At 44.9% G+C, this 72,089-nt stretch overlaps 1 protein-coding gene across 1 annotated transcript; it reads left to right on the top strand.

The window, feature by feature from the left end:
* Nucleotides 1–19,330: 19,330 nt before the first annotated feature.
* Nucleotides 19,331–49,909, top strand: LOC138663682 (oocyte zinc finger protein XlCOF8.4-like). Its single transcript, XM_069749977.1, has 7 exons — nucleotides 19,331–19,384; nucleotides 45,239–45,389; nucleotides 45,521–45,700; nucleotides 45,782–45,893; nucleotides 45,971–46,068; nucleotides 46,414–46,504; nucleotides 48,066–49,909. The coding sequence occupies exons 2-7, from the start codon at nucleotides 45,312–45,314 to the stop codon at nucleotides 48,758–48,760; spliced, it is 1,254 nt and encodes a 417-aa protein (XP_069606078.1). The 5' UTR covers nucleotides 19,331–19,384; nucleotides 45,239–45,311; the 3' UTR covers nucleotides 48,761–49,909.
* Nucleotides 49,910–72,089: the final 22,180 nt, after the last annotated feature.

Raw genomic sequence — 72,089 nt, 5'->3', positions numbered from 1 at the left:
TAAAAGAATGGAACGGTCTCACCACTCAGGACGGACACATGAATATGGTCAGTAATTCAGCCAGTGAAGCTATGAGGAGTAGTAGTCCAGTGGAAAGGTCAGCAGGTAGGGGCACATAGATGCTGTCTACCCTGTAACCCCTGTGTAACTCCTGTCCTTACAAGGACAGTCCCCAAATGGGCCCTGCTATGGACAACCACCAGGTGTATGTAAGTGGACAATCTTTCCTCTTCTCCCTACGCGTTTCATCACCGATGTAGGAGACTCATCAGGGGAGTATAAATAGATAAGTGTGCTACAAGGCACAAAAGTCCAAGCAAAAAAAGATCAATATATGAAGTCCGTATTTCAAAGTTCAGCATGGGTCCCGCAGTGGCTGAGTACCCAGAGGCGAGGTATGGCTGTCTGTGTCTGCAGTCCAAAGTATATCCTCACTTGCACCCCCACAAAAATGACCTTATATAGGAATACAGGTCACCTCCCCTAAATCATCCATACTCTTTCATTGGTTAACATAACAATGGAAGTAAATGAACTACATACACAGCATGTATCCCCGGTAAATGGCGGTACACGTCCCAAACGGGCAGCCGCCATGTTGTATACCCCAGCTCCATACCACGCATGAAGAGCGCGCTCCAACACGTGGAACGCAATACCGCCATCTTGTGGGCATGTATAAAATCTAATGAGGCGGCGCAGGTAGTGCGCGGACTTCCGCGCATGCGCAGAGGGAGTGCGCTCCTAAATTGTATGTGACGGTATGGCGGTGCATGTCCCAGAAAGTACAAAAGAAGTGCGTTCCACAACGTGGAGCGCAGCGTCGCCATATTGTGGATGTGTAAGATGACGTAATAGAATGGCGCCAGATTGTGCGCCCAACTACCGTGCATGCGCTGTAGACGTGCGTTCCAAAAGTGGAGCGCACAGTCGCCATATTGGGGGCGTATATTGCGATGTACAACAACTACGCCCAGAACAGATGAAAGGCAGACGTGACAGCAAGCGCAGCACGAGGATAATGCAAAGGCCCAACTAGGCACAATGTTGTAGGCATTGCTAAACAATCATAATAGCGATATAATGGCACATACTGCAAAAGTTGCTAAGTGAATGTGCCATAGCCACTAAAATACGTGTATAAGAACACCCCACTAGAGAGTCATCACCCAGTGGGCATACCCACTTTCACTGTCAGAGTATTCAATCTTTCAAGATTGTTTTTCTCTTCACTAGTTAGAATCTTGAAAGATTGAATACTAAATTGAAAGAACAGATTGAAATCACAAAGAAATTTAAATCAGAGAGTGATTTTACTGTGAAGGAGAATCGACTCCAAAATTCAATTGAGAAATTTCAATACAACCTTAAAGAAAGGAAGCATAAACAATACCTCAGAGACCTGCAGGATTTTAAGGACAATAAAATCTATCAAGTTGTTGCAGAGAGACCAGAGAGAGCGGACAGAGAGACTGATCTGTCCTCGACTGAAACTGACTACTCTGACAGTGAAAGTAGGGGACCTGCTGTTGGGGGAGGGGGAGGGGGAGGGGAGCGGATTATCGAAGAGGTGATAGGTATCAGACCTCACTACCAAGATCCGGTTTTTTAGACCGACCTTACCAACTCCGCAGTTACAATCGCAATCTCTTCAACAGGGAGGAGAGTCACAGATTTTAAATCTATCTGATAGACAGCTTACTGCGGTAGAAATGTCGGTTTTATCCAAGGGTTTATCCTTTGTTCCCAGTTCCGACTTCTCTCCCTTTGATATGATCAAGGATCTTAATCTGTTTATTAGAAAACTGAAATGGCACAAATTCTTTAAGCAGAAGGAAAAGAAAATATGTTGTGAACTTAATATTCCCTCTGAGTTATTACAAGATGAACAGTTGTTGGCGGATTTGGAGACCTCACCTGTGACCAATATAGGACAGGGGCCCTTTACCCAATTAAAAAACACCAGCAAGAAAATGGCGCCTGCTGGGGGGGACCTGTCTGCGATTGATGTTTTTTTGAATTTGTGTACGAGTGACATCAAGGTACTGGCGCAGAATCAATCCAGACATAATTTAAACAGAGAACAAATGGTTGCCCTTCGGGGGTTGGAAACGGATGAGTCACTGGTTTTCAAACCATCCGATAAAGGGGGGAATGTGGTGGTCCTAGGGGTGGAAAAATACAAGAACATGTGTATGTCCCTATTGAATGATCACACAACTTATACTGTGGTTTCACAAAATCCAACCACTAAGTGCTTATCGTCTCTTGGGTCCATCTTAACAAAAGCTAAAGTTGAAAAACTGATTAGTGAGGATGAATATCTGTTCTTGTTACCCCGCCATCCCATTATGCCAACTTTCTATGCCCTACCAAAAGTTCACAAGGGCCTCGACCCCCTGAAGGGCAGGCCCATTGTGTCGGGCATAGGAAGTTTTGGGCAAAATGCAGGAGTGTATATTGATAAAGTCTTGAGACCATTTGTGACTGCTCTCCCCTCGTATATAAGGGACACCATGGACCTGCTTCGTAGGTTAGAAGGCATCTCTCTGGAACCGGGTACCCTGTTGGCCAGTATTGATGTTGAGGCCCTGTACTCCTCAATCCCACATGATTGTGGGATTCGGGGGGTGCAATATTTCCTCAACACAAGGGGGTGCCAATATAGGGCCCATAATGAATTTATTGTCAGCCTTCTCGATTTCGTGCTGCATAACAACTTCTTTTGTTTTGATGGCAGGATCTTCCACCAGCTCAGGGGCACCGCAATGGGGAGCCCTTGTGCCCCCACTTATGCAAATTTGTTCCTGGGCTGGTGGGAGGACAGTATTGCCTTCTCCGAGAGTTATGAAACATACCTGACCTATGTAGATCTATGGGTCAGGTATATTGACGATATTTTTGTACTCTGGAGGGGCATGAAAGACACCTTCTGCCAGTTTATTTAATCTCTGAACATGAATGATATTGGTCTAAAGTTCACCTTTGAGATCACAGAGGATAGGTTGCCTTTCCTGGACATCCTGATCTTTAAGTCAGAGAAGGGGGATTCGCTGGAGACTACAGTGTATCGTAAGCCCACCGCGACCAATTCTTTGTTGCGATGGGATAGTCATCACCCCTACCCCCTCAAAAGAGGTATCCCAAAGGGCCAGTACCTCAGACTACGCCGTAACTGTTCAAATCAAAACGATTTTAATAATAAGGCGGATGATCTTAGACAGAGGTTTCTGGCTAGGGGGTACCCCGATCGGGTACTCAGGGAGGCCTTCCGGCATGCCAACAGACAGAACAGAGGGTCTCTTCTTGTCCCCTTGGAGAGGGAGGAGAGGACCACTGATGAGACAAGACCTATTTGTACCTTTGACAATGGGGCTAGCTCTGTCAAAAAGATCCTGCAAGAACATTGGGGCATCCTGGGCATGGATGAGGACCTTAAGGGTGTTGTGGATGCTAGACCGAGTATCACCTATCGTAGATGTAAAACCCTGGGCGATAGGCTTGTGCATAGCCACTTTAAACCCCCGAGAAAGGAAACATGGCTGCCAGTTAGGCCAGCCGGATGCTATAAATGTGGAACCTGCGTAGCCTGTGAATTTATAAGGCCTGGTAAGGATTTCTTTGATGAACACACCCAACAATTGTACAAGATTAAGGAATTTATTAATTGTAAAACCACCGGGGTGATCTACAGGGCCCTGTGTATATGTGGTCAAAGGTATATTGGAAAAACCATTTGTGAATTCAGGAGACGTGTGGGAGAGCACCTTGGTGACATACGTAATCGGAGAGATACCCCCATTGCTAGACACGTGAACGGGACTCATGGGGGCAGCACTAAGGGCCTCTCATTTATGGGAATTGATAAAGTCCGCATGCCACCGAGGGGTGGCGATCTAGATAAGATGCTCCTCCAGAGGGAGACCAAGTGGATCTTCCTACTTGATACATGTAGACTGCAGACTGTGAGCCCTCGCGGGCAGGGTCCTCCCTCCTTATGTACTCGTGTGCCTTGTTATCTGCTCATGTTTAATGTAATTGTCTATATTTGCCCCGTATTCACATGTAAAGCGCCATGGAATAAATGGCGCTATAAAAATGTATAATAATAATAATAATAATGTGATCCGAGAGGACTGAACGAACAATTGAATTTTGGTTGTTTCCTTTAATTTATCTCTTATGCCAATCCAATGTAGTATTTCTGGTTTTCCTTTATCATCTCCCCTCCTTCTTTTCCTCCCCCCCCCCCCCCTTTTCTCTTTTACTTTGGGCCTCTCTGTAGGCCAATAGGCATTGTTATTATAGAGTTCTGATCTGGGTGCTAGTTATTTTTCCAGCCAAGGAAAGCAGAATTTATTATAGGTCCATTGTGACCATTGGGAGTTTGACCACTGTTTTTCTCCCCCTCTTTGGTGACACCCCGTGTTCCCTAACCCAGTGCGTTACCTATGATTGGATTTATAGCACTATAGAATAGGGGTGTAACTTCACCACCTGTTCTGGTCTGTTCGTGTTGGGCACTACCCTCCAGCTTCAACCCATCTATTTTTGGGGGTTGGATATGATTGTTGGTCTAGGTACTCTCCCCATCGTATATCTAGTTGGGTTATGTATGACATATGACCACCAATTAGTGCCCGCATCATAAACCTCCCCCCCCTTTTTCCTCCTTACATCGCCTATGGGGGTTATTACGTGTGTTATAGCCAGCTGTTTGGGTTACCCACATAGTACTTATTTTGGTTATCTATCTTCATCTGGCGGCCTTTGCTGCCACTACCCCATTGGGCTAGACTGTTGGGTATGCCCACTGGGTGATGACTCTCTAGTGGGGTGTTCTTATACACGTATTTTAGTGGCTATGGCACATTCACTTAGCAACTTTTGCAGTATGTGCCATTATATCGCTATTATGATTGTTTAGCAATGCCTACAACATTGTGCCTAGTTGGGCCTTTGCATTATCCTCGTGCTGCGCTTGCTGTCACGTCTGCCTTTCATCTGTTCTGGGCGTAGTTGTTGTACATCGCAATATACGCCCCCAATATGGCGACTGTGCGCTCCACTTTTGGAACGCACGTCTACAGCGCATGCACAGTAGTTGGGCGCACAATCTGGCGCCATTCTATTACGTCATCTTACACGTCCACAATATGGCGACGCTACGCTCCACGTTGTGGAACGCACTTCTTTCGTACTTTCTGGGACATGCACCGCCATATACTCCGCGCACTTCTTTCATGCTGCGCACACTGTCACGCTTGCTTTCTACCCGCTTTGAGCGCTGTTGTAGTTATATTGCAATATACGCCCCCAATATGGCGACTTTGCGCTCCACTATTAGAGCGCACGTCAACAGTGCATGTACGGAAGTGGGTCACACAATGTTAGACACCATAAAGAAGAAAACAGGTACATGCATATAGTTGTAGGATCACCACACAACACGAAAAATAATTTCAAAAAATATACCAATTTTATTAGACACCACAAAAACACAGACAATACACACTTCACTTAAAAACATTTAAAACTTGTTCCACATAGGACAAAAAACTGTTTGATCCAAAATATTGCAGTTATCTAATACATGAATATATGAAAATATTTGAAAATGCCAACAAAACCCGACTAATAAATACCATTCTATATCAAAAGAACCAGTAGTATATTTCTAATCAAGCAATGCACCTGATTGTACATGCATATAGATTATACAATGTGGACTAGGGTGATCAATAGGGGAGACAAAAGTCCTAGGTGTTACCTGCAGAGACGTATCTCAAAACATAACATGTATATTGTAATAACAGGTCCTGTTACTTTGCCCGGACTTATGCCTTATATCTAGGACAACAAGGACAGTAGTGGACCATGAGACGGTATAGGGTGAAGTATAACCAGCATTCTAGCTAGGCATTGTTTGATCGGTCTGTCATTTCTGGACTTTGGGGAGTACTTTGTTGGATATCTGTTTTCCTGGGTGGTTTATAATACCAACTTTATACATGCATAGCATGCTGAGGAGGTTTGTGAGGTCCATTGGGGCATGAGATTTTGCCACCATACATTCCTTTTGTTATTACAATATACATGTTATGTTTTGAGATACGTCTCTGCAGGTAACACCTAGGACTTTTGTCTCCCCTATTGATCACCCTAGTCCACATTGTATAATCTACAGGTCCTTCTCAAAAAATTAGCATATAGTGTTAAATTTCATTATTTACCATAATGTAATGATTACAATTAAACTTTCATATATTATAGATTCATTATCCACCAACTGAAATTTGTCAGGTCTTTTATTGTTTTAATACTGATGATTTTGGCATACAACTCCTGATAACCCAAAAAACCTGTCTCAATAAATTAGCATATCAAGAAAAGGTTCTCTAAACGACCTATTACCCTAATCTTCTGAAATCAACTAATTAACTCTAAACACATGCAAAAGATACCTGAGGCTTTTATAAACTCCCTGCCTGGTTCATTACTCAAAACCCCCATCATGGGTAAGACTAGCGACCTGACAGATGTCAAGAAGGCCATCATTGACACCCTCAAGCAAGAGGGTAAGACCCAGAAAGAAATTTCTCAACAAATAGGCTGTTCCCAGAGTGCTGTATCAAGGCACCTCAATGGTAAGTCTGTTGGAAGGAAACAATGTGGCAGAAAGCGCTGTACAACGAGAAGAGGAGACCGGACCCTGAGGAAGATTGTGGAGAAGGACCGATTCCAGACCTTGGGGAACCTGAGGAAGCAGTGGACTGAGTCTGGTGTGGAAACATCCAGAGCCACCGTGCACAGGCGTGTGCAGGAAATGGGCTACAGGTGCCGCATTCCCCAGGTAAAGCCACTTTTGAACCATAAACAGCGGCAGAGGCGCCTGACCTGGGCTACAGAGAAGCAGCACTGGACTGTTGCGAAGTGGTCCCAAGTACTTTTTTCTGATGAAAGCAAATTTTGCATGTCATTCGGAAATCAAGGTGCCAGAGTCTGGAGGAAGACTGGGGAGAAGGAAATGCCAAAATGCCTGAAGTCCAGTGTCAAGTACCCACAGTCAGTGATGGTGTGGGGTGCCATGTCAGCTGCTGGTGTTGGTCCACTGTGTTTCATCAAGGGCAGGGTCAATGCAGCTAGCTATCAGGAGATTTTGGAGCACTTCATGCTTCCATCGGCTGAAATGCTTTATGGAGCTGAAGATTTCATTTTTCAGCATGACCTGGCACCTGCTCACAGTGCCAAAACCACTGGTAAATGGTTTACTGACCATGGTATTACTGTGCTCAATTGGCCTGCCAACTCTCCTGACCTGAACCCCATAGAGAATCTGTGGGATATTGTGAACAGAAAGTTGAGAGACGCAAGACCCAACACTCTGGATGAGCTTAAGGCCGCTATTGAAGCATCCTGGGCCTCCATAACATCTCAGCAGTGTCACAGGCTGATTGCCTCCATGCCATGCCGCATTGAAGCAGTCATTTCTGCCAAAGGATTCCCGATCAAGTATTGAGTGCATAACTGAACATTATTATTTGATGGTTTTTTTGTTTGTTATTAAAAAACACTTTTATTTGATTGGATGGGTGAAATATGCTAATTTATTGAGACAGGTTTTTTGGGTTATCAGGAGTTGTATGCCAAAATCATCAGTATTAAAACAATAAAAGACCTGACAAATTTCAGTTGGTGGATAATGAATCTATAATATATGAAAGTTTAATTGTAATCACTACATTATGGTAAATAATGAAATTTAACACTATATGCTAATTTTTTGAGAAGGACCTGTATATGCATGTACAATCAGGTGCATTGCTTGATTAGAAATATACTACTGGTTCTTTTGATATAGAATGGTATTTATTAGTCGGGTTTTGTTGGCATTTTCAAATATTTTCATATATTCATGTATTAGATAACTGCAATATTTTGGATCAAACAGTTTTTTGTCCTATGTGGAACAAGTTTTAAATGTTTTTAAGTGAAGTGTGTATTGTCTGTGTTTTTGTGGTGTCTAATAAAATTGGTATATTTTTTGAAATTATTTTTCGTGTTGTGTGGTGATCCTACAACTATATGCATGTACCTGTTTTCTTCTTTATGGTGTCTATGGTTGTTTTACATGCATGGTGGTGATCCCAGATAAATATTAGTATGAATATCATGTGATGGTGCCCACTCACAAAGCTATTTCTTGGGTCACACAATGTGGCGCAGCTCTATTACGTCCTCATATATGCCCATAACATGGCGACTATTAGCTCCATATCCCTTTCATGTGCCGTCTGGTACTCGTACCGCCATACAATTTAGGAGCGCACTCCCTCTGCGCATGCGCGGAAGTCCGCGCACTACCTGCGCCGCCTCATTAGATTTTATACACGCCCACAAGATGGCGGTATTGCGTTCCACATGTTGGAGCGCGCTCTTAATGCGTGGTATGGAGCTGGGGTATACAACATGGCGGCTGCCCGTTTGGGACGTATACCGCCATTTACCGGGGATACATGCTGTGTAAGTAGTTCATTTACTTCCATTGTTATGTTAACCAATGAAAGAGTATGGATGATTTAGGGGAGGTGACCTGTATTCCTATATAAGGTCATTTTTGTGGGGGTGCAAGTGAGGATACACTTTGGACTGCAGACACAGACAGCCATACCTCGCCTCTGGGTACTCAGCCACTGCGGGACCCATGCTGAACTTTGAAATACGGACTTCATATATTGATCTTTTTTTGCTTGGACTTTTGTGCCTTGTAGCACACTTATCTATTTATACTCCCCGTAGGGAGAAGAGGAAAAAAAATTGTCCACTTACATACACCTGGTCGTTGTCCATAGCAGGGCCCATTTGGGGACTGTCCTTGTAAGGACAGGAGTTACACAGGGGTTACAGGGTAGACAGCATCTATGTGCCCCTACCTGCTGACCTTTCCCCTGGACTACTACTCCTCATAGCCTCACTGGCTGAATTACTGACCATATTCATGTGTCTGTCCTGAGTGGTGAGACCGTTCCATTCTTTTATATTTTTTGAGCACTGGTTATTTTGAGCACTTTATATTTGTCTATGTGTTTTTTTGTTGGGTTCTAATATTTTAGGATATGTTTATTAAAAGCTAAGTTTTAACATTGGTAACCCTCTATAGCTGATGGTACTCCTTTTGGTGTCACCAAAAAGTTTTACAATGGAATCATTCAAGAGGGCTGTTGTAGATCAGTTGCTGAAAGAATCACCCTCAGACAATGCTGGTGGCAGAGGTAGCAGCTGTTTTCAACACCAAGGGATAATGGGGATAGACAGGAACACCAGGTCCAACAGAGGTGGGGGGAAAATGTGCACAAGTTGGGCAATTTTCAGTAAACCAGCACAACATCAAGGGCTGTCTGTGCCTGTAACAATGTGCGTCCTTTCTGACGCTTCAGATCTCTTTAATTATTGGGTGTCCAAGCTGAACACTTGGCCCGACCTCTCCGTATACACCTTGGAGGTGCTGGCCTGCCCGGTTGCTTGTGTGATCACTGATAGGCGCACATGCCTCTCCACAGAAAATGCAGACAGACTTACTCTGGTTAAATTCAACAAGGACTGGATATCTCCACAGTTTGCAATCCCTCCAGATGACAGCAAGCCAACCTAAATTCACCAAAAATGCTGATTCTTGCTACTGCTGTTAACATCAACCCCTTCCCATAAAAGCCCGTTTCTTTCGTCAACCATGACTCAGCCCATAGGGTTAATTTTTACAAACCCTACGCACATTGTGCAGTGGACAAACCAGGACAGTATTCCTACTCCAGTCTAACTACTTTTTGTGATTTGAGGCCCTTGGGTTGGTGGCTTCCTGCGTCAACCATGAGTCAGCCCATAGAGCTAATTTTTACAAACCCTATTCACATTGTGCAGTGGACAAATCTTGAATGTAGAGTGGTCCTACCAAACTAATATTCGTCATTGGAGGCCCTTGTGACAGGTTGTGCCACATTGTGACTGAGATAGGGGATACATATTCAATAGAAATCTAGGTATGGTAGTTATTCTTGTGTATCTTTAAAAGTGACGTAATACTGTGACAAACTTATTCCCTGAAACCATATATGAGTCAGAAATGCATGCAGGCATATTTTCCAGGCTCTTCCCATTCTGTTTCATCACTTTCCCATCCATTTCAGCCTTTTCCTCAGGCCTCTCAGACCCCTTTCTAGGGTCCAGCAGAAAATTACTCGCATTTCCTATTGACTTGCATTATATTTGATATTCGGAATGAATATGCGATTTTTACAAAGTACTCGTTAGTAAAAGCGAGTACGAATATTATAGTACTCGCTCATCACTAGCTGTGATTTTACTGAAGGCGGCACATGAATTGCGGGCTTTTGAGGGGACCCCTCTATTCTTGATCCTTGCTGAAGCTGACAGCTTAGTGTTGCAGCCCCCAGCTGTGAGTTTTGCCTGGCTGGTTATAAAAAACTAGATGGTGGCCCGATTCTAACGCATCGGGTATTCTAGAATATGTATGTAGTTTATTTATGAAGATTTCAGAATAATGCAATGAATACACAGGATTCGGCTGGCCGGGCGTGACCAATTAGCAAAGCGTGGTTCAAATCCCGCGCAAATTCGTGGCCGGACTGCATCTGTCGCTGATTGTTCGCGGCTGGCCAATTAGTGAAGCCAGGGCCAGCTCCAGGTTTTTGAGGGCCCTGGGTGAAAGAGTCTGACAGCCCATGTAGCATATACAGTTATATCTAAAAGTTTGGGCACCCCTATTAATCTTAAGCTTAATGTTTTATAAAAATTGTTTTTTTTTGCAACAGCTATTTCAGTTTCATATATCTAATAACTGTTGGACACAGTAATGTTTCTGCCTTGAAATGAGGTTTATTGTACTAACAGAAAATGTGCAATCTGCATTCAAACAAAATTTGACAGGTGCATAAGTATGGGCACCTCACCAGAAAAGTGACATTAATATTTATTCCTCCTTTTTCAAAAATAACAGCCTCTAGTCGCTTCCTGTAGCTTTTAATGAGTTCCTGGATCCTGGATAAAGGTATTTTTGACCATTCTTCTTTACAAAACAATTCCAGTTCAGTTAAGTTTGATGGTCACGAGCATGGACAGCCCTCTTCAAATGATCCCACAGATGTTTAGTGATATTCAGGTCTGGGGACTGGGATGGCCATTCCAGTGAAATTGTTCCTCTGCATGAATGCCTGAGTAGATTTGGAGCGGTGTTTTGGATCATTGTCTTGCTGAAAGATCCATCCCCTGCGTAACTTCAACTTTGTCACTGATTCATGAACATTATTGTCAAGAATCTGCTGATACTGAGAGGAATCCATGCGTCCCTCAACTTTAACAAGATTCCCGCTGCCGGCATTGGCCACACAGCCCCAAAGCATGATGGAACCTCAACTAAATTTTACTGTGGGTAGCAAGTGTTTTTCTTGGAATGCTGTGTTTTTTGGCCGCCATGCATAACGCCTTTTTGTATGACCAAACAACACAATCTTGGTTTCATCAGTCCACAGGACCTTCTTCCAAAAAGATATTGGTTTCTCCAAATGTGCTTCTGCATACCTCAGCCGACTCTGTTTGTGGCGTGCTTACAGAAATGGCTTCTTTCGCATCACTCTCCCATACAGATTCTCCTTGTGCAAAGTGCGTTGTATAGTTGACCGATGCACAGTGACACCATCTGCAGCAAGTTGATGCTGCAGCTCTCTGGAGGTGGTCTGAGGATTGTCCTTGACTGATCTCACCATTCTTCTTCTCTGCCTTTCTGATGTTTTTCTTGGCCTGCCACTTCTGGTCTTAACAAGAACTGTACCTGTGTTCTTCCATTTCCTTACTATGTTCCTCACAGTGGAAATTGACAGGTTAAATCTCTGAGACAGCTTTTTGTATCCTTCCCCTGAACAACTATGTTGAATAATCTTTGTTTTCAGATCATTAGACAGTTGTTTTGAGGAACCCATGATGCCATTCTTCAGAGGCGATTCAAACAGGAGAACAACTTGCAAGTGGCCACTTTAAGTAGCTTTTCTCATGATTGCATACACCTGGCTATGAAGATCAAAGCTCAATGAGGTTAGAAAACCAAAAAAAGTGCTTTAGTAAGTCAGTAAAAAGTAGGTAGGAGTATTTAAAACAAGAAAATGATAAGGGTGCCCATACTTATGCACCTGTCAAATTTTGTTTGAATGCAGATTGCACATTTTCTGTTAGTACAATAAACCTCATTTCAAGGCAGAAACATTACTGTGTCCAACAGTTATTAGATATATGAAACTGAAATAGCTGTTGCAAAAAAAACAATTTTTATAAAACATTAAGCTTAAGATTAATAGGGGTGCCCAAACTTTTTCATATAACTATAACACAGTCCATGTAGTATATAGCACAGCCATGTAGTATATAGCAACGCCACATAGTATATAGCACAGCCCACGCAGTATATAACACAGACCACACAGTATATAACACAGGCCACGTAGTATATAACAGAGCCACGTAGTATATAGCACAGCCACGTAGTATATTGCACAGCCCACGTATATAGCATAGCCCACGCAGTATATAGCACAGCCCACGCAGTATATAAGACAGGCCATGTAGTATATAACAGAGCCACATAGTATATAGCACAGCCACGTAGTATATAACACAGGCCATGCAGTATATAACACAGCCCACGTAGTATATAACAGCCCACGTAGTATATAACACAGCCCATGTAGTATACAACATAGCCCACGTAGTATATAGCAATGTGGGCACCATATACCTGTGAAAAAGAGAATTAAAATAAAAATAAGTTATATACTCACCTTCCGGCGGCCCCTGGATCCAGCCCAGGACATTAGCGATGCTCCTTGCGACACTCCGTTCCCAATAATGCCTTGCGGCAATAACCCGTGATGATGTACACCTCGTACACACACGGCTCCACTTCGTACACCTCACCTCGTACACACACGGCTCCGTTCCATACACCTCGTACACACATGGCTCCGCTATGCACACCTCATACACACACGGCTCTGCTCCGTACACCTCGCGCACACATGGCTCCGCTCCATACACCTCGTACACACATGACTCTGCTCTGTACTCTTCGTACACATACGGCTCTGCTCCATACACCTCGTACACATGCGGCTCCGCTCCATACACCTCGTACACACGCGGCTCCACTCCGTACACCTCGTACACATACGGCTCTGCTCCATACACCTCGTACACACGCGGATCCACTCCATACACCTCGTACACGCACAGCATCATTCTGTACACCTTGTATACACACGGCTCTTCTCCGTACACCTCATACACACGGCTCTGTTCCGTACACCTCGTAGACACACGGCTCAACTCCGTACACCTCATACACACTCCGTACACCTCATATGCACGGCTCTGTTCCGTACACCTCGTACACACACTGCTCTGCTTCGTACACACACGGCTCTGCTCCGTACACCTCGTACACACACAGCTCCGCTCCATACACCTCGCACACATATGGCTCTGTTCCATACACCTTGTACACACGTGTCTCCGCTCCATACACCTCATATACCCATGACTCTGCTTCGTACACCTCGTACACACACGGCTCTGCTCCGTACACCTCGTTCACACACGGCTCTGCTCCGTACACCTTGTACACACACGGCTCTGCTCCATACACCTCGTTCACAAAATCGAACAAAGTCCAGCTCACCATGATCGACATCCTTGGGAACTCGGAGCACGGAACCGCTGTGTCAAGGCGTGGAGAAGTCAGAGAAGAAATGAGGAATCCAGCTCAACGAGGTAGTGAAAAAAACCCTTTTCTTTATTCACTTGAAAAATATGTTCAGTTTAGGATAAAAACATCAGCAATTACAAAGGATAAAATGCGATATCAACGCGTTTCTGGTGATCAAACACCCTTAATCATGATTACTCATGATCATGATTAAGGGTGCTTGATCACCAGAAATGCGTTGATATCGCATTTTATCCTCTGTAATCACTGACGTTTTTATCCTAAACTGAACATATTTTTCAAGTAAAGAAAAGGTTTTTTTCACTACCTCGTTGAGCTGGATTCCTCAGTTCTTCTCTGACACCTCTGACAAAACCAGGGATTCAAGCTTCAGGAGGCTAATTTGCATATTCCAGGTGCCTTCTGGGAGAAGCGAAGTCTCCCTAAGCTAGAAGATCGTTGGGTACAGCCGGGACCAGCTGCTTCGAAAGCATCACCAAACCAGGGATTCAAGCTTCAGGAGGCTAATTTGCATATTCCAGGTGCCTTCTGGGAGAAGCGAAGTCTCCCTAAGCTAGAAGATCGTTGGGTACAGCCGGGACCAGCTGCTTCGAAAGCATCACCAAACCAGGGATTCAAGCTTCAGGAGGCTAATTTGCATATTCCAGGTGCCTTCTGGGAGAAGCGAAGTCTCCCTAAGCTAGAAGATCGTTGGGTACAGCCGGGACCAGCTGCTTTGAAAGCATCACCAAACCAGGGATTCAAGCTTCAGGAGGCTAATTTGCATATTCCAGGTGCCTTCTGGGAGAAGCGAAGTCTCCCTAAGCTAGAAGATCGTTGGGTACAGCCGGGACCAGCTGCTTCGAAAGCATCACCAAACCGAATTTTTGCCTGTAGGACATTATTGCAAGAGAGCTTGGCTGAGTAGATTACACAAGAAGGAAAACACACAGCAAGTCAGCAGGATCTAGGAGCAACATGGCAGATGTGACAACCTACATGGTGAGCTGCAGCATGTGCTACATGTTCACAGATCGACCAGAAGAAGAATCAAATTTCACCTGTCAGAAGTGTAGACTAGTGGCCCTTTTAGAAGAAAAGGTGCGGGGTCTGGAAGAAAGAATAGCAACCTTGAAACTCATCAAAGAGAATGAAGACTTTCTAGACAGAACAGAAGCATCTCTACTGGTCACAGAAGGTGAAAAAAGTGTCAGAGAACCTCCAAAAGCAGATGAGTGGAAGCATGTGACCAAAAGAAGCAAGAAGACCATGGAGAAATCACCAACCACACAACTGAAGAACCGATATCAAATCTTTGTAGAGGATGAAGATGGCACACCTAAGAATGAAGCAATACCAGCAAGCAAAAAAGAAAAGGGCACACAGCAACAAGTGACAGCAAAAAGTACAGCCAAGAAGCAACGAAGAGTGGTGGTGGTGGGAGACTCACTACTGAGAGGCACAGAAGCAGCCATCTGCAGACCGGACATAACTGCAAGAGAAGTATGCTGCCTTCCAGGTGCGATGATCAAGGATGTGACCGATAGGATACCAAAGCTCTTTAGCTCCAAGGACGTCCACCCATTTCTTCTGATACATGTTGGCACCAATGACACGGCAAGGAAAGACCTACCGACAATCTGCAAAGACTTTGAAGAGTTGGGGAAGAAAGTAAAGGAACTGGATGCACAGGTAGTTTTTTCTTCTATCCTTCCAGTAGACGGGCATGGCACCAGGAGATGGAACAGGATCCTTGATGCAAACAACTGGCTAAGACGATGGTGCAGACAACAAGGATTTGGATTCCTGGACCACGGTGTGAATTACTGGTATGATGGACTCCTCGCCAGAGACGGACTACACCTCAACAAACCTGGGAAACACACATTCGCCAGAAGACTCGCTACACTCATCAGGAGGGCGTTAAACTAGAAAAAGAGGGGACGGGAAGAAAAACATTAGACTCGAACAAAGACGACCCAGGAAAACATACTCAGAAGGGAGGTAAGAACATTTCTAAAACAATCCACAGTGAGGAGATTGGAACAAAACAAAATCCTCTAAACTGCATGCTCGCAAACGCCAGAAGCCTGACAAACAAGATGGAAGAACTAGAAGCAGAAATATCTACAGGTAACTTTGACATAGTGGGAATAACCGAGACATGGTTAGATGAAAGCTATGACTGGGCAGTTAACTTACAGGGTTACAGTCTGTTTAGAAAGGATCGTAAAAATCGGAGAGGAGGAGGGGTTTGTCTCTATGTAAAGTCTTGTCTAAAGTCCACTTTAAGGGAGGATATTAGCGAAGGGAATGAGGATGTCGAGTCCATATGGGTTGAAATTCATGGAGGGAAAAATGGTAACAAAATTCTCATTGGGGTCTGTTACAAACCCCCAAATATAACAGAAAGCATGGAAAGTCTACTTCTAAAGCAGATAGATGAAGCTGCAACCCATAATGAGGTCCTGGTTATGGGGGACTTTAACTACCCGGATATTAACTGGGAAACAGAAACCTGTGAAACCCATAAAGGCAACAGGTTTCTGCTAATAACCAAGAAAAATTATCTTTCACAATTGGTGCAGAATCCAACCAGAGGAGCAGCACTTTTAGACCTAATACTATCTAATAGACCTGACAGAATAACAAATCTGCAGGTGGTTGGGCATTTAGGAAATAGCGACCACAATATTGTACAGTTTCACCTGTCTTTCACTAGGGGGACTTGTCAGGGAGTCACAAAAACATTGAACTTTAGGAAGGCAAAGTTTGAACAGCTTAGAGATGCCCTTAATCTGGTAGACTGGGACAATATCCTCAGAAATGAGAATACAGATAATAAATGGGAAATGTTTAAGAACATCCTAAATAGGCAGTGTAAGCGGTTTATACCTTGTGGGAATAAAAGGACTAGAAATAGGAAAAACCCAATGTGGCTAAACAAAGAAGTAAGACAGGCAATTAACAGTAAAAAGAAAGCATTTGCACTACTAAAGCAGGATGGCACCATTGAAGCTCTAAAAAACTATAGGGAGAAAAATACTTTATCTAAAAAACTAATTAAAGCTGCCAAAAAGGAAACAGAGAAGCACATTGCTAAGGAGAGTAAAACTAATCCCAAACTGTTCTTCAACTAGATCAATAGTAAAAGAATAAAAACTGAAAATGTAGGCCCCTTAAAAAATAGTGAGGAAAGAATGGTTGTAGATGACGAGGAAAAAGCTAACATATTAAACACCTTCTTCTCCACGGTATTCACGGTGGAAAATGAAATGCTAGGTGAAATCCCAAGAAACAATGAAAACCCTATATTAAGGGTCACCAATCTAACCCAAGAAGAGGTGCGAAACCGGCTAAATAAGATTAAAATAGATAAATCTCCGGGTCCGGATGGCATACACCCACGAGTACTAAGAGAACTAAGTAATGTAATAGATAAACCATTATTTCTTATTTTTAGTGACTCTATAGCGACGGGGTCTGTTCCGCAGGACTGGCGCATAGCAAATGTGGTGCCAATATTCAAAAAGGGCTCTAAAAGTGAACCTGGAAATTATAGGCCAGTAAGTCTAACCTCTATTGTTGGTAAAATATTTGAAGGGTTTCTGAGGGATGTTATTCTGGATTATCTCAATGAGAATAACTGTTTAACTCCATATCAGCATGGGTTTATGAGAAATCGCTCCTGTCAAACCAATCTAATCAGTTTTTATGAAGAGGTAAGCTATAGGCTGGACCACGGTGAGTCATTGGACGTGGTATATCTCGATTTTTCCAAAGCGTTTGATACCGTGCCGCACAAGAGGTTGGTACACAAAATGAGAATGCTTGGTCTGGGGGAAAATGTGTGTAAATGGGTTAGTAACTGGCTTAGTGATAGAAAGCAGAGGGTGGTTATAAATGGTATAGTCTCTAACTGGGTCGCTGTGACCAGTGGGGTACCGCAGGGGTCAGTATTGGGACCTGTTCTCTTCAACATATTCATTAATGATCTGGTAGAAGGTTTACACAGTAAAATATCGATATTTGCAGATGATACAAAACTATGTAAAGCAGTTAATACAAGAGAAGATAGTATTCTGCTACAGATGGATCTGGATAAGTTGGAAACTTGGGCTGAAAGGTGGCAGATGAGGTTTAACAATGATAAATGTAAGGTTATACACATGGGAAGAGGGAATCAATATCACCATTACACACTGAACGGGAAACCACTGGGTAAATCTGACAGGGAGAAGGACTTGGGGATCCTAGTTAATGATAAACTTACCTGGAGCAGCCAGTGCCAGGCAGCAGCTGCCAAGGCAAACAGGATCATGGGGTGCATTAAAAGAGGTCTGGATACACATGATGAGAGCATTATACTGCCTCTGTACAAATCCCTAGTTAGACCGCACATGGAGTACTGTGTCCAGTTTTGGGCACCGGTGCTCAGGAAGGATATAATGGAACTAGAGAGAGTACAAAGGAGGGCAACAAAATTAATAAAGGGGATGGGAGAACTACAATACCCAGATAGATTAGAGAAATTAGGATTATTTAGTCTAGAAAAAAGACGACTGAGGGGCGATCTAATAACCATGTATAAGTATATAAGGGGACAATACAAATATCTCGCTGAGGATCTGTTTATACCAAGGAAGGTGACGGGCACAAGGGGGCATTCTTTGCGTCTGGAGGAGAGAAGGTTTTTCCACCAACATAGAAGAGGATTCTTTACTGTTAGGGCAGTGAGAATCTGGAATTGCTTGCCTGAGGAGGTGGTGATGGCGAACTCAGTCGAGGGGTTCAAGAGAGGCCTGGATGTCTTCCTGGAGCAGAACAATATTGTATCATACAATTATTAGGTTCTGTAGAAGGACGTAGATCTGGGTATTTATTATGATGGAATATAGGCTGAACTGGATGGACAAATGTCTTTTTTCGGCCTTACTAACTATGTTACTATGTTACCTCGCACACACACGGCTCCACTCCGTACACCTCATACACACACGGCTCTGCTCCATGCACCTTGTACACACACGGCTCCGCTCCGTACACCCCGTACACACACGGCTCTGCTCCATGCACCTTGTACAACAGGCTCCGTTCAATACACCTCGTACACATGCGGCTCCGCTCCGTACACCTCGTACACACACGGCTCTGCTCCATGCACCTCATACACACACGGCTCTGCTCCATGCACCTCGTACACACACGGCTCCGTTCCATACACCTCGTACACACGCAGCTCCGCTCCGTACACCTCGTACACACGCGGCTCCGCTCCGTACACCTCGTAAACATGCGGCTCTTCTCTGTACACTTCGTACACACACGGCTCTGATCCATGCACCTTGTACACACACGGCTCTGCTCCATGCACCTTGTACACACACAGCTCCGCTCCGTACACCTCATACACAGGCGGCTCTGCTACATCCACCCTGTAAACACCTCCTGACCCCACACATAAACTTCCCCTCATCCAGCACCATGAATATGAGCACAGAGTCCTGCATACACTGAGGCCCCTGATCATGTGACACTTGACTCCTCCCCTCATGTGACCTCATCACAGGTCCTGTACTCACAGAACAAAGGTGGTGTGCAGCTCTGCAGGTGGAGGTAGGTGGAGATTCTCCATGACTGGACAGGGAAGGGGGGAGGGGGGAGACACATTAACCCATTCAGCACTGAGACTTTTGGGGTCCCTGTGTGGTGTGAACAGTGAGGTAACCGCTGTGGACAGAATGCGGCTTCGCTGGTTCCACATTATTCCCAGTCAGACACCTGCAGGATGAGAGAAGCCCAGAGAAGTTCTCCCACAATGCGATGACTCCTCTCCTGGCTCCAGCACAATAATGTAGATACCAGTGATGAGTGACCGCTCTCCACTACTTGATCCGGCATCGGGGGCTCGGACAAGCTTGTTACTGGAGTATCGCAGGTGATGGAGCGCCGTGCTCGAGTTCCCAGCCAATAAACATGCGGGGATTGCCCGCCATACACGGTGATGCTGTAGCCATGTTGGGTACTGGTATTACTGTGACTGTCCGGCCGCATCACGTTATCGGGTTTATAGAAGACCCAGTGAGGCGACGCTCGGCACACCGTCCTCAGGAAGCAGCTCAGGGAGAGCGGTTATAGGAGGGAGCGCTTAGATTATTGTCAGCCCCCTAAGGATTATAAAGTTATATTGTTTAGTGTATTTCATGTGGCAGTATAGGGTGTATTTAACCCCTCCACCCCGAAGCCCGTTTTCACCTTCCTTATCAGGCCAATTTTTTCAATTCTGACCACTGTCACTTTATGAGGTAATAACTCTGGATCTGGTGATTCTGAGAAAGTTTTTTCGTGACATATTGTACTTCATGATAGTGGTAATATTTCTTCAATATGACTTATGTTTAATTGTGAAAAAAATCAGAAATTAAGCAAAACATTTGAAATTTTGAAAATTTTAATTTTTATGCCCTTAAATCAGAGTCATATCGCACAAAGAGGTTAACTAATAGCATTCCCACATGTCTACTGTACATCAGCACAGTTCTTGAAACATGATTTTTTTTTGTTAGGAAGTTTCAAGCGTTAAAAGTCGTTCAGCGGTTTCTCATTTTTAGAACAAAATTTGCAAAACCATTTTTTTAGGGACCACCTCACATTTGAAGTCACATAAATGGGTCTATATGACATAAAGTACCCAAAAGTGACATTTTTCTAAAAACTGCTCCTCTCAAAGTCTTCAAAACCACATTCAAGAAGTTTATTTGACCCTTCAAGTGCTTCAAAAGAACTGAAGCAACGTGGAAGGAAAAAATGAACATTTACCTTTTTAGTCACAAAAGTTATCTTTTCACAAGAGTAACAGGAAAATGGACCACTAAAGTTGTTTGCAATTTCTCTTCAGTACACCGATACCCCATTTGTGGGGGAAAACCACTATTTTGGCGCATGGCAGGTCTCGAAAGGGAAGGAGCACCGTTTTACTTTTTAAACTCAAAATTGGCTGGAATTGAGAGAGGATGCCATGTCAAGTTTGACGAGCCCCCGATGTGCCTATACAGTGGAATCCCCCACGAGTGACCCCATTTTGGGAACTAGATCCCTTAAGGAACTTATCTAGATGTGTGGTGAACACTTTGAACACCCAGGTGCTTCACAGAAGTCTATGACGTAGAGCTGCGGAAGTAAAAAATCAAATTTGTTCCACAAAAATTATCTTTTAACCCCGATTTTCTTTATTTTCACAAAGGTAACAGGAGAAAATGGACTTCAAAAGTTGTGAAATTTCTCCTGAGTATGCTAATACCCCGTATGTGGAGGAAAACCACTGTTTGGGTGCACATCTGGGCTCAGAAGGGATGGAGTGACATTTTGGAATTCAGACTTTGATTGAATGGTCTGCGGACGTCATGTCTCGTTTGCAGAACCCCTGATGTGCTTAACAGTAGAAACTCTCCACACGTGACCCCATTTTGGAAAGTAGACTAGACAATGAATTTATTTAGATATATGGTGAGCTCTGTGATCTTCCAAGTGTCTCACAGAAAATTATAACGTTAAATCATGAAAATAATAAAAACATGTGTTTTTCCACAAAAATGATCTTTTAGCCCCTTTTTTTATTTTCACAAGGGTAACAGGAGAAAGTGGACCCTAAAAGCTGTTCAATTTCTCTTAAGTATGCTGATACTTCACATGTGGAGGAAAACCACTGTTTGGGCACATGATTGCTTTCTAAGTTCTGTATATAAGATTGATTTCTTTGTCCTGTTTATCAGATTGCTTTCTTAGTTCTGTATATAAGATTGCTTTCTTAGTTCTGTATATAAGATTGCTTTCTTAGTTCTGTGTATAAGATTGCTTTCTTAGTTCTGTATATCAGATTGCTTTCTTAGTTCTGTATATAAGGCCTCTTTCACACGTCCAGATAATTCCGGTACCGGAGTTATCCGTGTCCGTGTGCTCACGTAGCACATCAGTGTGGCACACGTGCGGCAGCCGTGTGCCGCCTGTGTGCCGACTGAGGACCACACGGACTGTGCAGGAGACAGCGCTACAGTTAAGCGCTGTCCCCTGCTTTTGGTGCTGAAGCCGGCATTCATTCTTTCTCCCCAGCAGCGTTCGCTGGAGAGAAGGAATGAAAATTCTTTTTTTTTATTGTTTGTGTTAAAAATAAATTTTACGGTCACTTCCCGCCTCCCATTCCCCCATATTCTCATCTACTCTCCAGATATTGACTCCCACTGGAGAGATGTTTGCAAAGTCTTCGACCTCTTAAGGGCAAACTCCCTCTACGCCAAGTTAGAGAAGTGTGTGTTTGAGCAAGAGTCCTTGCCTTTCCTTGGCTATGTCATCTCTGCCCAGGGATTGGCTATGAATCCTGCCAAGCTACAGGCTGTGATGGACTGGCAGGAACCCCATTATCTTAAAGCGGTGCAGCGCTTTATGGGGTTCATTAATTACTATCACCAGTTCATTCCTCACTTCTCAACTTTGGTAGCTCCCTTGATTGCCCTCACCAAGAAAGGAGCAAATCCCAAATTGTGGTCGTAGGAGGTCTCCAAGGCCTTTCTCTGTATTAAGTCACACTTCGCTAGCACTCCCATTCTACATCGCCCCGATGTAGATAAGCCTTTTATAATGGAGGTGGCAGCACGGTGGCGCAGTGGTTAGCACTACAGCCTTGGGGTCCTGGGTTCTAATCCCACCCAGGACAACATCTGCAAAGAGTTTGTATGTTCTCTCCGTGTTTGCGTGGGTTTCCTCCGGGCACTCCGGTTTCCTCCCACATGCCAAAGACATACTGATAGGAATTCTAGATTGTGAGCCCAATCGGGGACAGTGATGATAATGTGTGCAAACTGTAAAGCGCTGCGGAATATGTTAGCGCTATATAAAAATAAAGATTATTATTATTATTATTTATTATGCCTAATTTGTTGGTGCTGGAGCAGTCCTCTTCCAAAAGGTCGGAAGCATCCTTGCTTCTTCTTTTCCAAGACATTTTCACCTGCGGAGAGGAATTATTCCATCGGTGACAGGGAGTTGCTAGCTATGAAGTTGGCTTTCTCAGAGTGGAGACACCTCCTGGAGGGGGCTCGTTTTTACTGACCACAAAAATTTTGTCTACTTACAAACAGCCCAGCGGCTAAATTCTCGCCAGGCCAGATGGTCCCTGTTCTTCTCCCGGTTCCATTTCACCCTCCATTTTCTCTCCTGGGAGAACATTTGTGTCGACGCTCTCTCCAACTCTGTAGTGTCATCTGAGGAGGAGCCTAAGCTTATTGTCCCTTCGGAGAGCCTGTGAACTGTGGCTCCAGTTTCTCTAGAGTCTGTGCCCCCAGGCAAGACTTTCGTTCCATCTAATTTGCGACCGAAGGTTCTCTCTTGGGCTCACTCGTCCAGGGTGGGTAGACATTTTGGGACCAAGAGGACATCTGAGCTTTTGGTGAGGACGTACTGGTGGCCACATATGGCCCGTGACGTCGGGGACAATATTCGGGCATGTGTCTCCTGCGCCAAGAATCGGTCTCCTCGGCAACGGCCTGCTGGGCTACTTTACCCCCTGCCGGTGGCAGACAGGCCTTGGGAGATGGCCTGGATGAACTTCGTGGTGGGCTTACCCAAGTCTTGTAGCTGCACCGTTATCTGGGTGGTCACCGATCATTTCTCTAAAATTATTATTATTTATTTATATAGCACCATTAATTCCATGGTGCTGTACATGAGAAAGGAGTTACATACAGGGTTGTAGATATCGATTACAGTAAGGAGGTTTACATTGACAGACTGGTACAGAGGGGAGAGGACCCTGTCCTTGTGGACTTACATTCTATGGTGCACTTGGTGCCACTTCCACAGTTACCTTCTGCACCGGCCTTGGCGGCGTTGTTCATATTTTCCGTCTACATGGCATGCCTGACAAAATTGTCAGTTACCGGGGTTCCCAGTTCACGTCTCGGTTTTGGAGAGAGCTCTGTCGTTTACTCAGCATAGAACTGAATCTCTCTTCTTCATATCATCCTGAGATGAATGGGTTGATAGAGAGGGCCAACCAGACTCTGGTGAAATATTTGCAACATTTTGTCTCTGCTAGGCAGGATGACTGGGCATCTCTGCTACCTTGGGCGGAATTTGCTTTGAACAACGCCGTAGCTGACTCCACCGGGCAGACTCCTTTACTCCTTAATTACGGTCAGCATCCACGTGTCCCTGTGCCCATGCCCGTGTCATCCACCGATTCTAGGGTGGCAGACTGGGCGGTGGAGGCACGTGACATTTGGGACCGCACACAGGATGCCATACGGGCCTTCAAGGAGAGAATGAGGGTTTCTGCCGATGCACACCGGCGCCCCACTCCGACCTTTGCTCCTGGCGACTTAGTGTGGCTCTCCGCCCATAACATGAGGCTCCGAGTTGAGTCCACTAAGTTTGCGCCTCTCTACATAGGCCCTTTCAAGGTTCTGGAACAGGTTAACCCTGTGGTCTACCGTTTTGCTATTCCTCCGCGCCTAGGTATTACCGACACTTTTCATGTATCCCTCTTAAAACCCGTCTATATGTCCCGGTTTTCCGAGTCATCTGCTGGGACGTCGGGTTCATCCACGGATGAGTACGAGGTGAACTCTTTCTTGGGGTGCAAGGTTGTACGTTGCAAAAAATACTATCTGGTGGAATGGAATGGTCATGGCCCAGAGGGCAGAAACTGGGAACCTGTGGAGCACATTCGGGCTCCGCTGCTCATTGCAGCCTTTGAGCGTAGCGTGGCCCAAGGAGGGGGGCTCTAGGAGGGGGAGTAATGTTAGATGTAGAGTTCCCGACGCTGCACAGGGGGAATTTCGAACCATAATAATTACAAATAAATTTGCGCACACAACGAGAGTTTGAAAAATACCAGAATCTGTATTCAATAGAGAGGTAGTGAAGCGATCTAAATATGCATACATAAGAAAAGATTGCACTTAGTCCCAATTAGACTTATACTATATTGCCCAAACTTGTAACAATAAATGCCAGTACCAAAAAGGTGTGCACAGATAAATAGTATACGTATATGTTGCTGCAAACCTGCAACAGGGTTCTTGCTAAAACCAGTAAAATGAGCCAATGTCTATATAAATGGCAACCTGTAAATGGAATAGATTAACTGGTTAAAAAAGTTATGATCACTCGTGGATCAGAGTCTGATTGATAAAGTATATAGCATATATACTTTATCAATCAGACTCTGATCCACGAGTGATCATAACTTTTTGTGCACACCTTTTTGAATACAGATTCTGGTCTTTTTCAAACTCTCGTGTGCACCAATTTATTTGTAATTATTATGTGTTTTATTTGACAAGAGAGTGTTTTTTTTTCTAAATTTGCAGCCCTACGAGTTATTTCATACTAAGCGCCGCTCCAACATCTATTACTCTGAATCTTGAACCATGTCTGCTGCGGTCTCCCATTCTACATCAGCCGCAGTGGAGCCTGCTCAGCGGAGATGTCGGTCCCAGCGTCTCGCTCAGCCTGATACTGTGCAAAGGGTTACTGCTGCCTTTCCAGGCTCTGCTTTTGTAGCCAGCACTGGTCAGCGGCGAGCAGGCTTTTCTGGGACTAAGTCCTGCTTTGCACACACTGAGCATGCCCACGGGAGGACCTCTCATTGGAGGTCGGGGGTCACACACTCAGGCCCTGTAGCAGCTCCTATTGGTTCTCCAGGAAGGTCCTGAAGAGCTGCAACTATAAAACGTTTGCATGGCCGCACGGGCATGCGCTATTATCAAATGTGTATGGCTTAGGCCAGTGGATACTATACCACTCTTTATACATTTAGAACACCTATTGAAAGGACACATCACAGAAGTAGTCACATAGGATCTAATGTATAAAGGGCTGTGATGTCTATGGACATAACGCCGGAATGTCGCAAAACTAATTAATAATACGAAGGAAAAACACGACAAAAACTCCCAGAGATGAAATACGTAAACATGAGATAACTTTAATGAATAAGACCAAGTACAGATGACACAAGGAAGAGGGGGGGAAAAATAACACCCACTCGCACATGTCCAGAACAAAACGCCCACGGAAAAAACAACAGTGGATTAAAGTGCCAGTAAGCATTATCAGTAATCACAGTATAAGGCTATGTGCACACTTTGCAGATTCCACTGCGGATTTTTCCGCAGCGGAATTGCAAAATCCACAGTGAAAACCCATCGCGGTTTTTACTGCGGATTTATCGCGGTTTTTACTGCGTTTTCTTCTGCGGATTTTCAACTGCAGTTTTCTATTGGAGCAGCTGAAAATCCGCAGAAAAGAAGTGACATGCTGCGGAATGTAATCCGCAGCGTTTCCGCGCGGATTTTTCTGCAGCATGTGCACAGCGTTTTTTGTTTCCCATAGGTTTACATTGAAATGTAAACTCATGGGAAACTGCTGCGGATCCGCAGCGGTCAAATCCGCTGCGGATCCGCAGCAAAATCCGCAAAGTGTGAATATAGCCTACATCTATTGCACATAATCCCAAATAATCCGTTGCATAGAGATCCCCCAGAGGAGAATATCAAAGTATTAAGATGGTATATATAATAGGACAGCCACAAGGGCTGTATATATTACCTATGCCGGTGGAAGAATCCTGTGGGCGTGCTCCCCGACGCGCGTTTCGGCGATTATAGCCTTTCTCAAGGGGCGGAATTTGCTTTGAACAACTCCGTAGCTGACTCCACCAGGCAGACTCCTTTACTCCTTAATTACGGTCAGCATCCGCGTGTCCCTGTGCCCATGCCCGTGTCATCCACCGATTCTAGGGTGGCAGACTGGGCGGTGGAGGCACGTGACATTTGGGACCGCACACAGGATGCCATATGGGCCTCCAAGGAGAGAATGAGGGTTTCTGCCGATGCACACCGGCGCCCCACTCCAACCTTTGCTCCTGGCGACTTAGTGTGGCTCTCCGCCCATAACATGAGGCTCTGAGTTGAGTCCACTAAGTTTGCGCCTCTCTACATAGGTCCTTTCAAGGTTCTGGAACAGGTTAACCCTGTGGTCTACCGTTTTGCTATTCCTCCGCGCCTAGGTATTACCGACACTTTTCATGTATCCCTCTTAAAACCCGTCTATATGTCCCGGTTTTCCGAGTCATCTGCTGGGACGTCGGGTTCATCCACGGATGAGTACGAGGTGAACCCTTTCTTGGGGTGCAAGGTTGTACGTTGCAAAAAATACTATCTGGTGGAATGGAATGGTCACGGCCCAGAGGGCAGAACCTGTGGAGCACATTCGGGCTCCGCTGCTCATTGCAGCCTTTGAGTGTAGCGTGGCCCAAGGAGGGGGGCCCTAGGAGGGGGAGTAATGTTAGGTGTAGAGTTCCCGCCGCTGCACAGGGGTAATTTCGAACCATAATAATTACAAATAAATTTGCGCACACAACGAGAGTTTGAAAAATACCAGAATCTGTATTCAATAGAGAGGTAGTGAAGCGATCTAAATATGCATACATAAGAAAAGATTGCACTTAGTCCCAATTAGACTTATACTATATTGCCCAAACTTGTAACAATAAATCCAGTACCAAAAAGGTGTGCACAGATAAATAGTATACGTATATGTTGCGGCAAACCTGCAACAGGGTTCTTGCTAAAACCAGTAAAATGAGCCAATGTCTATATAAATGGCAACCTGTAAATGGAATAGATTAACTGGTTAAAAAAGTTATGATCACTCGTGGATCAGAGTCTGATTGATAAAGTATATAGTATATATAGCACTATATACTTTATCAATCAGACTCTGATCCACGAGTGATCATAACTTTTTGTGCACACCTTTTTGAATACAGATTCTGGTCTTTTTCAAACTCTCGTGTGCACAAATTTATTTGTAATTATTATGTGTTTTATTTGACAAGAGAGTGTTTTTTTTTCTAAATTTGCAGCCCTACGAGTTATTTCATACTAAGCGCCGCTCCAACATCTATTACTCTGAATCTCGAACCATGTCTGCTGCGGTCTCCCATTCTACATCAGCCACAGTGGAGCCTGCTCAGCGGAGATGTCAGTCCCAGCGTCTCGCTCAGCCTGATACTGTGCAAAGGGTTACTGCTGCCTTTCCAGGCTCTGCTTTTGTAGCCAGCACTGGTCAGCGGCGAGCATGCTTTTCTGGGACTAAGTCCTGCTTTGCACACACTGAGCATGCCCACGGGAGGACCTCTCATTGGAGGTCGGGGGTCACACACTCAGGCCCTGTAGCAGCTCCTATTGGTTCTCCAGGAAGGTCCTGAAGAGCTGCAACTATAAAACGTTTGCATGGCCGCACGGCCATGCGCTATTATCAAATGTGTATGGCTTAGGCCAGTGGATACTATACCACTCTTTATACATGTGGTGTGTGACTGTAGTGCTGGAACTGTACACAGGCAGGCAGTTAGCGTCAGTGGGGGCAATTAGCTGTTGGCCTGCTTGTAAGCACAACCCTAGTTAGGGCTGTAGTTTGTGTACAGCGCGACTCTGTGCGGCAACAGAGATCGCTTTCAGTTCACATGGGGTGAAGCTTAACCCACGTGTGAGCTCAGAGTTTATCCACCATTACTTTGCAGCAGATATCTCTGCACGGTGGACGCCGGGCTGCGAACGCACCTTGTTGCTTCCTACCTATACTCTGTGCGTTCCACTAGCCCTAACACCCTGTTAATCCAGAAGGCCAACAAGTAGACTACTAATATGATTCATCTGATTGGCACATTCAATAATTGTAACTATGAGGTTCGCTCTACTCTTGGAGATCTGTGGGATATTTTGAAGGCTGATTGTGACCTCCATGGTGTATTACCTGATAAACTTACAGGGAATCTGTACCTACTTTTTTGTATATAATGTATATATGGCAACCACCATTAGGGGCTTATCTTCAGCATTCTATAATGCTGTAGATAAGCCCCCACACCCCTCCCCCCGATGTAACCAGAAAGATAAGAAAAACAAGTTAGATTATACTCACCCAGGGACGGTCGGTCCAGTGCGGTCTGGGTCCGATGGGCGTCGCAGGTCTGGGTCCGGTGCCTCCCATCTTCATGCGATGACGTCCTCTTCCTTGCTTCCTGTCGCGGCTCCTGTGCAGGCGTACTTTATCTGCCCTGTTGAGGGCTTAACAAAGTCCTGCAGTGCGAGGCGCTGGGCTTCTCTGACCTTTCCCGGCACATGCGCATTGCAGTACTTTGCTCTGGTACGTCTGACAGAAGCCGCGACACGAAACAAGGAAGAGGACGTCATTGCATGAAGATGGGAGGCGCCGGACCCGGACCGCGACGCCCATCGGACTGGACCTCCCTCCCAGGTGAGTATAATCTAACTTGTTTTTCTTATCTTTCAGGTTACATCGGGGGCTTATCTACAGCATTACAGAATGCTGTAGATAAGCCCCTAATGGCGGTGGCCGCAGATTATATACGAAAAAGTAGGTGACAGATTCCATTTAAGCTTACTTATAGGAGAGGGAGGAATTTAAAGGACTATCTTGTCCATAGCCACTTGCCCATACCCACAGGTACCTAGCTGGATTTCAAGATTGTGGGTAATCACAAATGTGGGGGCTGTAAGGCTTGTGGATTTGTGAAGAAGGGTAAATCCTTTACTAGTGCCTCCACTAACACGAAATATGACAACTGAGAATTTGCCATTTGCAAGACAAGAGGAATGGTGTATATGGCCACATATGAATGTCCCTTGAATTACGTGGGGAAGACCAAAAGGAAGATCCTTAAACATATTTTGGATCATGTCAGCTTTATTAGAAGGAAGGAAGAAGCTACTTTGTCTAAGCATAAGATGGAGGCTCGTTTGGCAGATCCATTTAATATGAATTTTCAGTTGATTGAAGTTGTCCATATTCCACCTTATGGGGATAACTGGGATAGGTTACTCCTCTAAAGAGAGTTGTGACAAAAACACGGGCAAAGTGCTGGAGGGGAGATACGTTTCACTGAGTCTATTAGCTTCAGTGATTTGAAACCCAGAAGTTTGCTCCAGCACACTATGTGGTGAGAGGGGTTAAATGTCCATTTTAAAGGCTGGGTCTTTATGGACAAACATAGATTGGATGGGTGGTTGCCCACCTTATCTCAACACCAGGGTGTGGTCTGGGGATTAAATAGTCATCCTCCTGAGGCATTCAGTGTTCTGTTATGACCTGGTGGTCAGGACAATAATGGACCTGGTGGTTAAGAGCACACGGAATGACCTGATAGTTACTGATAATAAAGGACGAGCTCTGGGACGTGGGAACTCTGCTGACCGCAATCCCTAATCCTATCAAACACACTAGAAATAGCCGTGGATTGCGCCTAACGCTCCCTATGCAACTCGGCACAGCCTAAGAAACTAGCTAGCCCTGAAGATAGAAAAATAAAGCCTACCTTGCCTCAGAGAAATTCCCCAAAGGAAAAGGCAGCCCCCCACATATAATGACTGTGAGTAAAGATGAAAATACAAACACAGATGAAATAGATTTAGCAAAGTGAGGCCCGACTTACTGAACAGACCGAGGATAGGAAAGGTTACTTTGCGGTCAGCACAAAAACCTACAAAAAGACCACGCAGAGGGCGCAAAAAAGACCCTCCGCACCGACTCACGGTGCGGAGGCGCTCCCTCTGCGTCCCAGAGCTTCCAGCAAGCAAGACAACAATAAAAATAGCAAGATGGACAGAAAAATAGCAAACCAAAGAAATACAAGCTGGAACTTAGCTTCTGCTGGGAAGACAGGTCACAAGAACGATCCAGGAGTGAACTAGACCAATACTGGAACATTGACAGGTGGCATGGAGCAAAGATCTAAGTGGAGTTAAATAGAAGAGCCAGCTAACGAATTAACCTCATCACCTGTGGAAGGAACCTCAGAAACACCCACCAGAGGAAGTCCATGGACAGAACCAGCCGAAGTACCATTCATGACCACAGGAGGGAGCCCGACAACAGAATTCACAACAGTGTTCAATGTGTCTGGAGAAACTAATTCCAGAGAAGTGTTTGTCCTTAGGCTAACCTGAACTGTATGTTTTTGCTTAATCCAGAGCAGGCAGACCCTGGTACCACAAGGACTGTGCTTTATGTTAGCTCTTTTTGTTTTCCTGTTTTTTTCCCAAAACGGCAATGTTTATTTTGACTTGACTATGGTTTATGCTGCATATACACCATATTCCAAATTATTGTGCAAATTGGATTTAAGTGTCATAAAGGTTTAATTGTTTTGTTTTTCAACTAAACTCTTGCATGGTATTGTGTCTCAGGGCTCAATGGATCACTGAAATCAATCTTAAAATAAACACATGTGATAATTAGTTTTCCAGGTGATTCTAATTAAAGGAAAACAACTTAAAAATGATGTTCCACATTATTAAGCAGGCCACAAGTTTCAAGCAATATGGGAAATAAAAAGGATCTCTCTGCTGCTGAAAAGCGTTAAATAGTGCAATGCCTAGGACAAGGTATGAAAACATTAGATATTTCCCCAAAACTTAAGAGTGATCATCGTACTGTGAAGAGATTTGTGACTGAAACAGAGCACAGACATAGTTCATGCAGATAAAGGCATAATGAGGAAGGTTTCTGCCAGACAAATTCATTGGATTAAGAGAGTAGCTGCCAAAATATCACTACAAAGCAGCTGTCATGCCGTTAACAGCGATAAAGGGGCAGGACGGCGTACTGGGACCCGCACCTGTCTCTGCCACTATAATGGGGCCCTGGCTTTCCCTTATCTCAGGGGTACCTATGATGGTTAGGAGACCTGAGCCGCCAGCGTATCCCTGTCTCCTGTGCAGACGCTATCAGTGGCCCCCTCTCCCCCAAGGGAGGTGGACTGCACCAGTGTAACAATACAACAAATAACAGGGTATACAAGGTAACTAAAAGTCTCAAACTCACAAAATGCTCACACAATCACACAGGAAACACAGAGAAGGGAAGAGAAGGAAAAAATTAGGAAGGAAAACAGGTTTAACATGCAACCAAAACAGCAGACACCAATCTCTGTAAATAAACCTCCAACTCCAAAGCTACGCTCCTTCAACCTCCAAGCCAGGCAGTAGAACTGATCACTGACAATAGCTGAAGTCAGGACTGGGTCTATACAGAGGATCAGATTACAAAATCCATTTCAGCTGAGAGACCCAGCTCTCAGCAACTCAGCAATAAGGTTAACCCCTGCACTGCTGGCACAAAGCAGCCAGGTCAGAATACAGGTGAAGAGCTTCTGTTCACTGTGTGTGAATGAGGCCCAGAGCGCTGCAGTTCTCTGGAACCTCTCCGTCACGGCAGCCCCGTGACCGTACCCCCCCTCTACGAGGGATCTCCGGAACCTCAGGACCAGGTTTCTCAGGATGAGCTGTATGAAATGCCTGAACCAACCTAACCGCATGGACATCGGCAGCAGGTACCCACGTCCTCTCCTTAGGACCGTACCCTCTCCAGTGTACCAGATATTGTAGGGATCAACGAACTAAACGAGAATCCATAACCCTGGAAATCTGGAACTCGAGATTTCCATCAACAAGGACCGGAGATGGAGGTGAAGGGGACTGATTGGATGACGCCACAACCTTTTTGAGTAAGGAGCGATGAAAAACATTATGGATCTTAAATGACTGAGGCAAAGCCAGCCGAAAAGCAATGGAATTCACGACAGCCACAATCGTGTAAGGGCCAATTAACCTAGGGCCCAATTTCCACGAGGGAACTCTCAGCTTAATATTTTTCGAGGACAACCAAAGTCAATCACCCACACACAGGTCCGGACCTTCCACACGTCTCCGATCAGCCGCATTCTTATACCTGGAACCCATCCTCTTTAATTTTCAAGAACTCCTTGCCATATGGACGTGATGGATGAAGAAAACCTCTCTTCAGGAACACCTGAGGAATCCCTCCTATTAAATGAACTAGATTGAGGATGAAAACCATATGCCCCGAAAAACGGGGACTTACCAGTAGACTCATGAGTACGATTGTTTATAGCAAATTCAGCTAACAGTAAGTACTTAACCCAGTCCTCCTGATTCTCTGAGATGAAACACCTGAGATAAGTCTCAAGATTTTGATTTACACGTTCAGTCTGACCATTGGATTGAGGATGAAAAGCTGAAGAAAACGACAAATGAGTCCCCAGCCGGCTGCAGAAAGCCCTCCAAAACTTAGAAATAAACTGCACCCCACGGTCTGAGACCATATCTGAAGGAATACCATGCAGTCTCACAACCTCCTTAATAAAGACCTGTGCCAAAGTCTTAGCATTTGGTAATGCGGGGAGCGCAATGAAATGAGACATCTTGCTAAATCTATCAACTACGACTAAACTAACTGTTTTACCCTCCGAAACCGGTAAGTCAGTGATGAAATCTATTGACAAATGAGTCCAAGGTCTATTGGGAATCTGCAAAGGTTGGAGAGACCCAGACGGGCGAGAACGAGAGGACTTGGAACGCGCACACACACACTGCAGGCAGCGACATATTCCTGTACATCATGTCTTATCCCATACCACCAAAAACGCTGAGTGAGTAGGTCCGCGGTAACCTTACTTCCAGGGTGTCCGGCCAAAACTGAGTCATGATGCTCATTTATGACCCTGAGACGAAGATTAGCTGGAACAAAAAGTTTACCTAACGGACAGGCTGCTGGGGCGTCCCCCTGTGCCTCTACCACCTCTCTCTCAAGATCAAAATTAATTGCGGCGACTAAAATACCCTTCTGTAGTATAGGACCTGGTTCACAAATTATTCCCACCCCCCGTGAAACAACGGGATAACGCATAAGCCTTGACATTCTTATTTCCTGGCCGGTACGTATTGTAGAAATTGAACTTGGCGAAGAACAGAGACCACCTTGCCTGCCTAGGTGTAAGACGCTTTGCAGATTCTAAACACAACAGATTTTTGTGATCTGTGATCACCATGACAGGGTGAAGTGCTCCCTCCAAAAAATGACGCCATTCCTCAAATGCCCATTTAATTGCCAACAGTTCCCTGTTACCAATGTCATAATTCTCCGTAGGAGATAATTTTTTCGAGAAAAATGCACACGGACGCCACATACTCGGAGAAATCCCCTGAGACAATACAGCTCCCACCCCTACCTCAGAGGCATCCACCTCTACCACAAATGGCTGAGAGATGTCATGCTGTATTAATATGGGTGCAGTGGAAAAACACTTTTTCAAAGTTTCAAAAGCTTTACAGGTCGCACTGGACCATACGGAAAAATCCGTGCCTCTCTTGGTCATGTCTGTCAATGGTTTCGCTACCAATGAAAAGTCTTTAATAAATTTGCGATAGAGATTTGCAAAACCTAAAAACCTCTGTAAAGCCTTAAGGTCCTCAGGACGATCCCACTCCAAGACCGCCCTGACCTTAGCCAGATCCATACGAAAACCTGTGGAGGATAAGAAATAACCCAGAAATGGAATCTCTTTAAAAATCTCTTTAAGAATCTCTTTAAGAATCTCTTAAAAAATAGTGAGGAAAGAATGGTTGTAGATGACGAGGAAAAAGCTAACATATTAAACACCTTCTTCTCCACGGTATTCACGGTGGAAAATGAAATGCTAGGTGAAATCCCAAGAAACAATGAAAACCCTATATTAAAGGTCACCAATCTAACCCAAGAAGAGGTGCGAAACCGGCTAAATAAGATTAAAATAGATAAATCTCTGGGTCCGGATGGCATACACCCACGAGTACTAAGAGAACTAAGTAATGTAATAGATAAACCATTATTTCTTATTTTTAGTGACTCTATAGCGACAGGGTCTGTTCCGCAGGACTGGCGCATAGCAAATGTGGTGCCAATATTCAAAAAGGGCTCTAAAAGTGAACCTGGAAATTATAGGCCAGTAAGTCTAACCTCTATTGTTGGTAAAATATTTGAAGGGTTTCTGAGGGATGTTATTCTGGATTATCTCAATGAGAATAACTGTTTAACTCCATATCAGCATGGGTTTATGAGAAATCGCTCCTGTCAAACCAATCTAATCAGTTTTTATGAAGAGGTAAGCTATAGGCTGGACCACGGTGAGTCATTGGACGTGGTATATCTCGATTTTTCCAAAGCGTTTGATACCGTGCCGCACAAGAGGTTGGTACACAAAATGAGAATGCTTGGTCTGGGGGAAAATATGTGTAAATGGGTTAGTAACTGGCTTAGTGATAGAAAGCAGAGGGTGGTTATAAATGGTATAGTCTCTAACTGGGTCGCTGTGACCAGTGGGGTACCGCAGGGGTCAGTATTGGGACCTGTTCTCTTCAACATATTCATTAATGATCTGGTAGAAGGTTTACACAGTAAAATATCGATATTTGCAGATGATACAAAACTATGTAAAGCAGTTAATACAAGAGAAGATAGTATTCTGCTACAGATGGATCTGGATAAGTTGGAAACTTGGGCTGAAAGGTGGCAGATGAGGTTTAACAATGATAAATGTAAGGTTATACACATGGGAAGAGGGAATCAATATCACCATTACACACTGAACGGGAAACCACTGGGTAAATCTGACAGGGAGAAGGACTTGGGGATCCTAGTTAATGATAAACTTACCTGGAGCAGCCAGTGCCAGGCAGCAGCTGCCAAGGCAAACAGGATCATGGGGTGCATTAAAAGAGGTCTGGATACACATGATGAGAGCATTATACTGCCTCTGTACAAATCCCTAGTTAGACCGCACATGGAGTACTGTGTCCAGTTTTGGGCACCGGTGCTCAGGAAGGATATAATGGAACTAGAGAGAGTACAAAGGAGGGCAACAAAATTAATAAAGGGGATGGGAGAACTACAATACCCAGATAGATTAGCGAAATTAGGATTATTTAGTCTAGAAAAAAGACGACTGAGGGGCGATCTAATAACCATGTATAAGTATATAAGGGGACAATACAAATATCTCGCTGAGGATCTGTTTATACCAAGGAAGGTGACGGGCACAAGGGGGCATTCTTTGCGTCTGGAGGAGAGAAGGTTTTTCCACCAACATAGAAGAGGATTCTTTACTGTTAGGGCAGTGAGAATCTGGAATTGCTTGCCTGAGGAGGTGGTGATGGCGAACTCAGTTGAGGGGTTCAAGAGAGGCCTGGATGTCTTCCTGGAGCAGAACAATATTGTATCATACAATTATTAGGTTCTGTAGAAGGACGTAGATCTGGGTATTTATTATAATGGAATATAGGCTGAACTGGATGGACAAATGTCTTTTTTCGGCCTTACTAACTATGTTACTATGTTACTATGTTACTCTTTGACCGCGAACATGCATTTCTCAAGTTTGGCAAACAGTTTATTGTCCCTGAGTACCTGAAGGACCTGCCGTACATGATTTTGATGTGACTCGAGGTCAGGGGAATAAATTAAGATGTCATCGAGATATACCACCACAAACCTTCCTATTAAGTGACTAAGTATATCATTGACAAAGTGTTGAAACACAGCAGGAGCATTACTTAACCCAAAAGGCATAACCAAGTTCTCGTAATGTCCCTCTGGAGTATTAAACGCTGTCTTCCATTCATCCCCCTCCTTCATCCGAATGAGATTATATGCCCCCCTGAGATCTAATTTGGAGAACCATTTAGCCCCCACAATTTGGTTAAAGAGGTCCGGAATAAGAGGGAGCGAGAAAGAATTCCGGACCGTAATTTGATTTAATTCACGGAAGTCTAAGCATGGGCGTAAACCCCGTCCTTCTTAACAAAGAAGAACCTGGCAGCAATGGGTGATGACGAGGGTCTGATATGACCCTTGGCCAGACTCTCCGTGATATAGTCCTTCATGGCCTGTCTCTCTGGGGCAGAGATGTTGTATAGCCTACTCTTAGGCAGTTTAGCACCAGGAATGAGACGTATGGCGCAATCATAAGGACGGTGTGGAGGTAGCTCTCGACTCCCCTCCTCAGAGAATACATCCTCAAAATCTAAGATGAACTTGAGAACTCAATCCGGCCAGCCGAGTACCCAGGCAATGTTCCTGGCAAAACTCACTCCATCTAGTAATCTCCCGAGTCTGACAGTCTAACACCGGGTTGTGTAACGTGATCCATGGTAAATCGAGAACTACAGGCGACGGGAAACCCCCCAACACATAACAATCTAATGACTCAGAGTGCAACGCCCCTATTTGTAGGCTCACCCCACGGACGATCTGAGTGAAAGTCCCCCTGGCTCAAAGCTGCAGAATCAATGGCAATTATAGGTATGGGTCTAGACAACTCTTGAGTCTTAAGCCCATGTGCCTGAACAAACCCAGCATCAATTAAATTAAACCCTGCCCCAGAGTCCAGAAAGGCAGATACATTGAACCTACTTTCACCAAGACGAATCTCAGCTGGTAGGAAAAATTGTGGCTTACCTAAGGAGGAAATTAGTACACCTGAGTTGCCAACCTCCCCGCAACCCAGGCTCAATAGTTTTCTGGCGGTTTTCTAGAAGGACACACATTCACATAATGACCCCTTCTTCCACAAAAAAAACATGCACCTCCCTTAAGCCGTACTACTGCAGCCCCCTTAGAACGAGAGGCGCCACCCAACTGCATAGGTTCTCCTAGAGACTCAGATTCTGGTGAGTCCACATCTGAATTACCCTTGAATAGCGGCGATTCATTAAGTCTCTGGCACAGGCGGCGGTCCACACGGATCGCAAGAGATATAGCTACCTCCAGTGTGGTTGGTGTCTCCTGTAGGGCGAAGGCATCTTTTACTTTATCAGATAGGCCCTGATATAATTGACTGCGGAGTGCAGGGTCATACCACATTGTGTCAGTAGCCCATCTCCGAAACTCAGAGCAGTACTCCTCTACTGGCCGGTCTCCCTGTGTAAGATGGCGTATTGTGGACTCAGCGAGGGAGACGCGGTCAGGATCATCATACACTTGACCTAAGGCTCGAAAAAACTCCTCCACAGTCCGTAATGGCAAAGCGTCAGCAGGAAGTGAAAATGCCCAGGCCTGAGGGTCACCTTGTAGGAGCGATACTATAATTCCAACCCTCTGCTCCTCTGAACCTGAAGTGTGAGGACGCAACCTAAAATACAATTTACAGGCCTCCCTGAATGTAACAAATTTGTTATGCCCCCTAGAGAACCTGTCAGGTAGCGCAATTTTAGGCTCCAGCGAAGCTTGTGGAGGTGTAGCAACCCCTGCAGTGGCCACTGGAGTGCGCTGTACAACCGCCGAGCGGAAGTCAGCCACCTCTAGACTGAGTTGCTGCATTTGTCCAGCTAAGGCAGCAATGGGGTCCATATTGGACCAAGACTGTTGTCTGAGCAAATGACTGCAGGATTTAATTTGCTCAGCAACAGTATTCTTGAGTTGCACACAGGTCTGGATAGGATGCATTCAGATGCAAGTAAATCACCAAATTACTCTTTTTTCCAGGCAGTAGTCAAGCACATAGACAAGCTACCTCCTGACCAGCAGATGTATGTAATGCAAGCCTGCCAGTTTGCCCTAGCGCAGGTTAGCTCCCAAGGCCCTCCACCCACTATGGTATTTCCTCCCGCGCCTGCCCCCCCTCCAGCCACTGTCCCTCCGCCCCCTCCTATACAATACCAGCTTCTTGCCCCGTACCAGCTTCCTGCCCAGTACCAGTTCCCAACCACATCGTCGGTGCCTCCACTCCCTGCCCAACCTCTACTCCCTGCCCACTACCACCAGTTTCCTTCCACAGCCATCATGCCCCAAACACAACCCTCTTCTCCACTCACCACCTCTTCTGCCTCCCAATCCCTCCACTCTGCCCCTCAAACCTTCCAAATTCCCAACAGTACTTCCGGTTTTATGTCCACCCATTCTCTTTCTTTCTCCACACCTTCACCCTCTGTTTTACCTCTTGATTTGTCACCACCACCACAATTCTCTCTCCACACTCCCAATGTCGAAGTGTCCCAATCTGATAGCCCCTCCAGTATTCTCTCCACCCCACACTACCTAAATTTACACATTTTTTTGTGTAAAACAATTGTAAATAAACTATTTTTTGGTTTAAAAATTGTGTCTTTCATTTATTAAATTATAAGGTTAAATATTTTGGCTAAAACAAGGTAAAATACTTTGGGTAAAACAGGTACAATACATTGGGTAAAATCCAACCAGGGACAATACTTTGGGTACAACAGGTAAAATACATTGGGTAAAATCCAACCAGGTACAATACTTTGGGTAAAACAAGGTCCAATAGTTTGGGTAACAAGGGTCAAGACAAAGTTTTCAAACTATCTCATCCTGCAAGTGTACACTTCCTTGAGGTGAAATAAAGTATTCCGCAAATGTGTCCCTCATTTTGAAAAAAACTGACACAGGACTTCTAAAAGTAATGTTATTATAATCATTCAAGGTGGTTTCTTCAAAGTGGTCATCAATAGCAATCTGTTCTTTGCATATGACAAAATTGTGCAGGACCACAAAAGCTTTTACCACCTCATCAACAGCGTCAGCCTTCAGATTTATAGCGGTCAACAGAACTCACCATTTCGCTGTTAGAATCCCAAAAGCGCACTCCACCATTCTTCGAGCTCGTGTTAGGCGGTAATTAAAGACTTTTTTTGTGGGCGTCAAAGCACTACTTGCGTATGGCTTCAGCAGGTGCATACGCAGAGCCATATGCAGCAGGTTTAACGATGCTGATATGTTTCCCGTCCACTGCACCCAAGCAACTGTGAAACTGACAAATTTGTTGGAATTTTTCAGCAATCTCCAGCCAACTCTCCTTTTGTGGCATGTGGTATAAATTCACCATGTACAGAGTCCCACAATGCACGGCAGGTGTGCTTCACAATTCCGAATATAGTGGAAATCCCAAGTCTGAACTGAAAATGGAGTGCTGAAAGGGATTCTCCAGTTGCAAGGAATCTGTGAAAACAAACAAGGCAATAATTAGTACAAAATACCAGCAACAACATTTCAGTTACAAGTCTGATTTAACAGTGGGAGATACAATAAAAAGGGCTTACCTAAGAGTCACCATCAGACGCTCCGCCTGTGAAACTGAGAAGCGGCAATATGTGTCACTTCTTGCGATGAGGTGTCCAATCCGTTCCACCAACAAGTCGAAGTTCTCTGCTTTCATATTCACATCGCTGAAAAACTTCTCGGGGTTTCCTCTTAACTCCATGTATAAAGTAGAATACACCCCACGCGTCATTCTCTGTGCCGTGATTGGGTGGATCCAAAAACGTCGTCGGCGCAGACGCATGATGCACTGTCTTTCTCTCTCGCTCCTTCTCCAAAACAATCGCTTCCAGACGATTCGCCTCAAAAGTTAAATCCACATAAATCTTCAGAATGTTTGTCATCACGCCTTCCATTTTCGCCACTTGCTCTCCAACCTGTCCAAGATGGGCTGTAGGAACACTGTATATATAGGTTTTTCAGTAGCCAATCACGTTTGGGAGCCTCCCATGGGTGTTTTTAAAAAACGGATCTGTCGTAATCCTCGTAAAACGGAGGAAATGGATGAAAAACTGATGCGACGGATCCAGATTTTTGCCGGATCCGCTAGACGATCCAACAGAAAAACGGATCTGTCGCATCAGTTTTTCACAATTTTTGCCAGATCCATCTATTCGTCGTACCGCTGGATAGCTTCTGACAGCAAAAACCTGATGTGTGAAAGCAGCCTTAATATTTGCTTTTTTTTCTGGTGTTTTTCTTGTAATATAGGAAAGCGTAGGGCCAGAAGTAAACCCCATAAAATACTGTACATGGAGACTTTGGTATCAAGTACCATATTTTTTGGACAATAAGGCGCACTTTTTTCCTCCAAAATTTTAGAAAACGGGGCATCTTATAGTTCAGATGTACCTTATAGTGGCTATGGGCAGGGGGAAGCGGCAGAGACTGAGGAGTAGGTTACAGGAGGCAGAAGACAGCGGCTGCAGCTAACACATGTGCCCGCAGTTAAAGAACATGAATATTCATTGCTCCCCACGCCCATAGTCTCTGTCACCTCCATTAACTGTAACCAGCTTCTAGAGATAAAAGGGACTAGGGGCCTGTGGAGCAGTGAATATTCATTCTCTTTAACCCCTTCAAGTCGCGGCCCTTTTTCATTTTTGCGTTTTCGTTTTTCACTTCCCTCCTTCCCTGAGCCATACCTTTTTTATTTTTCCATCAGTATGGTCATGTGAGGGCTTATTTTTTCTGAGACAAGTTGTACTTTTGAACGACACCACTGGTTTTACCATGTCTTTTACTAGAAAACGGAAAAAAATTCCAAGTGCGCTGAAATTGCAAAAAAAGTGCAATCCCACACTTGTTTTTTGTTTGGCTTTTTTGCTAGGTTCACTAAATGCTAAAACTAACCAGCCATTATGATTCTCTAGGTCATTACGAGTTCATAGACACCTAACATGACTAGGTTATTTTTTAAGTGGTGAAAAAAAAATCCAAACTTTGCTAAAAAAAAAAAAAAAGTGCCATTTTCCGATACCCGTAGCGTCTCCATTTTTCGTGATCTGGGGTCGGGTGAGGGCTTATTTTTTGCGTGCCAAGCTGATGTTTTTAATAATACCATTTTTGCGCAGATACGTTCTTTTGATCGCCCGTTATTGCATTTTAATGCAATGTCGCAGTGACCAAAAAAACGTAATTCTGGCGTTTCGGATTTTTTTCTCGCTACGCCGTTTAGCGATCAGGTTAATGCTTTTTTTAATTGATAGATCGGGCGATTCTGAACACGGCGATACCAAACATGTATGTTTGATTTTTTTTTTATTGTTTTATTTAGGATGGGGCGAAAGGGGGGTGATTTAAACTTTTATATTTTTTATATTTTTTTCATATTTTTAAAAACATTTTTTTTTACTTGTGCCATGCTTCAATAGCCTCCATGGGAGGCTAGAAGCTGGCACCACTTGATCGGCTCAGCTACATAACAGCGATCATCAGATCGCTGCTATGTAGCTGAAATGCAGGTGTGCTGTGAGCGCCGACCACAGGGGGGCGCTCACAGCAGGCCTGCATCAGTAACCATAGAGGTCTTAAGGACCTCTATGGTTACCTTCCTGATGCATCGCCGACCCCCGATCATGTGACGGGGGTCGGCGATGACGTCATTTCCGGCCGGAAGCGGTAGGTAAATGCCGCTGTCTGTGTTTGACAGCGGCATTTAACAGGTTAATAGCGGCGGGTGAATAGCGATTTCACCCGCCGCTATTGCGCGCACATGTCAGCTGTACAAAACAGCTGACATGTCGCGACTTTGATGTGGGCTCACCGCCGGAACCCACATCAAAGGGGGTGACACGGCATGCGCAGTACTAGTACGGCGCATGTCGTGAAGGGGTTAATAGCGGGCACACATGGTCGCCCAACTACTATTAAAGAAAATTAATATTCACTGCTCCCTACTCCCATAGTCCCTACTTCCATAGGTGTGAGGAGCAGAGAATATTCTGGCAGCTGACATCTACGTGTGGAGGCTGCTTACACGCTGTGCGCTGCTTACACTATGAAATCAACTGATGGCATCAGAACAGGATGCCATGCAGAGGGAAGGCGAGTAAAATCGTTTTTTTTCTATGTGAGTGGCGTGATGGGGGCCATGTATACTAGGATAGAGGAGCAGCTATACCAGGATAATGATGTCAACCATGTATACCAAGATGGGGATGGTGGCCATGTATATTAAGCTGGGGATGGGTGCCATTTATACTAGGATGGGAGCTATGTATAACAGGATGGCGATAGGGGCCATGTATACCAGGAAGGGGGGCCATGTATACCAGGATGGGGATGGGGGCCAGCCATATATACCAGGAAGGGGGGCCATATACAACTGGATGAGGACATACATACCATGATAGAGATCATATATACTGAATGGAGCCACATACAGTTAGGGCCAGAAATATTTGGACAGTGACACAAGTTTTGTTATTTTAGCTGTTTACAAAAACATGTTCAGAAATACAATTATATATATAATATGGGCTGAAAGTGCACACTCCCAGCTGCAATATGATAGTTTCCACATCCAAATCGGAGAAAGGGTTTAGGAGTCATAGCTCTGTAATGCATAGCGTCCTCTTTTTCAAGGGACCAAAAGTAATTGGACAATGGACTCTAAGGGCTGCAATTAACTCTGAAGGCGTCTCCCTCGTTAACCTGAAATCAATGAAGTAGTTAAAAGGTCAGGGGTGGATTCCAGGTGTGTGGTTTTGCATTTGGAAGCTGTTGCTGTGAGCAGACAACATGCGGTCAAAGAAACTCTCAATTGAGGTGAAGCAGAACATCCTGAGGCTGAAAAAAAAGAAAAAATCCATCAGAGAGATAGCAGACATGCTTGGAGTAGCAAAATCAACAGTTGGGTACATTCTGAGAAAAAAGGAATTGACTGGTGAGCTTGGAACTCAAAAAGGCCTGGGCGTCCACGGATGACAACAGTGGTGGATGATCGCCGCATACTTAATTTGGTGAAGAAGAACCCGTTCACAACATCAACTGAAGTCCAGAACACTCTCAGTGAAGTAGGTGTATCTGTCTCTAAGTCAACAGTAAAGAGAAGACTCCATGACAGTAAATACAAAGGGTTCACATCTAGATGCAAACCATTCATCAATACCAAAAATAGACAGGCCAGAGTTAAATTTGCAGAAAAACACCTCAAGAAGCCAGCTCAGTTCTGGAAAATTATTCTATGGACAGATGAGACAAAGATCAACCTGTACCAGAATGATGGGAAGAAAAAAGTTTGGAGAAGAAAGGGAACGGCACATGATCCAAGGCACACCACATCCTCTGTAAAACATGGTGGAGGCAACGTGATGGCATGGGCATGCATGGCTTTCAATGGCACTGGGTCACTTGTGTTTATTGATGACATAAGAGCAGACAAGAGTAGCCGGATGAATTCTGAAGTGTACCGGGATATACTTTCAGCCCAGATTCAGCCAAATGCTGCAAAGTTGATTGGACGGCGCTTCATAGTACAGATGGACAATGACCCCAAGCATACATCCAAAGCTACCCAGGAGTTCATAAGTGCCAAAAAGTGGAACATTCTGCAATGGCCAAGTCAATCTCCAGATCTAAACCCAATTGAGCATGCATTTCACTTGCTCAAATCCAGACTTAAGACGGAAAGACCCACAAACAAGCAAGACCTGAAGGCTGCGGCTGTAAAGGCCTGGCAAAGCATTAAGAAGGAGGAAACCCAGCTTTTGGTGATGTCCATGGGTTCCAGACTTAAGGCAGTGATTGCCTCCAAAGGATTTGCAACAAAATATTGAAAATAAAAATATTTTGTTTGGGTTATGTTTATTTGTCCAATTACTTTTGACCTCCTAAAATGTGGAGTGTTTGTAAAGAAATGTGTACAATTCCTACATTTTCTATCAGATATTTTTGTTCAACCCTTCAAATTAAACGTTACAATCTGCACTTGAATTCTGTTGTAGAGGTTTCATTTCAAATCCAATGTGGTGGCATGCAGAGCCCAACTCGCGAAAATTGTGTCACTGTCCAAATATTTCTGGCCCTAACTGTATACCAGGATTGGGAAATATATATATACACCAGGATGGGAGATATATATACAGAATTGGAAGACACTACTCCTATAACAGTGTCAGCAGCAGATCCCCCTCCCATAACAGTGCATCATGACCACATATTTTGCTTAAATTTTTTTCTATTTTCCTCCTCTAAAACCTAAGGGCATCTTATGGTCCGATGTGTCTTATAGTCCAAAAAATATGGTAATTTCTGTCCATGGTGTTTTTAAAAACAAAAAAAGCTTTTATAACGGTCTCAAACTTCTGTGTGTGAATCAGACATGAACTCTAGCGTGATAGAAGATTACAGTGCGGGGAAGACGGGAAACATTCATATAGACGGCCGGTGGTGATGGAGTCAGTGACGGACTCTGGACAAATCTGTTTCTAGATCCGAGGTAGAAGATGAAGATGTCGTCCTCATCATGAAGTAGTTATTTCTCCTGTCACGTGTAATGAATATCTCCTGCAGTACTGCTAATGCCGATTCCAGTGTCGGTATATGAGATGAGAATTAGCGTTATGGAAGATTAGTCTATGAGAAACCTATTCAGCTGCCGACTCCGAGGAACAAACTGCTTAGTGTCTGTGGCCTAAAATATATAGGCTGTATTAGTAGATGTCAAGGAAAAAACAATGTTGCAAAATAATAAAAATATAATTGCTGCTTGGGTCCCTCCAGTCTCTGTATTTTCTGGTGTGTCCTAACGAACTTGTGATTCCTACAGCCAATCAGATGCTGAAGCAGTGAGTAACATAGCCAGTGATTGGGAGTATAGAGATGTCTTAGTCAGCAATTCAACTTATGTTCCAGTCCATACAAAACTAGAGAATACAACATCTACACTACAAGTTCTATCTTCTTCTTGTTTCCCCCTTATTGTCTCTAGTAATTTTATTATTACGCGGAATTCTTTATAATGATCCATCATCTCATCTTCTTCCTATTCAGGTCCCTACAATATCATATCCTCTCTGTGAAGATCTTCTATATTAAGATAATTTTTTTGAACTACCCATCAAAAATGGATATGGGGAGGGACAAGATGGTGGAGAGGATATTACACCTCACCCTAGAGATCCTCTTCCGTCTTACTGGAGAGGTGAGAGATTTTGATGGCGTCACATTACATAATTTTTATTTATGGCAACAAAACTGTTGGATAGAACTCAAAAGGTGAAGAATCTGGAAATGTCTGTGGTGACATTTATTAATGTGTCTCTCATTAACCAGGTTTACACAGTAGTGAAGAAAACTTCTGTTGAGCGCTGTCAGACCCCTGAGTCTGGGGGATGGGAAAGACCCCTGAGCCCAATGACGTGGCCTCCACCTCACCCACTGATACATGAAGACATCAATGACCAGAAGATCCTAGAACTCACCTACAAGATGATTGAGCTGCTGACTGGAGAGGTAACACTGCTAGGAATGCTGGGACATTATATACTAATGCTATGAAGGGATGAGGGATGACGGTATCATTGTATGTGTCAGGTTCCTATAAGGTTTCAGGATGTCGCTGTCTATTTCTCCATGGAGGAGTGGGAGTATTTAGAAGTACACAATGATCTGTACGAGGATGTTCCCCAGACTCTCATGTCACCAGGTAATAGGATTAAATACACACGCCATATAATTATCTGTATCTGTACGAATTCAGTTCCTTGTATGTGTTTCCTCCAGTTCTATCCAGTAAGAGGACAATACCAGAGATATGTCCCCATCCTCTTCTTCCACTGGACTTTAAACAAGAAGATCCCAATGTCCCTCAGAATCATCAGGTAACATAGTAATATAGTTAGCAAGGCCGAAAAAAAACATTTGTCTATCTAGTTCAGCATATTTAATGTCAGAATAAATCCCCAGATCTACGTCCTTCTAAAGAACCTAATAACTGTAAGATACAATATTGTTATGCTCCAGGAACAATATTGATGGAGAGAAGGTGTCATGAGATCTCTCCTATGATGCGTAGATGGCTGTGAAGGTCTTCTGCTCAGTCTTGTTTTATCCACCAGTATTATATGTTTTAAACTTGTGTAATGAGAACGGTGGCGATGGCAGGATTAGCGCTGATCATAGATGTGACTTCTCCATCTTTCTGTGTCTCTCAATATTTGTTTCAGGGTGAAGATCTGACCCATATTAATACTACAGAGACATATTTGAGGGGTGATGAGTTTTGTAAAGAGGAGATTCCTACATATGACTACCCAGGTCAGTAATAACCACTAAATGCAGAGAAGTCACAGATTCTTCTCAATCACCGGCCGTGGCTGCTTTATCAGTGGTGTAGTCCGGATGTGTCACAATCGTGTTATCCCCATTTTGCCAGTAGAGCATAACATTCTCCTCCATCCGAAAATGTTTAAATGGCTTTTTGAAATTGTGAAAACCCTTTTGTATTGAGCTTACAACCTGCAGGATCCACCTACCTCCGGGGATTAGAACATGCTGACCATTATCTGCCCAGGTCTGTAAACGTCAAAGCCAAATAACTGTGTACGTAGAATGTGCTGACAAGATATTATGATGGGCTTGTAAAAGAAATCGAAGTGTAATGATGCTGTTGGCTTCCTAGATCCCTGATATCTTATTGGATGAATCTAGCTTCTCTCCCTTCTGTGCTGCTGAATGTGCTCATATGGTCCCTACAAGACCAGATCCAGTCTTTCTGGCCAAACTTCACTTTATCATCACCAACACTGCCTGCAGAATGAATAAGGCCGTGCTTTGTGACAGAAGCAGAGATGGCTGGTGCAGATCTCAGATGAAATGGGACACACCATTTTCACAAGCCACATGACAATATACAGAAAACCAGAGCAGTGGAAAACCCCATAAAGTGATTCCATTTTAGAAATTATAACCCTCAGTGAATTAATCTATAGTAGTGACTATTTTGACTCCACAGCCACTTTCTGGAAATTAGCACCCAGTGGATGTTGGAGAGTGAAAATTGCAAATATATCATTTTATTACTCACGACAGAGTGCCCAGATTGTGCTACAGGAGACACACACCGTAAATTAAGTGAGTTCTTCTCATTATAATAATGACAAATACATGGGTGCTAATTTTGGTTTGGGCACACTGCAAGGTTCCGAAGCAAGGGGAAGATTTGACTTTGTGAAAGTAAATATTGCTGGGTTGGTTTATAGAAGACGTATTGCTTTTCAAGAGCCTTTGAGCCACTAATAATATAGAAACCTCCGTTTTTTCCTTGGAGAGATGGTGGACCAGAGTGGGGTCTTGTCTTTTGTGAGATAAGTAGAAGTTGTTTGGTGGCTTTTTTATTCCATATTTGAGGGGGCAGAATGAACAAACAGTTGAACACCACACTCTACTGGGTCATCCTATGAGGTTTTCTATTAGATTGTGAACAGTCATTGTCTTGATGAATAATTCAATATTTCATAGAATCATAAAATGGTAGAGTTGGAAGGGACTTCCTCAGGCATCTAAACTGTTGTCTGTCCAGCTTCTATTTGAAGACTTCGATTGAAGGATAACTCGCTACATCTCATGGCAGCCTGTTCCACTCATTGATCATCCTCACTGTCAAAAGTTTTTTTCTAATATCTAATCTGTGTCTCCTCCAAACCTCCAGTTCAGTTTCATCCCATTGCTTCTAGTCTTTCCTGGTGCAAATGAGAATAAATCAATAAAGCTATTTTAACATTATTTACCATTTTTACAGATAGTTTAAGGAGAAATTTTCAAAAATATAAAGTTCAAGGATATTTTATTCAAAAATAAATTGTTTTATTCTTAGCAGATAACTGTACCAGGAGATCAGAGGGACAGCTGACGTCTTCAATTTTAAAATCAGAGGATCTTGAGATCCAACAGGATACATTTGAAGTGAGTGCCTTTATTCCAGATATACCATCATCCCTTCACAGCAAAGATTTGTCAGTTGATTCACTACCAACTACTAAGGAAAATCAAAGACTCAAAAGAGGCATTAAAAGAACTGCTCGTAAAGCAAGGAAGTCTTTTTCATGTTCAGAATGTGGGAAATTTTTTAATCAGAAGTCGAATCTTGATGAACACCAGAGAACCCACACAGGGGAGAAGCCTTTTTCATGTTCAGAATGTGGGAAATGCTTTAACCGGAAATGGAATCTTGATAAACACCAGAGAACCCACACAGGGGAGAAGCCTTTTTCCTGTTCAGAATGTGGAAAATGTTTTGCACAGAAATCTCACCTTGTTAGGCACCATAGAATGCACACAGGGGAGAAGCCTTTTTCATGCTTAGAATGTGAGAAATGTTTTGTAGAGAAATCACATCTTATTGAACATCTGAGACGCCACACAGGGGAGAAGCCTTTTTCCTGTTCAGAATGTGGGAAATGTTTTGTGAAGAAATCACAACTTGTTAGACACCATAGAATCCACACAGGGGAGAAGCATTTTCCATGTTATCAGTGTGGGAAATGTTTTACACAGAAATCAACTCTTTTATAAATAAACCTCAGAGAAGTCACAGAAGCGTTTTCATGTTCAGAATGTTGGAAATGTATTAACTGAAATTTGTATCTTCGTAAAGGGGTTGTCCACGGGTAGGACAATCCCTTGTTATTCCTCATGTTTGGTCTTATTAAAATAAAAACACTCTTACTCCCCTCCCATGCCGGCGCCATTCAAGCAGTGTCAGGACTTGCGTTCCTGGAGCTCACATGAGGTTTTTACATCACATGAGCCCTGCACCCAATCAGCACTGGCTTCACTGTGAAAATTACAACCTTTACTACAAAAAGATGCCCGCTTACAATCCATTTTTCCAGTCCTCCCACTACTGTGTTTTAGGCAGCCCCCAAATCTAAGAAGCATCATTGTCAGAAGCTTGCTGTCCTCCAACAGCTGCAGGAACCTTTCCTTGCAACCAGAAAATATGTAAAACCAGTCCATTTATATTGACCACGGACAAGATAAAAATCCCCAATTCACATCAGGACTACAAGGTACCAGGTACTATCAGCTGTGTCACTTCTAATGTGTACTTAATTATTTGTACTAAATGTCCAACTGAGGGTTTGTATGTAGTTGAGACAGGGCAGAAACTGAGAACAAGGATGAACTCTCATCGCCATACAATAAGAGCAAAAAGAATGGATCTACCTGTGGCAATACATTTTTATCTCCCAGATCATAGCATTATGGACATGAAATTACTTGTATTAAAAGGTAACTTCAAATCTCAGAAAGACAGAAGAATCTGGGAATATAAGCTGATGATGACCTTTGACACTCTCAGTGCAAGAATGAATGTGTCGCATGGATTTATGTCTTTTTACATCAACTAAGGAATTTGCTCCTCTGACCATGTGGGGTCATTATAACAGAACCAGGCCCCAATCAGAGGACAATAAAACATTCACACTCCTTATTTATGAACTGTTCCAATATTTATGGGTTTATCACCCACATAATGGTAATTCTGTCTTATCGATGGCATTTTTCTGTGCTGTGTTGTGCATAAATATGTGATTCTTCAGAATTTCTATTAGTCTATGCCTGATAAAGAGACCTGTGTAGTCTCGAAAGCTTGCAATTTGTAACCATCTTTTCAGTTAGCCATTAAAAGGTATCAACCACTGGGGACTCTGAATTCTACACAGATAGCAGTCATTATTAGCGATGAGCGAGCACTAAAATACTCAAGTACCCTTTTCTTCCCAATGTTAATATGTGGAAATTCTACAGTGGTAAAGCCTATGCACTAAGTGCAAGATCTAGCAAAAATTGAAATGAGGGTGTGATGACACAGCATTTTATCTTAATTAACCAGATGTCTATTTCCAGTAAGTCAGGAGGAGACTGTTATCTATATGACGACTTTTGAATTTATGCAATTGTTCTTCAGTTTAAGAACCATACACTTTTGTCATGAGTCTTAAACATTGATTTTTGATCATTTTGAATGGCTAGTGTTTGACTCTTATGGTACCGTCACACTGAAACGACGCTGCAGCGATACGACAACGATGTCGATCGCTGCAGCATTGCTGTTTGGTCGCTGGAGAGCTGTCACACAGACAGCTCTCCAGCGACCAACGATCCCGAAGTCCCCTGGTAACCAGGGTAAACATCGGGTTACTAAGCGCAGGGCCGCGCTTAGTAACCCGATGTTTATACTGGTTACCAGCGTAAACGTAAAAAAAACAAACAGTACATACTTACCTTCCGTGTCTGTCCTCCGGCGCTGTGCTTTCCTCTGCACTGTCAGCGCCGGTCAGCCGTAAAGCCGGAGGACACGGAAGGTAAGTATGTACTGTTTGTTTTGTGTGGAGTGTCAGCTTCCTAAGCTTGTCGTTACCTCCTTGGATAGTTTGCTGGTACTATTCTATGTGTTATTTGCCTGTTATTTGGTTAAAAAAAAGTATTGCCACACTGTTTTACCCTCATCCTGTGTTGTCTGAGTAGTATTATGCGCACGATAAAAGGAGAGCGGGAATTCAGTAGGATGAGCTCTGGTCCATCCAGTTTTCGTTAGTGGACTAGAGCACCCGCTGACCCCCATGTCTCCACAGGGGGACTGCAATACACTATGGAAGACACTTAGAGGATAACGTCGGGATACATTTTTTTGACAATTTTATAAAGATTGTGATGAGGCCCTCTCCCATGACTACCTCGTTGTGAATGCCAGTCTATAGATGACAACAAACAGTCTAAATTTGTCCAAAAATTCATAGAAAGCAACTATGATGACTGTGTAAGAGATTTATGTGACCACAAGGAGCCCTCCTTTCCAATAGATGATACGGACATGAGAAAACGACAAATAAAACAAGATGGGAAATAGCAAGAACTTAACTTGAGTGAAAGAGAGAATTTTCAAAACAGTGGTACTCTTACACTTCTAAAGCCTATGAACTATCAAAACTAAAAGAAGACAATGTGTGCATATACCCTAATGAAAATAAATAAGTAAAAAATTAAGTGCATTAAATAACATAGGGTAGAGGTGTATCTAGGTTTTCTGGCACTCGGGGCAAGAATTCAGTTTGGCGCCCCCCTCCACCAAGGACATATGCGATTTGCACTTAGTCTTCTACCCACAAGCTCCTCTCCCTAATGCTCTCAATGTTCAGTGACAAACTGAGAGAAGCAGGGAGAAAAGCTCGTTGTCACAGGACCACAAGTATGAAAATCGCATATGAGTGAAGTGTCCATGTGATGACTACTGGAACCTGCAGACTCACAACTATTGCACTGAACACTTAGGATTCTCCCTTGCCGGTGGACAGTCATGTCAGCACAAGCATGCAATTTGCATACTTCTGACCACATTCCGACTAAACATGTCTGACCTCGCTCAGTTCATTTTCATTGATTGAGGCCACACATGTCTAGTCAGCACGTGATGACATGTATGTAAATCACCAGCATGAGAGAATCCTGACAGCATGCAGGGCACACTGTGAGAATTCAGAAGTCTGCAGTCACAAAGAATGACTGCAGACTCATTACAAACCTGGACATCCCCTTTAATGCTCCTAACATAAATAAAAAGATGAGAATTAGTTAGTATCACAAATAATCTTTATATCCAGGTACCATATAGGTAACGTTGTCTCTGGAGTCCTTCTCCTTCTTTTTTTCATCTTGTCCAGACTCCATGATGAGTTTTCTCATCCACAGCCGTCTCTGCAGACTTCCATCTTCTCCGCTCTTTTGCAGAAAATCTCCACATGACGCCCTTAAAGATAGAAGTGTCATTATAATGCTCCTGAGTAAAAAAATGCCCCTCGTTATATTGTCTGCACAAAATATGACCCCCACATTGTCCCTCTTAAGGCACATGCTCTTTACACTGATCTCTCCTTTCCATACCGGCCCCCTCTTCACACTGTCCTCTCATACTGTGTTCCCCCTGTACTCTCTCATCACACTCCCCCCATCTTGGTATATTGTGCCCTCCTGGCTGTGCCCTTACACTGTCAATCCATGCTACACCCCCCTACTCAGTTTCTATTCAGTGCCCACTCACTTTTCTCATCCCATACTGTCTCCTCATACTATTTCCCTTTCTCCTCATACTGTCTTCTCACATCCCCCCTGTTCACCATACTGTCTCCTGATATATTTACCTCACTTTCTATACTGCCTGCTCACCTGACTTCCCGTTCTGTGTCTGCACACATCCCATCACCCTCACTCCTTGTACTCTGTCCACATACATTTTTCACAGCGCTACTCATACTGTGTCCACATACATTCCCCCGTTCACTCCCCATACTGTCTGCACCCATCACCCCATACTGTTTGCTCATATATGCCCCCCATACTGTTTCTTCATACATGCCCCCCATTCCCCAGTACTGTTTCCTCATACATGCCCCTCATTCCCCATACTATTTCCTCATACATGCCCCCCATTCCCCCATACTGTTTCCTGATACATGCCACCCATTGCCCCGTACTGTTTCCTCATATATGCCCCCATATCCCCCTTTGCTCTTCATTCTGTGTCCTCAAATCTCCCCCACACATTAAATCCCCCCATCCACACTCAAATTCTCCCCACACATAATAAATCCCCCCATCCCCCCTCAAATTCTCCCTACACATAATAAATCCCCCTATCCCCACCCAAATTCTCCCCACGCATAATAAATCCCCCCATCCCCACTCAAGTTGTCCTTCCCCCGTGCACTTAATCTTCTGTGTCTTCAGCTCCACTGGAGCACTTGCCACCAGTGTTCGCCTCTGAGTGATGTCAGCAGCATGATCACATGATCTGATCACGATGCTCGCGTTGCTCTGACCCGGCAGTCAGAGCCTCAACTGTACTCGCTTCTGTAAGATGTGAGTACATTTGATCCCTGGGCAGGGGCGGGCACTGACAGCTTGGGGCGCCTATGCAAGAAATGTGTCTGGGCCCCCCTCCTTTTTATGGCAAAAAAGATGCGTGTGTGTGTGTATGTATATATATATATGTATATCTATAATATAACGCTGGGAGCGTCACTCTGTCCGAAGCCTTTATAGACAGCGCAAGTGCCGGCGCAGTCTGGGCCTCACAGAGTGACGCTCCCAGGAGATCGCGGTATGCGTAAACACTGAACGCACACCGCGATCTCCACCGGAGAGTCAGGGACCGCCAGGAGGGTAAGTATATTCACCTGTCCCCCGTTCCAGCGCTGCGTGCGGCTCCGTCTCCCGGGTCCTCTGCTGTGACGTTCCCAGGTCAGAGGGCGCGATGACGCGCTTAATGCGCGCCGGCGCCGCCCTCTGACTGAACAGTCACAGCCAGAGGAGCCGGAAGATGGCGCGCAGTGCTGGAACGGGACAGACAGGTGAGTATAGCAAGTGCTGGGGGCCTGAGCTAGCGGTGAGTCCGGCACCTGACCCCCACAGCGTGCCGGTGTCCCCGCCTGCTCAGGCCCCCAGCACTCGGCGCCTAGCGACGATAGGTGAGTATGGTATTTTTTTTTTTATATATATATGGCAGCATACGGGGCATATATAATGGAGCATCTTATGGGGGGCATATAATACAATGGTGGCGCAGGATGGGAGCAGCACATGACAGAACGGGCGCAGGATGGCAGCAGCACATGACAGAACGGGCGCAGGATGGCAGCAGCACATGACAGAACGGGCACAGGATGGGAGCAGCACATGAGAGAACGGGCGCAGGATGGCAGCAGCACATGACAGAACGGGGGCGCAGGATGGCAGCAGCACATGACAGAATGGGGGCACAAGATGGGAGCAGCACATGACAGAACGGGCACAGGATGGGAGCAGCACATGACAGAACGGGGGCGCAGGATGGCAGCAGCACATGACAGAACGGGCGCAGGATGGGAGCAGCACATGACAACAGGGGCGCAGGATGGGAGCAGCACATGACAGAACGGGGGCGCAGGATGGCAGCAGCACATGACAGAACGGGGGAGCAGGATGGCAGCAGCACATGACAGAACTATACTTCTTCATATACATAGGGCTTACACAGCCCACTACACCAGCACCTCGCTCCCCCATTAAACTGAGTGCGCGCCAATTTTTGTATATACTGATACCGGCAGCAGGGCGCGGGAGCGCCGCTCAGTTCTTCTACCCACCAGTACCCACCTCAGGGCTGTTGTTGCGTCATTATACGCACTATCATCTGGCATTCAAGTGTGTGCCTTCGTCCACAAGGACCTTCTCCTCTCCCCCTCTATATGCACATTTAAGCGATAATATGATTAAGGCCCTGGTAGGGCCGAAACGTCATTATAATTACCTCTGGTCGCTTTCCTTGTACTATAATTGAACTTGTTAATAAACTTTCCATCACTTTGCAAATATACACATAGAGTGTGCGGTGTACTACACTTCTTCATGACAGAACGGGCGCAGGATGGCAGCAGCACATGACAGAACGGGCGCAGGATGGCAGCAGCACATGACAGAACGGGCGCAGGATGGGAGCAGCACATGACAGAACAGGGGCGCAGGATGGGAGTAGCATATGACAGAACGGGGGCGCAGGATGGCAGCAGCACATGACAGAACGGGGGAGCAGGATGGCAGTAGCACATGACAGAATGGGCGCAGGATGGGAGCAGCACATCACAGAACAGGGGCGCAGGATGGGAGCAGCATATGAAAGAACGGGGGCACAGGATGGGAGCAGCACATGACAGAACGGGGGCGCAGGATGGGAACAGCACATGACAGAACGGGCGCAGGATGGCAGCAGCACATGACAGAACGGGCGCAGGATGGTAGCAGCATATGACAGAACGGGCGCACGATGGGAGTAGCACATGACAGAACGGGGGCGCAGGATGGCAGCAGCACATGACAGAACGGGCGCAGGATGGGAGCAGCACATGACAGAACGGGGGCGCAGGATGGGAGCAGCACATGACAGAACGGGGGCGCAGGATGGCAGCAGCACATGACAGGATGGGAGCAGCACATGACAGAACAGGGGCGCAGGATGGGAGCAGCACATGAAAGAACGGGGGCACAGGATGGGAGCAGCACATGACAGAACGGGGGCACAGGATAGGAGCAGCACATGACAGAACGGGCGCAGGATGGCAGCAGCACATGACAGAACGGGCGCAGGATGGTAGCAGCACATGACAGAACGGGCGCACGATGGCAGCAGCACATGACAAAACGGGCGCAGGATGGGAATAGCACATGACAGAACGGGGGCGCAGGATGGCAGCAGCACATGACAGAACGGGCGCAGGATGGGAGCAGCACATGACAGAACGGGGGCGCAGGATGGGAGCAGCACATGACAGAACGGGGGCGCAGGATGGCAGCAGCACATGACAGAACAGGGGCGCAGGTTGGGAGCAGCACATGAAAGAACGGTGGCACAGGATGGGAGCAGCACATGACAGAACGGGGGCACAGGATGGGAGCAGCACATGACAGGATGGGAGCAGCAAATGACAGAATGGAGGCGCAGGATGGGTGCAGAACATGTCAGAATGGAGGCGCAGGATGGGTGCAGGATGGGAGCAGCACATGACAGAATGGGGGCGCAGGATGGGTGCAACACATGACAGAATGGGGGCGCAAGATGGGTGCAGAACATGTCAGAATGGAGGCGCAGGATGGGTGCAGAACATGTCAGAATGGGGGCGCAGGATGTGAGCAGCACATGTCACAATGGGGGCGCAGGATGGAAGCAGCACATGACAGAATGGGGGCGCAGGATGGGTGCAACACATGACAGAATGGGGGTGCAAAATGGGTGCAACACATGGCAGGATGGGGCGCAGGATGGGTGCAGCACATGACAGGATGGGGACGCAGGATGGAGCAGCACATGTCAGAATGGGGGTGCAGGATGGGAGCAGCACATGTTAGAATGGGGGTGCAGGATGGGTGCAGCACATGTCAGGATGGGGACGCAGGATGGAGCAGCACATACCAGGATGGAGACCATATATGTTGTGAATTCTGTGGCAGAGCTCCCTCCTGTGGTCACAAGTGGTACTTCGGCTGGTTCTCTCTGTGAGCTTCCGTTGGTGGAGGAAAGTGGTACTGCGGCTTCTGACTTTCCTTCCTCAGGTGATGTGGTGAAGTCGTTAGGTGCTGCTCTATTTAACTCCACCTAGTGCTTTGATCCTGGCCTCCATTCAATGTTCTAGTATTGGACCTGTTTCCTCCTGGATCGTTCCTGTGGCCTGCTGCTCTGCATAGCTAAGTTCCTTTTTGCTATTTGTTTGCTGTTTTTTTCTGTCCAGCTTGTCAATTTGTTTTTTACTGCTTGCTGGAAGCTCTGGGACGCAGAGGGTGTACCTCCGTGCCGTTAGTTCGGTGCGGAGGGTCTTTTTGCCCCCTTTGCGTGGTTTTTGTAGGGTTTTGTGTTGACCGCAAAGTTACCTTTCCTATCCTCGCTCTGTTCAGAAAGTTGGGCCTCACTTTGCTAAATCTATTTCATCTCTACGTTTGTCTTTTCATCTTAACGCACAGTCATTATATGTGGGGGCTGCCTTTTCCTTTGGGGTATTTCTCTGAGGCAAGGTAGGCTTATTTTCTATCTTCAGGCTAGCTAGTTTCTCAGGCCGTGCCGAGTTGCATAGGGAGCGTTAGGCGCAATCCACGGCAGCCTTTAGTGTGGTTGGAGAGGATTAGGGATTGCGGTCAACAGAGTTCCCACGTCTCAGAGCTCGTTCTTGTTTTTTGGGTTATTGCCAGTTCACTGTATGTGCGCTGACCTCTATGTCCATTGTGGTACTGAATTACCTTTCATAACAGTACTGGAGGCCAAAAGTACTAATGATTCCCAATAGAGGGAAAAAAGAAGTTCTGAGACCATTTTTTTTTCTTTGCACTGTGTTTTGCCTTTTTTTTCCCCTAGACATTTGGGTGGTTCAGGACACAGGTGTAGCAATGGATATTAAAGGTCTGTCTTCATGTGTGGATCAGCTCACGGCAAGAGTACAAAGTATTCAAGACTTTGTGGTTCAGAATTCTATGTTAGAACCGAGAATTCCTATTCCTGATTTGTTTTTTGGAGATAGAACTAAATTTCTGAGTTTCAAAAATAATTGTAAACTATTTCTGGCTTTGAAACCTCGCTCCTCTGGTGACCCAGTTCAACAAGTTAGGATCGTTATTTCTTTTTTGCGTGGCGACCCTCAGGACTGGGCATTTTCTCTTGCGTCAGGAGATCCTGCATTAAGTAATATCGATGCATTTTTCCTGGCGCTCGGATTGCTGTACGATGAGCCTAATTCTGTGGATCAGGCAGAGAAGAATTTGCTGGCTCTGTGTCAGGGTCAGGATGAAATAGAGGTATATTGTCAGAAATTTAGAAAGTGGTCCGTACTCACTCAGTGGAATGAAGGTGCGCTCGCAGCTATTTTCAGAAAAGGTCTCTCTGAAGCCCTTAAGGATGTCATGGTGGGATTTCCTATGCCTGCTGGTCTGAATGAATCTATGTCTTTGGCCATTCAGATCGGTCGACGCTTGCGCGAGCGTAAATCTGTGCACCATTTGGCGGTATTACCTGAGCTTAAACCTGAGCCTATGCAGTGCGATAGGACTTTGACCAGAGTTGAACGGCAAGAACACAGACGTCTGAATGGGCTGTGTTTCTACTGTGGTGATTCCACTCATGCTATCTCTGATTGTCCTAAGCGCACTAAGCGGTTCGCTAGGTCTGCCACCATTGGTACGGTACAGTCAAAATTTCTTCTGTCTGTTACCTTGATCTGCTCTTTGTCATCGTATTCTGTCATGGCATTTGTGGACTCAGGCGCTGCTCTGAATTTGATGGACTTGGAGTATGCTAGGCGTTGTGGGTTTTTCTTGGAGCCCTTGCAGTGTCCTATTCCATTGAGAGGAATTGATGCTACGCCTTTGGCCAAGAATAAGCCTCAGTACTGGACCCAGCTGACCATGTGCATGGCTCCTGCACATCAGGAGGTTATTCGCTTTCTGGTGTTGCATAATCTGCATGATGTGGCCGTGTTGGGGTTGCCATGGCTACAAGTCCATAATCCAGTATTAGATTGGAAATCCATGTCTGTGTCCAGCTTGGGTTGTCAGGGGGTACATGGTGATGTCCCATTTCTGACTATTTCGTCATCCACCCCTTCTGAGGTTCCTGAGTTCTTGTCTGATTACCGGGATTTATTTGATGAGCCCAAGTCCGATACCCTACCTCCGCATAGGGATTGTGATTGTGCTATCGATTTGATTCCTGGTAGTAAATTCCCAAAAGGTCGACTGTTTAATTTATCTGTGCCTGAGCACGCCGCTATGCGGAGTTATGTGAAGGAGTCTTTGGAGAAGGGGCATATTCGCCCGTCATCGTCGCCAATAGGAGCAGGGTTCTTTTTTGTAGCCAAGAAGGATGGTTCACTGAGACCTTGTATAGATTACCGCCTTCTAAATAAGATCACGGTTAAATTTCAGTACCCCTTGCCATTGTTATCTGATTTGTTTGCTCGGATTAAGGGGGCTAGTTGGTTCACCAAGATAGATATTCGTGGTGCGTATAATCTTGTGAGTATTAAGCGAGGCGATGAGTGGAAAACTGCATTTAATACGCCCGAGGGCCATTTTGAGTATCTAGTAATGCCATTCGGACTTGCCAATGCTCCATCAGTGTTTCAGTCCTTTATGCATGACATCTTCCGAGAGTACCTGAATAAATTCCTGATTGTGTACTTAGATGACATTTTGATCTTCTCGGATGATTGGGAGTCTCATGTGAAGCAGGTCAGAACGGTGTTTCAGGTCCTGCGTGCTAATTCTTTGTCTGTGAAGGGATCAAAGTGTCTCTTTGGTGTTTAGAAGGTTTCATTTTTGGGGTCATCTTTTCCCATTCTACTATCGAGATGGATCCTGTTAAGGTCCAAGCCATCCATAATTGGACTCAGCCGACATCTCTGAAAAGTCTGCAAAAGTTCCTAGGCTTTGCTAATTTTTATCGTCGCTTCATCTGCAATTTTTCTAGTATTGCTAAACCATTGACCGATTTGACCAAGAAAGGTGCTGATTTGGTCAATTGGTCTTCTGCTGCGGTGGAAGCTTTTCAAGAGTTGAAGCGTCGTTTTTCTTCTGCCCCTGTGTTGTGTCAACCAGATGTTTCGCTTCCGTTCCAGGTCGAGGTTGATGCTTCTGAGATTGGAGCAGGGGCTGTTTTGTCGCAGAGAAGTTCTGATTGCTCGTGATGAAACCATACGCCTTCTTTTCCAGGGAGTTTTCGCCTGCTGAGCGAAATTATGATGTGGGCAATCGAGAGTTGCTGGCCATGAAGTGGGCATTCGAGGAGTGGCGTCATTGGCTTGAAGGAGCTAAGCATCGCTTGGTGGTCTTGACTGATCATAAGAACTTGACTTATCTCGAGTCCGCCAAGCGGTTGAATCCTAGACAAGCTCGTTGGTCGTTGTTTTTTGCCCGTTTTGACTTTGTGATTTCATACCTTCCGGGCTCTAAAAATGTGAAGGCAGATGCTCTGTCTAGGAGTTTTGTGCCCGACTCTCCGGGTGTATCTGAGCCGGCGGGTATCCTCAAAGAGGGAGTAATTGTGTCTGCCATCTCCCCTGATTTGCGGCGGGTGCTGAAAAAATTTCAGGCTAATAAACCTGATCGTTGCCCAGCGGAGAAACTGTTTGTCCCTGATAGGTGGACGAATAAAGTTGTCTCTGAGGTTCATTGTTCGGTGTTGGCTGGTCATCCTGGAATCTTTGGTACCAGAGAGTTAGTGGCTAGATCCTTTTGGTGGCCATCTCTGTCGCGGGATGTGCGTACTTTTGTGCAGTCCTGTGGGATTTGTGCTCGGGCTAAGCCCTGCTGTTCTCGTGCCAATGGGTTGCTTTTGCCCTTGGCGGTCCCGAAGAGGCCTTGGACACATATCTCTATGGATTTTATTTCAGATCTTCCCGTCTCTCAAAAGATGTCAGTCATTTGGGTGGTTTGTGATCGCTTCTCTAAGATGGTCCATTTGGTACCCTTGTCTAAATTGCCTTCCTCCTCTGATTTGGTGCCATTGTTTTTCCAGCATGTGGTTCGTTTACATGGCATTCCAGAGAATATCATTTCTGACAGAGGTTCCCAGTTTGTTTCGAGGTTTTGGCGAGCCTTTTGTGGTAGGATGGGCATTGACTTGTCTTTTTCCTCGGCTTTCCATCCTCAGACTAATGGCCAGACCGAACGAACCAATCAGACCTTGGAAACATATCTGAGATGCTTTGTTTCTGCTGATCAGGATGACTGGGTGTCCTTTTTGCCTTTGGCTGAGTTCGCCCTTAATAATCGGGCCAGCTCGGCTACCTTGGTTTCACCATTTTTCTGCAACTCTGGGTTCCATCCTCGTTTCTCTTCAGGGCAGGTTGAGTCTTCGGACTGTCCTGGTGTGGATACTGTGGTGGACAGGTTGCAGCAGATTTGGACTCATGTAGTGGACAATTTGACCTTGTCCCAGGAGACGCTGTGTGGGTCCCCGACTTCGGGTTGGGGACTTGGTTTGGTTATCTTCTCGTCATATTCCTATGAAGGTTTCCTCTCCTAAGTTTAAACCTCGTTTTATTGGTCTGTATAGGATTTCTGAGGTTCTTAATCTTGTGTCTTTTCGTCTGACCCTTCCAGATTCTTTTTCCATACATAACGTATTCCATAGGTCATTGTTGCGGAGATACGTGGCACCTATGGTTCCATCTGTTGATCCTCCTGCCCCGGTTTTGGTGGAGGGGGAGTTGGAGTATATTGTGGAGAAGATTTTGGATTCTCGTGTTTCAAGGCAGAAACTCCCGTATCTGGTTAAGTGGAAGGGTTATGCTCAGGAAGATAATTCCTGGGTCTTTGCCTCTGATGTCCATGCTCCCGATCTTGTTTGTGCCTTTCATATGGCTCATCCTGGTCGTCCTGGGAGCTCTGGTGAGGGTTCGGTGACCCCTCCTCAAGGGGGGGGTACTGTTGTGAATTCTGTGGCAGAGCTCCCTCCTGTGGTCACAAGTGGTACTTCGGCTGGTTCTCTCTGTGAGCTTCCGTTGGTGGAGGAAAGTGGTACTTCCTCAGGTGATGTGGTGAAGTCGTTAGGTGCTGCTCTATTTAACTCCACCTAGTGCTTTGATCCTGGCCTCCAGTCAATGTTCTAGTATTGGACCTGTTTCCTCCTGGATCGTTCCTGTGGCCTGCTGCTCTGCATAGCTAAGTTCCTCTTTGCTATTTGTTTGCTGTTTTTTTTCTGTCCAGCTTGTCAATTTGTTTTTTACTGCTTGCTGGAAGCTCTGAGACGCAGAGGGTGTACCTCCATGCCGTTAGTTCGGTGCGGAGGGTCTTTTTGCCCCCTTTGCGTGGTTTTTGCAGGGTTTTGTGTTGACCGCAAAGTTACCTTTCCTATCCTCGCAAAGTTGGGCCTCACTTTGCTAAATCTATTTCATCTCTACGTTTGTCTTTTCATCTTAACTCACAGTCATTATATGTGGGGGCTGCCTTTTCCTTTGGGGTATTTCTCTGAGGCAAGGTAGGCTTATTTTCTATCTTCAGGCTAGCTAGTTTCTCAGGCCGTGCCGAGTTGCATAGGGAGCGTTAGGCGCAATCCACGGCTGCCTTTAGTGTGGTTGGAGAGGATTAGGGATTACGGTCAACAGAGTTCCCACGTCTCAGAGCTCGTTCTTGTTTTTTGGGTTATTGCCAGTTCACTGTATGTGCGCTGACCTCTATGTCCATTGTGGTACTGAATTACCTTTCATAACACATATACCAATATAGATGCTAGCCACCCGGGCGTAGAACGGGTTTAATAGCTAGTATATATATATATATATTTATATATATATATATATATATATATATATACATACAGTATATATGTGTGTGTGTATGTACAGTACAGACCAAAAGTTTGGACACACCTCATTTAAAGATTTTTCCGTATTTTCGTGACTATGAAAATTGTAAATTCACACTGAAGGCATCAAAACTATGAATTAACACATGTGGAATTATATACTTAACAAAAAAGTATGGAACAACTGAAAATATGTCTTATATTCTAGGTTCTTCAAAGTAGCCACCTTTTGCTTTGATGACTGCTTTGCACACTCTTGGCATTCTCTTGATGAGCTTCAAGAGGTAGTCACCGGAAATGGTCTTCCAACAATCTTGAAGGAGTTCCCAGAGATGGTTAACACTTGTTGGCCCTTTTGTCTTCACTCTGCGGTCCAGCTCACCCCAAACCATCAGGTCATCTGGTGTAGCACCCCATCACTCTCCTTCTTGGTTAAATAGCCCTTACACAGCCTGGAGGTGTGTTTGGGGTCATTGTCCTGTTGAAAAATAAATGGTGGTCCAACTAAACGCAAACCGGATGGAATAGCATGCCGCTGGAAAATGCTGTGGTAGCCATGCTGGTTCAGTATGCCTTCAATTTTGAATAAATCCCCAACAGTGTCACCAGCAAAGCACCCCCACACCATCACACCTCCTCCTCCATGCTTCATGGTTGGGAACCAGGCATGTAGAGTCCATCCGTTGACCTTTTCTGCGTCGCACAAAGACACGGTGGTTGGAACCAAAGATCTCAAATTTGGACTCATCACACCAAAGCACAGATTTCCACTGGTCTATTGTCCATTCCTTCTGATCTTTAGCCCAAACAAGTCTCTTCTGCTTGTTGCCTGTCCTTAGCAGTGGTTTCCTAGCAGCTATTTTACCATGAAGGCCTGCTGCACAAAGTCTTCTCTTAACAGTTGTTGTAGAGATGTGTCTGCTGCTAGAACTCTGTGTGGCATTGACCTGGTCTCTAATCTGAGCTGCTGTTAACCTGCGATTTCTGAGGCTGGTGACTCGGATAAACTTATCCTCAGAGGCAGAGGTGACTCTTGGTCTTCCTTTCCTGGGGCAGTCCTCATGTAATAGAAGGACTATCAGCTGTGTATTCACCAGACTTCTGCTCAACACAACTGATGGTCCCAACCCCATTTATAAGGCAAGAAATCCCATTAAACCTGACAGGGCACACCTTTGAAGTGAAAACCATTTCCGGTGACTACCTCTTGAAGCTCATCAAGAGTGTGCAAAGCAGTCATCAAAGCAAAAGGTGGCTACTTTGAAGAACCTAGAAAATAAGACATATTTTCAGCTGTTTCACACTTTTTTGTTAAATATATAATTCCACATGTGCTAATTCATAGTTTTGATGCCTTCAGTGTGAATTTACCATTTTCATAGTCATGAAAATACGGAAAAATCTTTAAATGAGGTGTGTCCAACCTTTTGGTCTGTTTTGTATGTCTATTATATATATATATATATATATATATATACACAGTATATATATATATATATATATATATATATATATATACTAGATTGTGGCCCGATTCTAACGCATCGGGTATTCTAGAATATGCATGTCCCTGTAGTATATGGACAATGATGATTCCAGAATTCGTGGCAGACTGTGCCCGTCGCTGATTGGTCGAGGCAACCTTTATGACATCGTCGCCATGGCAACCATTATGACATCATCATCACTGTGCCCGTCGCTGATTGGTCGAGGCCTGGCGGCCTCGACCAATCAAAGAGGCGGGATTTCCAGGACAGACAGACAGAAAGACAGACAGACGGAAAAACCCTTAGACAATTATATATATAGATATATATAATATTGTGATGCAGTGATCCATGTTACAGCCAGGGGGCGGTGTATGTGCTCCTCAGGATACGCATGGAGGCGTGTTTGTAATAGTGATGGTGAAACGGTGACCGCCAGGATTGTAAATGGCCAGTATGTGTCGCAGGGGGAGTCTGCGTTGTAAACCTGAAGTAAGGTTGCTCTGGGACCTGTAGTCCCACAAGTATGTGTTTGTTTACTTAGAAGGGAGGCCTGCAGGGTTAGTCGGAGAGCTGGGCAGGTCTGGCTAACCACACACACCTCCTCCCATCCAGGGGAGGGGTTACAGGTACATAATGTGACATTGTGTGGTCACATGGTTGAGAGTGTTTGGATTTGAATGGTCTGTGTGGTAGGTCCTGAAAGAGGTCAGGTCTGTGTTGGAAGCTCTGGCGAGTGGAGACTTCCTGGATAGCACGTGGAGAGACAGTGTACCTGCAGAGCCTTAAACGGCTTCTGTGTTGGGGAAGCCAGGACTGACAAGGAGTCAGCGTGAGGAGCGGAGCTCTTGGAAGGTAACCCCAGGCAAGGGGGGTTGTAATACATAGCAGAAAAGTTTATCTGCTACATGAACAGACTGGTGGTCATGATATGTTCATGGATGTAATGGAATGAACTTTACTTTATGTGGTTTATGCGGAGTTAACCAAATAGACTGATTTATGTAAGAAAACGTGCCTGAGTGCTTTAATCCCCTTGCCAAGGGAGTATTCCCCAACCCACTCAGGTAGCGCTATCTTACATTTGGTGCTAGACTGCGGGCAACGGTCCAGAAAGCACATATGGACGTGATTGCTGTGGCTCGGCGGGGTCACGAAGATTTTTTCAAGACAGCTTGCAGTGTATCGGCTGGTTCATAAAGATTACAAGCTTCTAGAGGTAACTCGGCGGGGTTACAAAGGTTTTGCTGTGGATTGGTAGGTCCACGAAGTCTGCGGTGCGGAGCAGTGCAGAGCCTTGCGGGGAGGAGCTGCAGTTGCAGCAAGAGGTTCTGCAGCAGCGGCTTGTGATCGGCAGCCGGAGGTGTTGGTGGTTTATGACTGCAGGAGGAGCTGTGACTGTACCAGCAGGAACTGGTGAGGTGTCATAAATACATTGGTGGACCCGATCGTGCAGACTCTTGAAAGGCCAGTGCCAACCTAAAGAAACATTTTTTTACTGTGGGAACTGGTGCCTGAGAGTACTGTGGGGAGTCCATGGGGTGTACCCCAGGGAAAGGGTGGTGTCCCAAAAAGGGGGCAGTAACCCAAAGAAGGATGGTTGCCCAAAAAGGGGTCGAGTCCCAAAAGGGGGCGGTAACCCGAACAGGGATAGATGCCCAAAAAGGGGTGGAGTCCCGGGAATGGTAGTTACACAAAACAATGAGAAGCGTCCCATAGGGGTGCCACAGACGAAATATTGCTCAGGGTAATTGTACTAGGCGTGTCCAATCTGCTCTATGAACTACCCACCCGGCGAGAGGTTACGTGGGTGTATTCTGGAGTTGAACGCAGAAGTAGAGGATGTATTTGGTCTGGTCGATTCAGGGAGCTCAGTGACCCTAGTAAGGGCTGTGGAAGATAAATTTGTAATGTCTGAAAGGAAGATCGAGGTCACCTGCATCCATGGGGACACTAAGGTTTATTCAGTGGCCTTGGTGCAACTCAAGACGGTCAGAGGCCATACAATTCTTGAGGCCGGCATAGTTCCAAACTTATCCTGTCCGGTGATAGTAGGCCGGGACTCTAGGCTGTTTTCCGACTTGTGGGAGGATGGCATTCCTCTACAGCAGGAGGATGGAGATCTCTCTACTGTTGCGGTGGCATACATTCAGGGCCGTCATCAGGGCATTACTGCCCTTACTGGCATATGCGGCCCGGGAGCTTCTGCTCCCCTGGTACTAAGCCAGTGTGTGGGACATCAGCACGGCCGCGCGTACTTATTCTCTGCTCCTTCACACTCTGCATAGTGAGGAGCAGAGCGTGGGTGATGCGCGTGGCCGTGCAGAGAGTTGCCAGCTGCAGTTGAGCAGGGATGCACAGTCACACAGGCTGTGACAATACTCACACCCGTGCCTGCAGTCAGTAGCACAACCAGGACGTGAGCACCGGATCCCTCCCCTCCAGCAGCATCACTCTCTAGATTGTGAAGAGATGTGGAGGGGTGGAGCCACAGACAAGCAGGGAGAAGAAGGCAGAAGAAAAGATAAAAATAAGAGCGGGATAGAGAAAAGAGGGAAGAAGTGAGAAGAGAGAGACAGAAAGCATAACAGAGAGGCAAGAGACAGGTGAGAATCCTATATATAAGACACTGGGCGCAGTGGTGGGATTCAGGGGGCTCTCGCCAGTTCAGTGACACTGCTTTCAAAAATTAGCAGGTGGTTGCTCCGAACTGTCAAGAAGCGGTGCCGCAATCTGGTTTCCTGGTCCGCAATTTTCAACTAAATGTGCATCTGAGAACGCACATTCAGGGTATGTGCACAAGTTGCAGATTTGCCTGTGGAATTTTCTGTGCAGATTCTAATGCAGGTGCGGATTTCCTGCATTTTTTAATGCATTTTTGTGCGTTTTTTCAAGCAGATATGTCTGCGTTTTGCAACCTAAATAAAGCTAACATACTTCAAAGAAAAATAAATTATGATGTAATTTCTTGTCCAACCTCTTCATTTACATACTCCATTGAAGAATACTGTTTACACAGATAGATAGATAGACAAATAATAGATAGACAATAGATAGATAGATGAAAGAGAGATAGATGGATAGATAATATATAGATACGATAGATAGATAGATAGATAGATAGATAGATAGAAGATAGATAATAGATAAATACCAGGCCCAATGTTTAGTAATAAACATAATAAAATGGTACATAGAGAGTTGAATAAAGACACACACACAAAATCTGTGTTAGGCCGAGGTCACACTTGCGAGAAACTCGCAAGAGTCTCGCACCTCAGTACCCAGCACTCGGGACCGGAGTGTGCAGCTGCATGTATTTCTGTGTAGCTGAAGAGTATTGAGGTGCGAGTCTCGTGCAAGTTTCTAGCAAGTGTGACCCCGGCCTTAAATGCAATATCTGTTTAATTTTTAAAAAATGGAAAAAAAATTGCGTGCAATTTACAAGTCCAGAGTGAGAAAACCAGCGACTGGGGGACGATATTTGTAGCCTGGGAAGGGATTAATACCCATGGAGCTTCCCAGGCTATGAATATCAGCCCACAGCTGTCTTCGTAGCCTTTACTGGCTATTAAAATTGGGGGACCCTCCCAAAAACAATGACGTGCAATCCCCCTATCATTTATTGCCAGAAAGGCTATGCAGATATCTGCGGGCTGATATTCATAGCCTAGAGAGGGGCCATGGATATTGGCTCCCCTGGCTACAAATGCCAGCTCCCAGACGCACCAGAAATGGCACATCTGAAAGATGCGCCAATTCCAGCACTTAGCCTCTTCCCACTGCCCTGTAGTGGTGGCATATGGGGTAATAAGGGGTTTACGTCACCTTTGTATTGTAAGGTGACATCCAGCCCAGTTAGTAATGGAGAGGCGTCAATAAGATACCTATCCATTACTAATCCTATAGTAGTGAAAGAGTTAAAAAAAGTCACAGCCAGAAAAAAATATTTTAATGTACCTAATTTCACCATACTTACAACCATTCCCCGAAGCCCACTATCGTCTGCAAAAAATAAAAAGTAATAAACCAACCGTATACTCCCTGTCCGACGCAGTCCATTTAATAACGAGTGTCCCACGATGATCTCCCCTATAGAGCTGTCACATCAGGAGATGTAGAAAAGGGTTATTTGGCATGCACTCAGCCTGTAATAAGGCGAGGTGCTGGTGTAATGGACCTAAGGTCCCGATATAATAAAGTTCTCAAATTCACCGCACTCTCTATAGATAAGTTTATGCAAAGAATTGTGTCAGTTTATTAGTGTGAACTGGGAGCGTAACAGAATATTACAGCATATGCGATTAACAACGTTTCGGCTCAACCAGAGCCTTTGTCACGTATTCGCTTAAGCAATGCACTAAGTACGCTTATTGAGGCTCCCTTCAGATGGTGTGGACCTGTGGTGTCTGGATATAGAGCGGCGCTCCCGCGCTTTGCTCTGTGGCAGACCTGGCACACACTGCAACAGAGCAAAGCGCGGGAGCGCCGCTCTATACCCAGACACCACAGGTCCACACCATCTGAAGGGAGCCTCAATAAGCGTACTTAGTGCATTGCTTAAGCAAATACGTGACAAAGTCTCTGGTTGAGCCGAAACGTTGTTAATCGCATATGCTGTAATATTCTGTTACGCTCCCAGTTCACACTAATAAACTGACACAATTCTTTGCATAAACTTATCTATAGAGAGTGCAGTGAATTTGATAACTTTATTACATCAGGAGATGTGACAGCTCTATTGGCCTCCAGTGACACACTGACAGGAGACAATGGCTCCTGTAGTGTTATCACTGAGGGTTCAATGAGTTCATTGCTCTCACTTTACGGCACTGCTGCATGAGAATTTTCCCACACAGCTGTGCTGCAAGTGACAGTGTGAACTATACTGTACTCACAGCGGCGGAGGGATACAGTGCAGAAGGATACCTTCCGTCATTGTATCGCCAGAGCCCCTGGAGAGCGGTCGCATCTGCTGATGTGACAGCTCTCCATGGGAGATCGTCGTGGGACACTCGTTATTACATGGATTACTGCAGATCGGAGTATATTGTTGGTTTATTATTTTTATGTTTCTTACGGGAGACTCAATGGCTTCGGGGACTAGGTAATTGAGTATGTACTCTATGTTGTATGTACTGTATGTCTATATGTGTGTATTGTATGTCTATATGTATGTATGTGTGTATGTGGGTTTTTTTTTACACTTGAACACAGTAGCCGGATGATGGGACTATACTGTCCCATCATCCGGCTAGCTGTCACTGTAGCAGGCATAGCCGGATGGGACTAGAAGTCCCATCAGACGATGCCTGCCTACATACAGACCTGCACACACAGCCCCGCACACACCAACACAGACACACACAGCCCCGCAGACCCCTGCACAGACCTGCAATCCCCGCACAGCTCCGCAGGCCCACGCACACAGAGACCCAACACACACAGCACCACAGATACGCACATCTTCCCTGCACACACACAGTCTCCACCCACACTCCGTCCACAGACTCTTCCCCCTCCTGATCTGCAGCATTTCTCGCACCCAACTCCGCAGCAAAACTGCAGATCCTGCGGTTTTGCTGCAGATTTGACTGAATCAATGGAAGTCAATGGGTGCAGCAACGCTGCAGATCTGCAAAAAGAATTGACATGGTCCTTTTGTTAATATGCAGCGTTTTCCATGCGGATTTTTCCGCACCATTAGCACAGCATTTTTTCCCCATTGATTTACATTGTACTGTAAATCACTTGCGGATCTGCAGTGTTTCTGCACGGAAAAAAATGCTGCGGATCCACAGGAAATCTGCAACGTGTGCACATAGCCTCACTTGTAATATCCTGCGGTACAGAAAGCCACCAGCTCATATGGGGGCAGGAAGGGAGATCATATGGCTGGAGCCAGGAATGTGACACAAGGGGGGCAGGATGGGGAATATTATTACTGTAGGGGCTAATTAAGGGATATTATTACTGCAGTGATGTATTTTATTTTTAAAGGATACTGTTTTCAATGGGGGGGGGGTCCTGATACTGTACAGAGGGACACTATGTCGCCTTTTTTCTTCATCAGGTGTAGTATAGAAGTTGGAAAAATATAGGTAATGTGCTCTGCAAGTGGTGCTCTAGATAACTGCGTTATCTTCTGCAGAGACCTCGCTGGAAGAAGTGATGGCGGTCTGTGCTGGATGAAGATGAAAAGCGAAGATTGAGGACTTCACTTAGAGACGTCACTGGTGAGTTAGTGGATTACACATACACGCACAGTATACACTGTATATTATATACAGAGCTCCTGTGTACAATGTCACCAGTGATCACTGTATTACCTGTACACTGACACTATATACAGAGCTCTTGTGTATAATGTCACTGGTGATCACTGTATTACCTGTACACTGACATTATATACAGAGCTCCTGTGTATAATGTCACTGGTGATCCCTGTATTATCTGTACACTGACATTGTATGCAGAGCTCCTGTGTATAATGTCACTGGTGATCACTGTATTACCGGTACACTGACACTATACACAGAGCTCCTGTGTATAATGCAACTAGTGTTCACTGTATTACCTGTACACTGACACTATATACAGATCTCCTGTGTATAATGTCACTGGTGATCACTGTATTACCTGTACATGGACAATGTATTCTAAGTACAGATCTCCTGTGTATAATGGCACTTATGGTGATATTAGTATCGTGGTTTTTTTTTTATCAATGATCAGTATTGTAGTATTCGGTCACTATGTGGTGGCAATATGTGATCTGGTCATGGTGTGATGGTATTTGATACTTGTATGTGCTATCATTCGGTCACTATGTGGTGGTAATATGTGATCTGGTCATGATGTGGTGGTAGTTGTTACTTGTATGTGGTTTTATTGGTCACCATGTGATGGTAATATGTGATTTGGTCATGGTGCAGTGGTATTTGTCCCTTGCATGTGATATTATTGGTCTTTTTAAAAATTGAAAAATAAATAAAAATATATCTAAATTGTATTGGATATTTTAACAAATGTTTTGTAAGTTACAGAAGAGTAGAGCCCGGCCAAAAGAGTCTACAAAAGCTTCTGTCTATGTATGTGATCTGGTGATGGGAACTGTTAAAGGGAACCTGTCAGCAGATTTTGCCGCTGTAAGATGCGGCCACCGCCTTTCAGGACTTATCTACAGCATTTTCTAATGCTGTAGATAAGCCCTCGGTCCGACATGCAAGTGAAGAAAAATAAGTTATATTATAGTCACCCGGGGGCGGTCCGGTCCGATGGGTGTCGCAGGTCTGGGTCCGGCGCCTCCCATCTTCTTGTGACGCAGCCCTCCTGCTTCTTCATTGCTTTCTGGCATCGGCGCTCCTGCGCAGGTGTACTTCTCTGCTCTGTTGAGGGTAGAGTAAAGTACTGCAGTGCGCAGACGCTGGGAAAGGACAGAGAGGTTCATCTAGCCTCTTCTCAGAAGCTCATCAATAACTGTCCCCCCTAATATTGATGTATATGCCTTCTAGGCCCATAACTCGCTGGGTGTCTGACGACCCATTGGGATAGTCAAAAAATGTGCTGCCACCGAGATAATTTGTTTACCTTTCAATATGTCCTTTAATGATGTGGCAATGTTTGAAAGATGTTGCTGAATTTTTTTGCGCAATTCCTGAGTAGTCTGTCCCACGTATACTTAATTACACCCACAGATCAGGACGTAAACAAGATTGCGTGAACGTCAATTAAAGTACACTTTTGACCAGACCTGTATAGGTAGATCATTTAGTGAAATACCAGTTTCAGATATCATCAAAGGACATATAGAACAGCCCCCACATGAAAAAGAACCTTTGTTAGGGTTCCCAACCCTTACTTTGCTTTTGGGGTGTCTGAAAATCACACACTGGACTCGTATATACGTGATTTGTCTCATCTGATACAGGAATTGGAGGGTTTGGATCGACCCAATAATGTCTTACTTGCCACTTTGGATGTAGAGGCATTGTACACCAACATTGGACATTGCCTAGGTATTTTTGCTATTTCTTATTTTTAGGACCTTCACACTACAGGTGATAGGGGTCATGACTCATTCGTTTTGGATTTGTTGAAAGTGGTCCTTGAGAAGAATTATTTTGTCTTTGACAGGTTTTTTTTAAAAACAAGTGTCTGAAAAAGCAGTGGGGGCAAGGTGTGCACCCTATTATGCAAACTTCTTTTTGGGGTGGTGGGAGGAGTCCCATGTACGAGAGCTTGCTGCTTTCCAGTCTCATGTTTTGATGGCATCGATTTATCGATGACATCGTCATTATTTGGAAGAGCACAAATTAACAATTGGATTGTTTTGTCAGAGAACTAAATGACAATTGTTGGAACTGTTAATGAGAGAATGTATGGCATAAGAAGATACACTGAAATCAAACTTATATGGACGCTTTGCTTAATATTAGATTCATGTCATTTTAAGGTTTTCTGATCTACTGTTATAAAACTTAATTCTGTTTATTATTCCGTACCAGGATGTGCCTAGATATGCCAATGTCCA

This window comes from Ranitomeya imitator, chromosome 2, assembly GCF_032444005.1.
Source record: "Ranitomeya imitator isolate aRanImi1 chromosome 2, aRanImi1.pri, whole genome shotgun sequence".
In the NCBI taxonomy this organism is placed as follows: Eukaryota; Metazoa; Chordata; class Amphibia; order Anura; family Dendrobatidae; genus Ranitomeya; species Ranitomeya imitator.
This window is presented reverse-complemented; position numbering and strand designations above follow the sequence as displayed.

Coding starts and splice junctions, on each gene's coding strand:
- LOC138663682 (XM_069749977.1), top strand. CDS start 45,312: ATGGATATGGGGAGGGACAAGATGGTGGAGAGGATATTACACCTCACC. Junction 45,390..45,520: donor TCTTCCGTCTTACTGGAGAG/GTGAGAGATTTT, acceptor CTCATTAACCAG/GTTTACACAGTAGTGAAGAA. Junction 45,894..45,970: donor CCAGACTCTCATGTCACCAG/GTAATAGGATTA, acceptor TGTTTCCTCCAG/TTCTATCCAGTAAGAGGACA.